This window comes from Channa argus, chromosome 19 (assembly GCF_033026475.1).
Source record: "Channa argus isolate prfri chromosome 19, Channa argus male v1.0, whole genome shotgun sequence".
NCBI lineage: Eukaryota > Metazoa > Chordata > Actinopteri > Anabantiformes > Channidae > Channa > Channa argus.
In genome coordinates, this window is record NC_090215.1 from 15,613,093 (window position 1) to 15,685,181 (window position 72,089).

Genomic DNA, 72,089 nt, shown 5'->3' on the forward strand with positions numbered 1-72,089 from the left:
AAGGGTCACTTAGTTTCCCTGCACCACAGGATCACCTTGGGAATCAGTTAGTGGATCATGTGGTTGTTAAGGGCCCCTCATGATTCTTAGGGTGCATGTCAGAGTACCTCAGTGAACCTTAGTGTGCACTATTGATATGTTCAACATAAATGTCAGCGAGTGTTTGATTTAAGTTATGTCTCCTCCTGTGTGGCATTGTAACACAAGAGCAGCAGCTAGTTTAAGGAGACATATCCTGCAAGGAAGAATGTGCGCTATCAAAGGAGACGATGGTACTTAAGTTTATAAAAACATTTTTTTGCACAGAACAGTGGCTTTTACTATTATTATTTATTTATTAATGATTTAAATAGGTAATGACTGTGCTGAAAATAGATTGTACAATTGTGTAAAATACAATGAGCATTTCTAATTTTTTTTTTTTGCATAGACGTGTTATATTTTTCAGGGTCTTTAGTGATGGTAATTTTCAGGGGGGAAACCTCAACATGTGATCATAAGATGTGTTAACCGAAGAGGATAAAAATACCATCAAACCTGGTTGTAGAGTGTTGCATCATTTAAAATTTTAAACAAATCTAAGAACTAAATGTCTGGCCAAATGTTTGAAAGTGTAAGGAGTAAGCACCAGCTTCAAACGCACTGAAATCACTTGACATTCGAGGGGGCAAAAGCATTTAAGCGGTGCTATTATCCACGTTTGACAGTTTTATGCGAAGCAGTAAATCTCGTTATTGTGAGACACCTGTGCTTGCTTATTCACGGTGGTGCGAAAGCAATGGAGGCGTGCAGATATAACAGCATTATTGTTGACATCCTGGCAGATGGGACAAGTGCTTCTGGCAGGTGTTTCCACCATCATCGTGTGTTTTGTTGACATCTTGCTTGGTGCAGTCTAGATTAAAAAAAAAAAATTATTTGCATCAATTGGTTGTTTCTTACAGAGCGGTTTATTAAAAAAAATAATCAAAACATTTAATGGTACTTTTTCTGGAGTCTCTCTGATATAAATACATTTGCATACACAGATGTTCTAGAGCTGTTACTCACTATCTGAGCCTTCTGCTGCACTGTGGATATTACATTTATGCAGTAACGCTGTCATGGAGAAATAAGAGTTTCCCAGCGTGCCCAGTAAATCACGGAGCTATCCACAGTGAATACTGTAGGCTGTTCGCAGTCCAGAGAAGAGGTAGAGGTAGATTTATAATGTGCGATCTGTTTTGTACAGATAAAACTTGGGTTTCAGTGCTTGTGCAATACACTGTATAAGCTTTGCTTTGTTTACTGTGTTGCTTAATGATTTTATTGTATTAACTTATTAAATTCCTGCAATATTTTAAATACACAAGTTAGATCACAGCAATTCAAATTAGTTCACTCCGCAGGTTGTAAACCTCAGATGGCTAGTTTCACATTTTAGGAAACACTTTATCACTTTATCTTGCTGCGCGCTACACAAGGAAACCAGAACAGTATGCAGTGTGCATAGGTTGAACACAAAACATCTAATATCGAAATTCATTTTTAATCCCATGTATTGAATAGTAGCCTGAGACGCTTTTGTGCAAATCTACTCGATAAGATTAGATGCAACAGGTTTGCAAATGTAATTTAATGCCAACAGTATCATAACCAAAGGAAGAAACTACAAACAAACACATACACACACTCAGGTTAAATTAGTGTGGTGACAGTTTGTCACAGTTTGCTACACTAGCAGCCAACACAGCTATGTGTCACAAAACTTACCGGTGTGTGTTTAAAATCCGTGAGGACATTACTCATGGAACAACATGCACAGAGCCAGCTGCATAGATTTCTGGATTCTCCATCTTTACAGATGTGATTTATGACTTTTATAGCTAAAACGTAGATTTGGAGAGATCCATGGAGAGGAAATAAAGCAAACAGGCGTTAAGTCTGCCTTGACTTTTAAAGCTTCCACTCTCCGAACTTCACTGGAGACACAATAAGGATGAGGCCATGAAACATTAAGTCCAACAGATGCTAAGTGAAGACAACCAGTCCATTATAGGGCCTGTTAAAAACACACAGGCAGTTTGCTAACCCACCGTCACCTCAGCCCCTGCACTCTTCAATGGGATTTGTCTTCTGGTGTGGACAGGAACAGAGTTATACTTCTGAATGACTTTGTTCTCTTGCACGACTCACAATGCTTCTCGATGAAAAGGGAACGCCTGTCCCCATCAACGCAGATGATCTCTGTTTCCTGACAGATGTGTCCATCTCTATGCTTTTCTTCCTTTTGTCTTCCTTTCTGAACAGTGTGGTTTTACGAGGGTCTGGTGCTTGGTTTTCTGAGAGAATGGGCTGACACAGGGCTGAGGAAGACTTAAACATACGGCCTGTTGGAGTTTTCAATTTAGGTTTACTTCAAGGGAAGAGATGAGGAAGCACTTTTACATTGCTGTGGCTAATGAGCAACTGGAGCAGAGTGACTTTAGAGTGACAAATCGTGGTAGTTAGGAGTTGGCTGTGAGGGAGAGACAGGCTTCAGGTGTCTTCTCTCGATTTCTTAGGGGATAATCAAGACTCCAAATGTTTTCAATCATTAAAGCTGTGCTCTAGCTGCAAAATTATAAGCTACAACTTTAACTATAACTCAAATCATTGTATATTATGGTTATTATTATTATTATTATAAGATATGAGTATGGTGATGTTTGCGCTCTGGCGTGTACCGTCACTAAACCTGGAGTTTTGTTAGTCATGTGAATGGGTTTCGGTGGAAACGTGATCCGAATATATTAGAAAAGATGGCAACATGTTTCGAAGTACTTTAATTGATCAACATACGTTCAAGGAATAATTCCACACTTTAGCACCTGCAAATTTGCTGAGAGATGAGAATATTAGTAGCATTAAATGACTATTTGGCTCCAGTTTCACATCCAACAACAGGGTGGTTTTGATCTTCCCTCTTAACCTTCAGAAGAAAAGTACATTTCCGACATCGTCCCCAAAACCTTATTACATGTTGGTCATGGATATACTAAAAGCCTTGTCCAATTCCTAATCCTGATCTAATCCTGATCTAATCTTTATACTGATCTTAATTTTTGTTTTAAACCTGAAATCAGTTGCTAGTCTTGAATCAGTCCTTTAGAGGAGAAAAGTGGCAGAATATGACCTCAATGTATTTATTTATTTATAGTTTTTTGCATCCTTCCCTCCTGTGGGAAGCACAAAGTGTCTTTCATCTAAAGAACCAACTCCTAACAATCTCCCTTGCTCTCATGTGTTTCAGCCTTGGGTTTTGGCTTGATCTTTGTTATAACGACGGCCACATGTGTTTAGAATTCTGCATGAGAAGGGTTTTTAAGGATGAGTGGACAAATGTCTAGTTTTCCATTAGAAGTTGACTCTTTCAGACGAGTTACACTGGAATGAGGTATTGAAGCCGAATGTGCTGACTGTGTAAATGTGGCCTAACCACAGATTGAAGCTCTGCTCAAAAGAGACATATCCTATTATTACACAAAGGGGGTGAAGGGGTTTTCTGATAATACTAAGGCGGTTTCTCTATGTAATGCAATCATTCTCTAATGATTCATGCTTACAATGAAATGTGCAGCGTAGAGCATTTCCACACTTGAAAAAAATGTATAACAGTGTAAGAAACTAATGGCAAAAACAAGTTATTTCACAGTTTTTCAACGATAAAATTTTGGATGGGATCTCTGCTGGTTATGTGGTCAACAACTCGCATGTAAACTGAAATATCTCTATTTATATATCTCTATCTAAACAAATAGGCCTCAAGAGAATTCAGTTACTGTAGGTGAGGTAACTTTTATTGTGTAACCAGGATGTTGACATTTTTAACTTTTGGTGAAATATCTCAACAACAACTTTTGTAGTCCAACCAACATATGAACTGCCATGAGATTTAGTTCTGACATTCATGGTTCACACATGGTAAATGTGTTATTCCTCTGAATTTCCATCTTGCAAGTGCAGAGATCTCAATATCCGACCAATGTATTATTAGAGAAAACATTCATGGTATTCACAGGATGTAACTTTGGTGGTCCTCTCACTTTTCATCTAGTACATCAGAATCCAGTAGTTTATGACCAAAGAAATTATCAGTCTCACTTTTACTTTGTATTTTTTGCTAATTAACAAACGTAATTAGGCATTTTTCTCAAAACCGTGCCACACAGACTTGGGCTAGACTCACAGTCTTGTATTCCCTTATGTTGTTTTACATAATCGTGACTCTGAGATGGTAACAGAGTCACAATTCTATGTGTCTTAACTCGCAACCATTTGTGTTTATTGTATTATGATATAATATCATATCTGTGGGCAGCATGAATGTGGAGGGTTTAAGTGCTGCAGCCTCACAGCTAGAAGGCCTGCTGGTCCAATCCCATGAAGTTCTCCTTGTGCCTGGGTGGGTTTTTATTCCGGGTGCTTCAGTTTTCTCTTGCAGTGTAAAGATATGCTTGCTAGTTGATCGGTGACTCTAATTTGTCCGTAGGTGTGAGTGTGAATGTCTGTGTATGTCACTCTTTGTTGGCCCTGAGGTAGACTGAAGACCTGTCCCCGGTGTACCCTGCCTCTCGCCCATTGACAGCTGACTAATGACTAACTGAGCTTACATACTAAGCTACTCTGAAAGCAGAAATAATCTAATAATTCAATTGAACCACAATAGGTGGAACCAGTGTTTCTTTGTATGTTGAGAGTAATTTTTGTTTATTTGAAGCTGTAGCAATTATGTTCGGATTTTTTCTCTTTAGTTTTTTTTTCTCTTTAACTTAGTCATTAAACATAACTTAGAACACCAAGCATGTACAGTACCAAACTCTGTATCTACTATTAACTGTGTTTTGGTGACAGCAAAGACCCACTAAAAGTGGATGGACAGTAAAATGAGGGGTTTATATATTTCTGGATGATTCAGCTCTACAAAAGGTTTCCGTAGTGCAGCATTTCACACCTCAACCACAGCATGACAGTTCAGCATTCAGTGCTGCTCCGAGTAACGTTATTATTACAGTGCATCACAGTCATTTGCTTCCCCACTGTATAATTTGTGCTATTGTACAGGTTAATGGAAGGTACTGCATGGACAGTGATACTATCTGAGGGGGTTCCAATATAATTCAGGTCTTGTAAACAACCACTAAGATGAGTCATCCTATAATTTTGCATTTACTCAATCGCCCATCACATTTGTTATATTTGCTTCGAGCAGGACATTTTCCATAGTTAGCTCCCTAAACTGCTCATAATGTGTGAGTAGCAGTCAGTACTATAGGAATATGACTAGTCACACATACTATTCATTTTCAAGATACTGTAGTAGGAGGTTATTATAATGACTGATTTTCACAGAGTTTTCCCAAGAGGCATTTCCACTGCACTGTATCTAAAACTACAGTCACTAAGTTGTTTAGATTACCTAATAACAGAAATAGGAAATTAGTACAACTGAAACTTGCTGGGAAAAAATGTGATACACAAAGGTCACAGTGAAACGTTGAGCGTGGTTGATTATGTGAAACTTCCAGAGAAGCGGTGCAGTTCCCCTTTCTGCAGCTCCAACTTAAATACAGCTGTTGGCTACAGCTAAATATAAAATTGCCAAATTTGAAGGGGGAGCTCTTTGGGTATAGTTTGAACAATGTAATTGAAATTTGACATTTTTCTTATGGGATCCATTTCTGAGCTCCGTGTGCACTTAGAAGCTTTGCGCACGAGTGTCTGACTTTTGCAGCAACCATCTGCTCTATCACATAAAATGTAATGTGCACATTAGGAAAGAACAGCTTTCTCTGATCTCAGCTGTGCCATTTTCTGCACAGATCCTCTGCATTCATAGCACCACCGTTACTTACAGTACAGTCAAGATGCTGTGGCCTATACGCTCCACATTATTATTTTAAATTGCGTTTACCAGAACTCTTAGCAGACAGTCCTTTTTCCACTTTGCCGTAGTTTATTAGAGCTGAATCACCGCTGCTTGACTTGGCCATGGCTTCCAGTAAAGCTCTTTTACTGGCCTCTGATGCCTTTCCACTCAGTCAAACATTAGCATGCTTTCGATGGAGCAATGCAGAGAAAATCTGCTCCTTTTTTGGTTTCCCTGGACTGGAGACAAATAATAGGCTACAGCACATCTTTTTCGCTGTGGCTGAACATTGGCTGAAATACTAGTATTTTGTGAAGACAGGAGTTATGTGAGGTCAGAAACTACAATTCGTGCATAGGAAAATTCTAATGAATCTTAACTGGCAAATAATGGGTGATTTTGAAATTGCTGGATACATTTCAGCAGCCTCAGAATTTTCTCTTGCGGTTATTTCCAAATATCTTATTTCAAAATTTCAAAGTTGTTTTTTTTTTTATTTGAGGAAAGATGTGGCATTGGTAACAAATAAAACTTGTCAAGCTGAAAGGAGACAGTAAAATGACTTTTCCCCTCCTGATTATAAAGAGGTGGGCAGTGTTGTTTTTGTGGCCCTTTGCATTCTTTGCATAATAATACCCTGTAGTCAAGAGGGGAGGAAGGAAGCAAGGAGGGAGAGGAGCGAGGAGGAAACTGTGCTGACAGAAAAGCAACTGCACATCCAGACAGTGTTAAGTGATAGGTTCAGGGTTTGGGACACAGAAGAGTGAGGCTCGTTTTACTTTGAGAGATGCAGCGCTAAACAACTAGAAATAAATACTCTGGACGATGAGGACGGAAAATTAAAGAGCCAGTGGATCGATATCGCCAATTTGGCTACAAGTTGCAGGGGCGTTATCTTTCGATCCAAAGTCTATTTTTTTTTCTCAAACCATGCCACGTTTCTGATCACGCCCGCGATGGGCTGAGCGAACGCAGTGATCATCCTCCGCCTGCGCGCACACAGCGGACTGAGCGAAAAGTTGCCCAAGTTGTCAAATCCAGTCCGCCAGGGTTTGTGTTTTCCACTTTCTGTGGCCTTGAATTCTCCAGTGTCCCGACTGCTGGCCCCACGGCCCGCCCAAGCATGCTGGATTGACGTCCGAGGAATGGCATCGGCTGTTTTTGAAGGGACGTCGCTGGTCAACATGTTTGTCCGGGACTGCTGGGTCAACGGGATCCGGAGACTCATCATCAGCCAGCGGGGAGAGGAAGAGGAGTTTTTCGAGATCAGGACTGAGTGGTCCGATAGGAACATTTTATACTTGCATCGGAGTTATTCCGATCTGGGGCGGCTGTTCAAAAGACTGGTAGAGTCCTTTCCAGAAGACAGAAGGGACCTTTCCAAGTCTCCACTGATAGAAGGTTGGTATGAAGAGAAATGACAGGATGTGCAGCTTAATGAAGAAGTAGTGATGGGCCATTTATTACTATTATTATAAAATGTTAGACCAGGGGTGTAGCAACAATCAAGCAACAATTAAGGGGGCAGGGGGTGGCTCATGGCCCCCCTTCACCTTTCTCTTCATCTGCATCAGTTAGTTATTCATTTGTGCCTGTTGTTTAATTAAAAAGTGTTAGAAATTGTATAATTGTGTAACTTAAAAATACAAAATTATACTAAAAGTCCCGGCTGATCACTGAACTTATTTTCAACCTTCCTGCATCATAGATTATAAATGCAACCTTATATATTCACCATTTCACTACTGAGCGCAATTATTGGAAAATGAGCTTCTTTCCATTCACATTCTGCCTCTAATAGCACATCAGCTACTTTTTTGTGCTTTTAAGAAAAGGTTTTCTTCACATTCTTTATATTAAAGGAGCAAAACATTACAAAAAACAATAAATTTAGTTTTAGGCTAATCTGGACTAATCAGAGCCAGGGCCATCTTCTTGTTTGAGCAGCTTAATAATTAACAAAGCCCCCTTTAGGATGTCACATTAGCAGACCTATCACATAACCTGTAGACCAGCATGCTGACAGCACGTTTCTAATCCGTGTTTGTATTATGAGCTTTGTAACCTAAAAGTTAGTCAATCGTTGCTTTCTACAGCTACAACTCTTTAGGCCGACTGGGTTTAGCTGGGCTGCTTAAGAACCAGCACCAGTTCTGAGTAGTAAAAACATGTACTCGTGACTAACTTAGGTGGATGTTAATGGTCATATTAGGTGCTGCATATCACATGTCGGTCCAAATATAGAGTTTTAAGAATCCAATACGGTAATCACACATCATTCTGCATTACTCAGACACTTTAACACGTACATGTCCAGATGTGGTGATTTTGAAGAGTCACATTTCATTTTATGTGCTGTAGGTCACATGTTAAACCCCAGGAGGGACACAAAAACATATATGCTATTTAGATTACACAACACACTTTTGTTGCACAAAATACAAATGAGTATCCATAAGAAATAACTTCACTGACAGGCGTCCACTCTTAGCATTAATAGGAAGGTTTTAGGGGGGCAGTATTTTGTCGTACGGATGAACCTCTGGTCCTCAGCATTTGGGTCTGACACTGTGGTACCCTGGCACCAATGGTTTTGGCAGATGTCCCAGCTTGTTCTGTGTGTCTGATTTCCCCACACAGTCTCCTTGGCACTTCCCTTTTGTCTCTACCCACTGAGGCTATACAAATGTTTTGGAAACATCCCTTTAGTGGCGACTGGAAAGCTTTGCTTCCTGCCCAGGCACAGAAATAGTTGACAGAGTTGTTGACAGCTTGGTGCTTAGCCCCTGTCAGGGCAGAGTGAAAAGCATTTTGGGAAGAGACATTTCAGATCTCACGACTCACCTTTCAATTCTTTATTACTCTCTGTCACCCTTCATATGCCGATTACAGCTTCAAAATAAATGGGTTTGTGTTGAAGCAGATGTTCGCTGGCTTGAAAATGTTAACGATGAACATCAAGACACCGGTTTAATGAAATTGCCCTAATGGCCTTTGCATTTGAATACTGGAACTCAGATTTAAAGTCCCAAGAAAAAAACTGAGCTCTGTCCCTTCTGCTCATATTTTCCTGTGTGTCTGCTGTGCCTAGGCAACAAGGAACGCATGCAGAGCTCTACTGACTTACAGTATGTCATGATGAGTGGGGCTGGAGGAGGAGTGGACTTCCTATATTTAGTTCCCCTGGTCTGCAATGGCCCCATAAAGTTTACTTTACATGTGACCCTCAGACAGGAAGTAATTGCTCACATTCCATGTGAGGCAGATATCATCAAGGAACATAGACACAGACTGTCCAGACTGCGGCTTAGAACCACTCTCTGTTCACAACAAATAATAATTTACTCTTGAATGGTTATAACCCATCACGTTGGTCGATAGAAAAACACTGAATTGTGTGATTGTTTTCTAAAGTGGACATAATACAATAGATTATTATCATTATTTCATTCCATTTTAGGAATATTGGAAAGACATTGTGGTTTGTGGTTTGTCAAAGTAATAAATCCCTTAGTGATGCGACACGTCCATGTAAAAAAGTGTATAGCTGTAGACCTCAAGGACGAATGTGTGAGTCGTATTATTCTTATTGGATTCTCAGCAGGACAAAACAACTAGGGCCCATGAAAGAGCTTTGAATTTTTGTTGTGTGTCTCTGCTTGTTGACTAAGGCATCCAGGAATAGCGTGTTGCTGAAACTGCAAAGAGTTAGCGGTTAGTTGTTAAAGTGTTCTGCTGCTGACATGTCCTTATCAGACCCAAGCAGAAGATAGCTATGAAACTGCTTGCAGTTACGACATCTGATTGTTTAGATAGCCAGTTTGAGGATAACTCGGACACAGTGTTGTTCCTGTTGTACGCCTAATTAACACTGTGTTATTTCAGGGAATGCAGTTCACGGAGTTGCTTGTCAGCATGAACTAACAGATTGGTAAATTTAGGGCGTAATAAGAAAGGCTGTCTACGTGCAATTGCAAGAAAAACACTTAAAGACTTTTAAACTGAAATGTATTTTTACAGAGAGCCACACTGTACTTATAACACACATAATACCATATAAGAGATTAAGAGAACATTTTATTGTTTTTAAAATTAAAACTGTGGCACGCAGTTCCTCGTGACTTGTTTCCTGTGGCTCATACCTGTTTGGTATTTTGTTGAATCACTATGTGCCACAGTGGGAGGAATGTCGCTTCCACTCCAGTGGACCACTGGAACTTTGCTGTCAGGATTGACTGTGTTTTGACCTGCATGTCTGCTCAACCAAGTCAACAGTGCATCTTCCTGCTCTGTGCTATTTCCAAAACTAATTAGTGGAAGTCACTCATGCACACTCACATCTTCTGTTTCACTTTCATGGGGCATCTATTCTGGTGCATTAGACTGTTTTCGTTGAGCAGTATTTAATACCATCTTATTCAGATTATTCAGAAAACGGTGAATGTTATTTCAACCATCATCTGTCATCAGTAGCACCTGCCTTATATGAAAACATTCCACGGCAGCTGATTAACACCCTTTAACGTCCTCTCAGGGTCGCCGGCATGTGTTGAATCTGCATGCTTTAGCTGGAGTAATATGTTGTGCAGCATGATCACACACCCTGTATCTACTGCGGTTAAATATTGCACAACCCCCACCAAGCCACACACACTTCTCCTCAGAATATTAACAGTCAAGTTACAATGTAGTATCTTGATATTCTTTGCAGCCTGCTAGTTTGTAAAGTGTAAATGATCAAAGTGCCGATAAACTGTATTTGCACTTGCAACTCTACATGTCCTAAACACATTCTGCTACTAAACTGTCAACTGTCAACAAGCATTGATGCTGTACATATCAGGACATAAACTCAACTAATTGTTTTACAGATGACTTGTTTTTTTGGGATGGTTTGACAATGAAGAAGAAGACAGGAAACGTATAATAAATATGTCCAGATGAACTATATCAGGGACGTTATGTAAAATGCTACCAAGACACTGCAACATGGACGGTTGAAAGTTTCTGTGCTGTAGCTTCGTAAGGCTCAGTCACTAGCATTCAACTGTGAAAATCATCATAAACTCATGTACAGTAATAGTATACCTCAAAAATGATATCAAGCTGTCTTGTTAAACGTCGAAGGAATTGAACTGGTTTGGGTTACTGTGGGGAGTGTCAGCATCTCTCTATGATTAAAGTGCTTTTGAAGGTACTTTCCAACTATCTGCACATCAGGTCTACTGATTTAACAACACAATGTTCAAGCCTTAAACTTACAGGACCTATGATTTCTTATATCTACAGAGAAAAGAGTCCAACAAGTCTCAGAGAGACTTATTGTTAAACGAAAGCAGAGACACAGTATGAGTGTCAGACTGGGTGGGAGTTTAATGATGGGAGTGTTGGTCATGATTTAAGTGCCCAGTCGCACTTCATCACCGTGGGTCATAGAACACGGATGAGACTGTGACTATCCACAGTGTTGCTTCCTCAGTGCTTCCATGTAACAGTCACCGCAGTGTGACTGCATTTAGTCTGTACCGCAGCCTCATCGGTGTGGCTGCAGTCCTCATCATCATTCTCCTCACCGCATCCCTTTGTCAGCAAGCGTGGCAGTTAATGAATCTTTGCTGACTGCCAGCTCATATGGGCGACAGACTTTTTCTAAAAGTGCTGAACTTATACTCCCACTCCCTCGTCAGCTACGTTCCTATTTTCTGCAGGATTGACACATGCATTGTTCCGCAGCCTCTGTTTGCACTGTTATTAATTTGCTCTGTCATTATTGCTGTTCAGACTTCCTTCACTTACACTGGCAATTTAACAGTGTCCCTGTGCACTGTGCTCTTTTTCTAAAAACAACAATAAGTTGTTTTTCCTCCTCCTACCTGGGGTAATTTTTTAAAGGCCATCGTTAATAAACACTCATTGTATTGAATAGCCTACCACATTTTAAGAGATTGAATAGTGATACTATTACATGCTAACAAATGCTAACATTTTAGCATGCCTAATATTAGCTAAGTAGGTTTGCTATTATTTAGTTAACTAAAGTAATCAAAATAAAAATAGTTTAGAAACAAATGAATAATCAGGGGAACAAAATGTCTGCATCAAATCTCATAGTCTCATTATCTAAGCGTGTAGAGTTTCTCCCTTGGGGACGATGAATGTCTTATTGTTTTACTCTTTCTACCATTTCCAAAAGCAGGGGATGCATCCAACTTTTTCACCCAACTGTATATAAACTGCTAAACTTTGTATTTGAATAATCGACATTGACAAAAATTTTATTTTATTTTTTATTTAGTTATTTTCCATGTATTTGTTTCAGGGCTTGTGAAAATCAAAGAGGCAAATGACATTGAGGAGAAGTTGAATGAGGTGGAGCGACTACTGAAGAATGCTATCAACATGCCATGTAAAGTAGGTCTTACCAAAGGATTTCATTACCATTCCACATTTCATGAAACCTATCGCCTGTGGCTTTTATTGAGCTGATGTGGGGAAACTTGTAGACTAAATTATACAAAACCTCCCGCTGCAGTACTCCAGGTCAGAGGTGATGTTGACATTCTTCGAGCGGTCACCACTGGACCAGGTGCTGAGGAATGACAAAGTCCACAGAATCCAGCCATGCTTCCAGAGCCCAATCAAGATATCAGGTACATGTCAAATCTCGTGCAACACAAAGATGGATTCACAGTTAGTCATTGTTGATGTCATGATGACTGAAAGTGATGTAATGTTGGACTCTGTACCTTTTAGAAATCATGCGGTCGAATGGGTTCTGTCTGGCCAATACAGAAACCATCGTATTTGATCACAGTATCCCAGAGGAAAAAGAGAGACCCTCATCCACTGATTCTGTGGAACATACGTAAGTGTTAAGACCACTCCTTTGCTTTCCTGTTCATACATTACTCCCAAATCATGCCAAGAATATTGTTAGAACACAGACTGAGTCTGTGCCAACAAGCAACAAGCTTATTTTCTACATATGTGAGAATATTCCTGTTTGCTCTTGAGTGAACATGAAATGCTTCGGCAGAAGTCGTTGAACCGACCAACCCCATTGAACCGACCCTCCACTCTCCTTTTTCTACAGCACAGGAAGCCTGTCTGTGCATGTCTTCCTTCCATGGGTGTGTGTAGGAAGAGGAACACATTCCTCTTGGCATTTCCCACAGAGCAAGACTTTACATCACTGTGAAATAGCTGATATTTTTTACTTCTACAAAGCTCTGACCTTGTACTGGTGAATTAAGTCTCTGTGGGCCCGAAGTCGACAGTTAACACAGGTCCTAAAATCCTGGCTCTTGAGTAATGTGCCCTTTGTTTTATTGCCAGGTACGAGGATGGAACAGACTTTTTGCCAATGGAAGCAGATGTGTGCGATGAAGAAACAGAAGCGTATGTCACCAACCTTTCCTACTACCATCTGGTCCCATTTGAAACTGACATCCTGGAATGAAAACTTTACACAACGAAGGGTCATCGATGGAGTTTTGAAGCTGTCACTGAGGAATAGTTACTTTTAAAAGAACCCAAGCAACGCAACACTACATTACAGTACACTTGCCCAAAGTAAATGCTGCTACTTGCTGTAGCACCACCATGTTGGAGCCAGGCAGGTGTACAGTATGCACCAAAATATTGAAAGAATGCAACAACAGCACCACTTTGTTTTTGCCACTTTATGTGATGTCACCAGTGTGCCTCATTCCGAGCCTTCCATGACTGTATCAAAACATATACAATAAGACAGATACATATTCAGACTGGCTGCAGAGGCCTTCAGGAGGATAGAACCCAACCTGTGACAGCCTCGACAGAGAGTTGGAGTCCTCAGCTTCTTTAAATCAACTCAAATGTAAAGAATTTGTTTGGAATGATTTACGGTTTACTTCATTTACTGTTACTTTGAGCTCAGTGCTATTTGCCAGCACTCATTCTTTTTGACTGATGTTTTATTGTAACGTTTAAATGCATGCAGACAATTCTACGGTGAACCCCCTTGATGACAATGCCCATAGACGCTAGGAGAAATGTGAGGCATCAGCAAAGCCTGTTAACCTCTTTGAAACTGATCTGTAAAGTGTTCCACAGTTTTACTGCTCTGGTGTTTTACTCCTGTGGAATACAGGAAGCTGTCCTGATGCTTTGTGTCTGATCTTTGTTTATGGTGCAGTTTTCACCAGCATTTAGAACTTCTTTGTTTTGCAGTTTGTATATCTATGATCCCAGTTCTTCTTCCATTCATGCAGCACAGTGTTAAGTGCTTGTTGGCTCTCATCTCTGTGGTGTGTCCCAGTGCCACTTTTTGGGCCAACATCCAGGTAAAAGTAGACTAGGTTGTGTCTTTGAAACATTGAAAGGCTAATATACATAAAGTTTTCACAAATAAAAGTCATGCACAATTCACTTAGTTCTTCGATTAGTAAAAAACAACATATATACAATAAAATAAAAGTCCTGATTTTGCTACAACACACTGTTTTCAAAGTGAGAACTGAAGGCTGCCTTTTTGAATTTTGTTTTATGAATAATACATAATTACATTAAAACTACAAAGTAATATGAGTCGTAGCTTTTAGACTCGTAGCGTGGAATGTGGCTTATTAATTTGAAATATTTGAGAGGCGACTGTGTGTTGCTATTATACAGATGACGGAATCTTGTTGCTGTCTAATGAGTCATAAAACAGGGCAAAGAAAGCTTTGTTTTATGGGTCACTTGAGGTCATTTCTGGTCCGTTTTGTACGATGACGTGAGTGGGCTCAGTCAGACAGCTGACTGTAAGTGTCTCAGTAAGTGGGAGTCTGGCGCTCAATTTGTGTAAAGGGAACAAAATCCTCTCTTATTCTGAAGAAGACAAACAACCTTGCTGTGGTGGAAAGTTGTATCAAATAGGCAAACACTTGTTTAAAATCCATTTCTTTTGCATGTTTTATGGGCCCTCCCACTATAAGTGTGCCTTTACGTCTGAAACTGAAACCACAAATGCAAGTGGGCAAAAAGTTACATTTGTGGAAAGTCAACAGCAAGGAAGTCTATCTAGTGTTTTGACAGTTTCGTCAGTGCAGATGTCATTGTGGCAATGCAATGTAGGCTCGCAGCATGTGTCCTGTTTTCTGTCCTTTGAAATACAAAGGCATTCAACCCTCAAAGACTTGGCACCCATCACTACAAGCGGACGGTCCTCCACATGAGTCTATTTAGTAACACAGTCATGATCACAACTTACACCGTGAGAAAGTAAGGCTCTTTCTTAGGATGTAGAACTACGTCACGCTCTTTCTTTTCTCTAAGAATGGTGTCTTTAATTGATCAATGTTCTTTGGACACAAAGGATTCTGCGGGCATACATAAAGGCATTTATTAATTTGATCCAATAAGAATAAATGGAATTTGTGACTAAAACTTGTCAAACCAAAGTGAAAAATTCTCCGCCAAGAACTGATTGATGTTTCATATGCAGTATAAAGTTATAATTAAGGGGCAAAGAATATTAATACTCTAACATTTAATTTAAAAGACTTTGCAAGCTCTTAAGTGTTTTATAAATATTTTCCTGCAGTTTCTATTAAGAGACTAAAACGGTACTCTGCTCATTTACTGCACTGACAATGCTGGGCAAGATTGCAAGGATTTAGACACCACAAAATAATTTTTTTTAAATTTTTTAGCAAACTCTGGCCACGCTGTATAAAGCTAACCGGTCAATGCCTTGCAATGCTTACTACGTTTATGTTCTCGTGTATAGTGAGATGTTATGGGGTGTAAATGTGTCATGGATTGAATGAAGTCTTAACCTTTAAAACTCCAAATCAAATGTCTGTGGTGAATTATTTTATACTTTTAATGTTACTCAGACAATATTAGATACAAATTATTATTCTCAAAGCCTCTCAAAACAAATAAATATGTTTTCAATAAAATAAATGCTTTTGGTGTTTCTTTGTTTGGAAAGGAAAATCACTGGTCAGATAGATATTAATAGTGTAAAGTTTTTAGTTGTTCGAAGTCTATGTAGTAAGGAAAGTGTATAAAGCCCCTGTTTCACTAAAGAAAATGAGAAAGAATTAAGTTCAGTTTCTAACTATAATCTCTTACTGGGTCAATTAAAGAAAACAAAGTCATCATTAATGTTAATAATAACACCTGTTACTGCAATGATAACTCAACATGTTTGCGGTGAAAAGGGCCTTAAGTTTAAAGTTTAATCAGGCAATTTAGTTCCAGAGGGAGGGGTAAGGACAGAAGAAGAACAAGGTCAACTTATAAAGCAAGACTCAGCTGAAAGCCTGCATGTCAGTAGTGATGCTTTACAAAAGGTTATCACCGCATTCTCAAACATATATATCACCAAAGTACCATACAAATGGTTGAATCAAGCTGGGGGCTTTCAGGTGGCTCTGGGTTAGAATGGCCTGAGGTCCTTTGCATGTTATGGTGTTTTTTTTTTTTTTTTATTGTTCTATGGCTTCTTTTTCTAATTATCTAAATACATATTCCACCATTGGCCAGCAACCAGTCAATGGTTATGCCTGGTCCTCATCTTAATGTTAGATGGCCACCTTGTGGTGAGTATCAGTGCCAGTCCCCAGATCCCAGTATCCTGGTTCAATAGTGAAATACAGTTTGTTGTTTGATAGTAAAGCATTATGAAAAATGCACATGAAGACAGATTAAGGTTTGAAACTTTATCACATTATTTCTAATGGCTGTCTAAGTTGAGTGTAATTCAGGCAAAATCATATCATTGAAAAATGTATTACGTGTATGTGTTTATGTTTTTAAATGATTGGCTTAACAATGATCTTATGCAAGTGTTTTTTAACCTTCACTTTCAAATTGGAACTTACAACGTGATTTATTATTCCAACCAATGTGTTCAGTGTTCATGGTAGTTGACAAATAATAACACAAAATAAAAATAATAGATAAAAAGCAGGGAAAAAAACTAAATTAGAGATGAAATTCTTTACACAGAACCCAGAGCTTTATAGCTTGTGCTGTAAAGTCAAAGAAAGATTTTGAGACAATGAAGACAGTAAATCAATATTATACACTTTCTCAAGATACATTTAATCAGTAAACATATCAAATTCAATAAAACATCACATTTCGTCTTAAGGCCAAAGGGTTTGACCAAACCTAAAATCACAAAAAGATTAGTGCTAGCTTCATTCATAGTGTGACAGAAGGACAACACTTATTTTGCAATAAACCAATCAAGAAAAGCACTGTGTGGAATGAATACCATCACACTGAAACATAATCCTCCTCTTAAATAAAGTTTAAGTAAGCTCACAGCTTAGGTTATCAACCATATAATTTATTACTAAATTACTACTGAAATAAAATTTACCACAAATCTACCTTTTATTGCATTTATAGAAGCATAGAATATAATAAAGTAAAGAAGAACACACGGGGAAACAAGCTCTAGAGCTTTCAGGCAATCTAAAAAATATATAATAAACAACAACAACTACAAAATGTACCTTGATAATTAATCACATCTCTTATCTGGGTAATGTTAAACAATTAAATAAAAAGAATCCCACCTCTCTACCACATAATCCCTTTTGTTCTGTTCTGTAGGCTGGAATTTAAGTGACATATTTTATCAATCGGGGAAGGAATTATACAAAAGAGTTGCTAAAACATAACATGTTTTTATTTATTTTAAAGGTTGATTATATTAGTATCTTTGTTAATATATGGCATAGCCATAAATTCTTTGTAACTGTTAAAATCTGATGAAAACATGATTATTACATAATAATAATGCTTATAGAAGGAAACGGACAGAAAGCCATTTTAAAATGTAGCCACAGTGCATTATAAGACACATAGAAACATTTTTTATTGTTATAAAAACATTCTAGTTTAGCCAAAGTTCATTTAAGTTCGTACGGTTATTTTTTTCAAACTAAAATAATACAATTTTAAACAATGACAGGTCTTGCCGCCTTCGACAAAACCATCAGGCGGCTGCGTAACCCCGCGCATGCGCAGAACCTTGATTTAGTCCCTGTATTTCCTGCTTGCTGTTTCCACTCGAAGCGATGGCCGAAGTGAAAGGTTCCCTGGTTTGTGGAGGTACGTCCGCTTTTATTTTTATGTAGAATTAACTGTAGGCCACGCATGTTATCGCAGCATCCGTTTAAATGGCCCTTCGAGCTGCTGCTGTTGAAATTGTGGAGCAGAGACTCGCTCAGTTAGCCGGGGACGACAGCTTTAGCTGGTGATGCTTCAGTCATGAGGTTTTCAGGTTGGAGGGCTGCAGAAAGTAGACCGGGAAGCGCTTGTTCACAATAATGGAAACGCGTACGCTTGTATGATTTTGTGTCTCTTTTTGTTTTCACAGTTGTAGCGGCTTTCCTGAGTTCCGCGGTGCTCGCATTAGTGGAGGATCTAGATGACACGTAAGTGATGGACTTCTGAATGATCTGCTTCCTGCCACTCGCACATTATACCAAGGTCAGGTAATGTAACATGCGAGTGTCCAAACGCACTAATGTGGATGCTAAGCAGAGTTTGGCTCAGTCGCTACTTCGTCTCTGTTAAATTGGACAACATCATCCTGCTAGTTTGGCTTTTTTTTTTTTTTAACTAACTTATGCACATAGTGTGTGATGTGGTGTTACCAGATTTTAAAGGCACTGCACAATTTTACAGGCCACACAGGCAAAAAGAAAAGCACACAATTATGTACTACAGGTACTTGCACCTTTTACTTATTCTCAAACTACATCATTATGTGGAAAATAGCAAAGTATTGAAAATCAGGCAATCGTGTGTTCGCCATAAGTATTTTCCACAACGTGCACTTAAATTGTTAAAAGCCAATTTCAGGGTATTTTATTGTTCATTTTAATTTATTCAGCTGGCTGTTTATTAGGTAAGCATTGGCTGGTGTTGTTCAATTGTACTGCAATGTATAGAGAGGTAACTCATTTATATACAGTAAATGGGGTGGGCAAAATAACAGAAACACACACCACATGATGCACAATGCAGTTTAAGAGAATAATAGCTTCAAAATGATCCCAGCGCTGAATTTACTGTTTCAGCAAAAACTGAACATTATCATCTTTACAAAGGGAGGATACGTTGCGTGACTGTTGTATTAGATAAACTGCCAAATGAACAGATTATTATAATTTTGAAATATTATTACTGGTGCTTTAACAAGTAAGCAGTATTTTAGCACACATTTTAATTTCTATTAATAATCCTATGACCTGCAGAAACAGAAACATCAGAAGCGCTGTATAATTTGACAGGGGTGATGAGAAATATATTGGCCCCTATTATAATCTACATCAGTTAGCATGCAGTAATTACAGTCTCATATGATGAACATTTTCTAATATCCACTGAATTATTATAACATTTGTAATTTTTATTATTGCTGTTTTTATTTCTGATAGATTTAAAGACACCAGAGTGAATGACATCTGGCTGGTGGATGTAAGTTGGTACTCTCCCACACACCCACACAAATGGACACACACACACAAAAACCAGTCTAGGGCCATTCAGCTATGCTTTATTTCCAGCCCACCACTGTCTCGATCATCCCTTGCGGAAGTATCAGCAATAGCAGAATGGGATGTCAGACAGTGGGGGGTGGAAGGGGTGTTTAGCCTGTCCCTGATTGTGATTAGTTAATGAGAAGTCATGCGTGCCAGGCAAAGCTGGGGGGCTTGGAGGGGTTTATATCAGAGTTTGTGTCTGTGTCTATATAGCTCAAGCAGTCAAAGCCACTTTCACTGCTACTTTGGCCTCGCAGAACACAGTGCTTCTGTTGCCAGCAGCACAAACATCCCTTAACACCAAAATGCACAAAATGGACACAAAGCTAAAAAGAGTGTAAATGTTTGTATGATGCTCATTAGGTGATTCGAAACACAAATGCAGATGAAGCTTGTGAGGCTTCTTTTTCTGTTAGATTTTTGTGGACTAACAATGCCCCAGGTGGCATAAAACAAAAAATAATTATTCAGATTTAAGTCACCACAAAAGTTTGTGCATAGTAAACCTCATAACTAGCAAGCAAGACCGTAAAGTACAAACTACAGCTATAAACGTAATTCACGTGTTGTCAATACACTGTTGTCATTTTGAAAAAAAAATAGTACACACATTGGTAATAACCATTCAAAGAAAGCTCCTGGGGAAGAAAACAATAGAATTTTATTCAGTATAACCTAATTTAGAAACAAGACAGTAATTTAAATCCATTTAATTCCAAACAATAAAGAGCAACTTATAATGTTACATTTTGTTTGCTTTTTTCATACTTTGTAGCTTCTTCTCTTTGCCTTTTCAGTTCTATGCTCCATGGTGCGGTTACTGTAAAAAACTAGAGCCAATATGGCAGGAGGTGGGAGCTGAGCTGAAGACCTCTGGGTCGCCAGTCCGTGTGGGAAAGATGGATGCCACTGCTTACTCTGGTGAGCAAAGGTTGAAGCATTTAAATGTTTTCCCTGGCTGCTTATGTGTGTCCCCGGGTGACAATTAAACCTAACTGACTGTTGTCAGATACTGTAACATAGGGATGTTCTGTATGTAAAAGACTCTCTTCTTCTTTTTATTCGTTTTTGTTTGTATTTGTTGTGTAAATTTAAAGTATTTTCTAGTCTTTTTAAAGCACTTGTTAAGCGGAAAAACAACAATTTGAATGCACTAACCAAAATACCATGATCTTCTGTAAAATAAATAGACTGACTTTTGCCATGTCTCTACACAAACAGTGTGCAGGTACATTGTAAAGTGTAGGTCATCTTGGTTTTGAAAGCGCTCAGAGGCTAATACACAGTCAATTTTCTTACACGCAAACATAGGAAAATAGATTAAAAAGTTAATATATGCATAAATAGGAAAACTGACTGAACCTGGAAGGCTTTCTTTGTAGACGTGGTTTGAAACTAATCCATTCAGCAAAAAGTACAGTGTAGAATTTTTCTTTTGTCCTTTTGACTTATCCAGTGAGTTCAGGGTCGCCGCAGGGGATCATCATCCGCATGTTGATGTTGGCACAGTTTTAATGCCGGATGCCCTTCCTGAAGCAACCCCCCCCAATTTCCGCCGGGTTTGAACCAACACTGCCTAGCTGGGGATGGGAATGGGCTGTAAGGGGTTCAGTGTCTTGCCCAGACACACTTCGACATGTAGCCGGGACCGAGGGATTGAACCACTGACCCTGTGGTCCGTGGACGACTCTCTTACCAACTGAACCACAGAGAGAGTAAATTAACATTTTCAAAAGAGTTCAACCGTAGTACCTGTATAACTCCCAAAATTGTGGGAAAGTCACTGAAAGGGATTTCGTATTTTTACTGTTATGGGTAGTGTTACTTTATATGTTTTCCTGGAAAAAGTCAAACTCAGAAAAGCCACAGACCTTCAAGTTGTGAGGCAAAAGCACATCGTGAAGTTTTGTATCACTTCACGAAACGTTCAAATTGCAGGAGAGAAGATTAATGGCACCGACATGTCCAATTCAAGCAGTGGGTTCATTTTAATTACATCTCTAAGAAGTTTTTAATTAAGAGGAATTAACTGATGGGATTACCTGTATTAAATCACTCCAACACTGAAAAACATTACTCTTTGGGATGTGACATCAACTCTTAAGATGTGAATTCAGCACTCCAATTATTGCTGTGCATGTAAGATGCCTTCAGAAAATTATCATTTTATTTGACTCAGTTTTTGAAGTTGGATTCAGTCTACACTCAAAAACTCATAATGACAAAGTAAACCCATGGGTTTTAGTAGTACCATCATTATGGCATGCGTAAACATTTGGGCACCCTAACAGATGTGAAAGCTCTCCGACCTTAATTAGCTCGTTAGTCCTGAGGCAGGTCAACATGAAGTCGTGGTAGTGGTTAGATTGGTTAGATAAAAGCTGCAGTCTACGATGAGTCTGCCAAATACATGTAAAGGACTCTTGACAGCATGAGGAAAAAGGAATTGTCTGCTCTTATAAGTGGAAAAAAATGAGCCTGAGTCCGGTGTAAACTAGGCATTGCTCCTATTCTGGCTAGTAGACTCAATAGAGATGTTGGGTTGGATTTGTAATATATTCTTAATGTGTTGTCTCTGTAAGTGACTGTACCTTAAATGAAATTGTATTGCTGTTCCACTGGGTTTTTAAAATAGGACTAGCTTAACATCCTGATGCCTAATTGATTCATGTTGAAACTTAAATGAACATTAGACTTTTATCACAGTGATTATCTCTTTGTTAAATATACAAGGCTTCTACTAAAACCATTTAGTTTAGTTTCGTCTACCTCTGTATGAAAGTAACAAGCCCGGCTGGCTATATCCCCTGAATATGACAGCAGGATATTTAAAGCTCTAAGAAAAAGATATTCCTCTGCATTTATCTTATTTGTGAGACCTTAGGATTGTTTTCTGAATTGCAGGAATGGCATCAGAGTTTGGCGTACGAGGTTACCCCACAATTAAACTGTAAGTATTACTCTTATGATTTGTACTAAAGGTCTCTTTCAACCCAGCATGGCTTAAATTGAACATTTTCAAAATTAGACGCCACTTATTTTGACTGTTGTCTTGCTAACACACACATCAATAGAAGGGAAATCATAGGCTTATTTAAATTTATGTGGACCTAAAGAGAAAGGTAATTTAATGACAGTTAGTCCAATACACTTTTAAAGTTTCTTAATTTAAGGTATGTTGCCTTTTTTTTTTTAAAGCTGTAAGTGGTGTCATTAAATGTAGGTGTTATACTGTTACCACTTTCCCCCCTTGTGTCTTTTTCCTAAGTTAACATTGTGTTATTATCAGGATTCTTTTTTGTGCTGTTGATTTTTCCCTTGAGGTTTGGCCTGCTGAGCTTCGCTTAGATGGCTTTCTCAGGAGAGAACGAGGTGTTGTTGCTGCTTCCTTAATGCACAACTAAGTGACAAACTCTGTTCACACCTTTTTAGCTTAAATGTTATTACTGTAGATTCATTTCTCTTGGGTGCTGTGATTTATACATTTCTTTTAGCAATTTAAAGTTGCCTCTTGGTTATGTTTTACTTTTCTCATGTATGCCTCCAAAATCACTTCAATTTCCCGTGTGATCTGTAGATCAACAAATGTTTTCTGTGCGATTTGTTTTTCCAGCCGTGAATGATTTCATCCAATACTCTTCAAGTAACTTATTACTTTTTATTTCTCAAAATGCAGATGAAATTACTGATTTTAGGTAGCCGCCAGCTGCTCAAAAGCAGAGCTCATGTTGACTTGAGAGAAATGATCATCCTACACATGCGGCGTTTCCTCCATATATTTGAAGCAGAATCATTTATCTTCACACTGCCATAATGGGTTCCCCATTTAGTTTCATCAAGCTCATTTGGGAAACTGCCACAGGATCACGGCAGGGTTCATAACATTAAACCAAGCAAGTGATGAAATATCCGTCGAAGAACACAAGATACCTCCCCCGGAGACAGAAGGAGACTTGATTTAGAGTACTGTTTCCCCCTGAGTTCATTAAGCCCCGTGGGCTGACGCAACCTTAGCAATCCTTAATGCATTCTGCTTGTTGTAGGAGCTTCAGTCGAGCAGTTTCCTTGGCTGAAACTCAATTAGGAAAAGTTTATTTTTTTGTTTTTTAAAAACACTGGTGCGTTGGTTCAGATTAAGTTGACCTCTAGGGCAAAGGATTTTTTTTTTTTTTTTGATAGATTTGTTGTTTCAGAGTAAGCACTGTCAGAGACAGGTTGTTGTTACCACGCTCAGCTGTTAGACATAGACTCGAGATTTGTGAATTTGCCATGGAAATGCTGTCTTTAATGGGTGAAAGTAAGGCTGCCTCTATTGATTATTTTCATTATTAATGTTTTGTTTAAATAATTATCTACAAGTGTAAGAATTACCTAGAACTGGTTTTGAGAGCCCCGTAGACTTCCATGAATACCTTATTTTGTTGACTAACAATACAAAATCCAAAGCTTTAAAGTTTGCAGTGATCCATTTGCTTAATAAAAATAGGTTCAGCCAAACATTTAGCATTAATGCCCACAGGCTCGATCAAGAGTAGTTGTTCAGACCAAGAATCATAATGGGGAAGAAAAGTTAGTAACTTTGGTTCAATGATTGTTGGTGCCAAACATGCACAAGGCTAATTTCTTAACTGCCATGTAAGCTGTGTGTCTCTTTTCCTGTCTCTCCCCTTGCGTTGTCACTCAATTTCTATCAGTGCACAGTTAAAATCTGGGAAAATTTGTTTCCCTGAATAACGTGGTTACTTGAGAGCGTGTGAACGCAGTCATTGTGGTTCTGCTTATCTACTGGGATTTTCACCAAAAAGTCTCCTCAGGAAAAACCAGGAGCACTTTGACCATATATGTCTATTTAATTGAAGAGGCCAGAGGAGAATGGATAGACTGGTTCAAGATGACAGTACAGATTGTAAAAAAAAAAAAAAAAAAAAGAAAAAGCGTTACTACTTTGGTATCCAGTTGAGCCTCTCTGAAGGTGCATGTTGAACCTTTGAACGGATGGAGTACAACAGCAGGCTGCAGTGGGTTCCAGTTCTGTCTGCTAATAACGGGACACTGAAGCCCCAATTAAAAAAAAGTTGGTATGATGTGTAAAACTTAAATAAAAACAGAATTGCAAATCTCATCAACCCATATTTTATTCACATTAGAACTTAAACAACATATCGGGTGTTGAAACTGAGACATTTTACCATTTCATGGAAAATATGACCTCACTTTGAATTTGATGGCAGCAATATCATGCACATTTTGTCACAAGCTTTTTTGCTTTATAGCCTACTCCAATGGTGAGTGATGGACTTTTGGAAAATGGGAAGGATTGTGTTGGTTGTGTTGGCTTTTCGTTACTTTTTGGGGTTTATGGTCTGTGTTTTGCATATTTGGGATTTTTTTTGGTCATTTGTGTTGGAATTCACAAATGGTTATGTGTCTATACGTATTACATGTCGGTTTTTGGTAGTTTTCTGTCTGATTAATCATTTTGTTTATAATTCTGGGCATTTTGTTTATCTGTTTTGTTGTTGTTGTTAGCTTTGTCTCTTTGTGGTCATATTATATTTTTAACTGAGCCCTGTGAGCCCCCTTGGGCCCACTGATCTCTTGGGTTCACTAATCCATCCATTGCACTGGCATTTGAACATTTGTGCAGCTCATAATAAAACATTCTGTGACCCGACATTGGGAAACCATTGTGTAATCTTGAGTCAATGCATGACAATGCAGTTCGTTTCTATAAAATTATGAGCCTTTCACTTTTGTTCCCATTTCTCCTCAGGTTAAAGGGGGACCTTGCCTATAACTACAAAGGACCAAGAACTAAGGACGATATTGTAGAGTTTGCAAACAGGGTGGCCGGGTAAGTCACAACCTCCAATCACCACTTGGTAAAGAAATAAAACTGATAAAAGAGAGGCACTTTCATCATTTCACTGGAACACACGCTAAAAGAAACATCCAAGCAGGCTTACCAGTGCAGGCCATCTTTGGTTCGTAGCTCGGTGGATTTCTGCCTGTGTTACTCCAGTTTAAACCACTGTATCAACTGAGCTTGACAGATTTTCTCCTCCTTGGGGGAAATCAAGCTAGATCCTTGACAGAGGGCTTTATCAAAAGCTTGGCTCTGATTTGTCTTCAGTGTTGCAAATTGTTGAATCGCCACTGGGTGGTGCCAATAGCACACAAATCAAGAAGAGAATTGTTGGATTTTTTTTTTTTTTTTAATTATTATATCAGTGTGTAAATTTAGTGCTGTTTTAGTTTACATTTAAATTCTCATTGAAATAGCCTAATGTCTGTGGATGTTATTTCTCCAGACCGGCTGTCCGGGCACTTCCCAGCAAGCAGATGTTTGAGCACATGATGAATCGACATGATGTGCTTTTTGTGTATGTCGGCGGGGTGTCTCCCCTCAAAGTAAGCACCATTTATGCCACACAGACATGAATCATAACTGCTCTTTTATTCTAAGTACCCAGCTTCCTCGGAGCTGTCACAATGCTGAAACTCCTATTGATTGAATGATAGAAACGCCACTCAGCTGATGCCGTAATATATTTTAACAAACACTGAATGTGTGTAAAAGCTTGTAGTTACTCATCCTTTATAGCTGTTGAGCACTATTTACTGAAAGGCTGTGTAAATACTCAAAGACCGATTTGCCATTGCAGGAGAAGTACAACGACGTAGCCTCTGAGCTCATTGTCTATACCTATTTCTTCTCGGCTTCAGAGGAAGCCTTGCCAGAGGTAAGTCTTTAAATATGCATCTTTATTTTATCTTTTGAAGAAAAAAAAGTAATGCATTTCAGAAACATAACAAAATGAGACTTTTATTTTTTTGTGTTGTCAGTATTTTGCATACATTTTCTGTACTTGCTAATTTTGTATATTGAAGTAAATCAGTTCACGTGTTTAGCATAGTTATTGTCCTAAAAACTGCATTTACTGATACCAGGCTTTTAATGCTATTTCTTGGCTTATGCAAAGAGGGATCTAAGATTCACAATTTCCTGCAGTTCCCCACTGCTAACAGTCTTGTCCTATATTTTGCAGGTGCACAAACAATCAGACATTAAAGATGATTAATGGAAGCTGGTTTGAAATTGAATTTTTTTTTGTGTGTGTGTTTTCACCAGTCAGTAACTTTGCCAGAACTTCCTGCAGTTGTAGTCTTTAAGGATGGAACCTACTTTACCTATGATGGTGAGTACTCTATTTGCTCGTCTGCATGTGCTCTTGTCTCGGGTAAGTTTTCATCTCTTAGTCTAGCATATACCGGGCCAGTAGGCTGCCATGCTGTCCACTGTCTGTTTCTTCCTCTTGTATGATCCCGATAACTGGAGCCAATACTCCTTACGTTTTCCTGTCCTTGCTGCTGTTCTTTCTTCTTCCTCACCACACCGAGGTTTGGTGTTCCTGACCCATCACAAAGCACGCAGGGATCCGCGCACCATTGTGTGTGTGGTGAGGCCAGGGATGTTGTGTTGGTTTGTCTGTGGGCGGACACACATAGCAGTCCAGGGTGGATGAAAATGCCTGCATGGGTGTGAGAGACCACAGTTTAGGCCAAGGAAACTGGTGCAGAGCTGGTCCTGTATATACAGTTGAACAAAGCCACGAATTGAAACCCTTAAGCGAATGTCAAGTCTCAGCCAAAAAAAAAAATCACATTGGACACAAAGTTTTGAGGAGGTCCTCTTCTCCGCAGCTGAATTTTTCATCGCAACAATGTCAGTTCACCGCATTCCTCTATGATTTCTTGTATTATGCTGCCTCTATGGGCTTTGGCTGGGAGCCGAAAGCGGAAGCGAACAGCATCGAGACACAATGCCAATACAAACGGGCCCCAGTAGTGGCTGTTGGGCACCTTTGGGGCACGGTGAAGTGCCCGTAGAACAAAATACATCTCTGCCGCCTTCTGAAAGTTGACATCCGTCTGCTCCACCTGACTGTTCCGAAAGGCAGGCTTCCCCCGCCAGTACTGCAGCAAAAGAGGTTCGCCACAGTAGATGTTGATGACAAAAACTCCACACTCTGCAGAGTCCTCCAGGACCCTGATACGGAGGATGTGGTGAATGTGTAGCATTGCCATGGTGACGCCGTATTAAGCCTGTCAAGGACTGAGAAGGAGAGCTGCACAGCAAAATGACCGCGTGTACGTGTTCTTCCCAAGATGTTGTATTTCTCCTTTCAAGCCTTTTGTGATTTTGGAAGAATTATGGGCTATTGTAAGACTGTAGCTCATTAAGCACTTACAATAAGAAACGTCTCCACTCTGCATCAGAGAAAAAAAATTGCCTGGTTTTTCTTTTTTACCACCTGTGGTTCTCCGGCATCTGGTTACTGTCCAGCTGTGCTGTGGCGTGTTTCTCAGTTTGTGCTGGAAAAACCACTGACTGGATGTTGGATTAGGGAAGAGGCACCTTTTCTATTACATTTATTTTGCATGCTGTTCTCTCAAATGTTTTATCAAATGTTATTTGGCTAAACTTCTGAAACACATTTGCGTAGGCACAGAGTGACACTGTTTTATGACTGACTATGACTTAGATTCTAGACAGTGGATATATAACAAGCATATATTTATATGAGCTGTGTTTTTTATCGTTCAGCTACACAGGCTGGTGTTTCTAAGTGTGAGTGTATATAAGCAACTTTATCATCCCTCCGTCTGGCATTTGTTTTTTTGTTTGCATTTTGTGAAGATACTGAGTCAAAATGCAAATAATTTACAGCACATTCGCATGTACCAGTCTCAGGTCTGTCTGGTAATTTTCCTTAAAAAATGGGTGTTACTGAGCAATGCTGTGCTGTCCAAATGCAGCCTCCCCGTCTGTGTAAAATGATATTTGACACACTGTTGGTGAGCTTTAGTACACATCACAAACAGTGGCATCTCTTTTGAAAAGTGCTGTTAAAATATAGTACAGCATGTCGAGCTCATACATATTTAATTACTCACTGCTGTACAGGTCTGGAATGTTACTTCGCTTAAAGTATTAAGTTGTTTTGATCATGAAAATTATACGCCTCCATGTTGGTGCTGTACGAAAACAGATATAATTAGAATGTATGTTAATGCACAAAGGATGGTATTTATAAATGTTTCAAGCATGTTATTGAGTGTTGATGCGCACTAATTTAATAGTCAGACACTTCACTTAAGGCTTTGTGTGGTTTCAGTGTTTAATGACTTTGACCTCTTCATAACGCTCCCACTTGTGAGTCAGAGCTACTTTGCATGTGTGCATTGGAAGCACCTAAGTGGCAGTCCACAAATGTGTTGACAAGATGAGGGGGCACTTGTGAAGGGGATAACACACCGAGGACATTTGGTGATGGCACACGTGGACAGTATTCATTTGTTCGGTTATTTGAATCGGCAAAGACGACAAGGTCAGCGTGGATGTGGTGCTTATGAAAAATGCAATAACTTAACTATATTCTCTGTTGGTTAGTTGTCAGTGTTAATATGCTATCAGTCTTTCAACAACTTTAAGGTAACTTTAACAATATAACATATTTTCTCTACCTATCTTCTATGTTGGTCCCTCAGGTTTTGTTTCAGTGCTATTTGCATTGTCTTGGAGGTCTTTTAGGCCATTAACCTTCATCCTTGAAATGTGTCAAAGCTGCCTCGTCTGTCTGCTCAACACTCTGACACTAGATCATCCTCACTCTACCCGCTGTCTGTTGTTATTCCCCCTCCTGCCCCTCATCTTTCTTTCTTGTCTCCCGCTGTGTGAACTGTGGGCTGACAGGCTCCTGTAGGGCAGTATGGAGATTGCGAGGCTGGCGCCCAGGAAGAGAGCAGCTCTAATTTGTTTCAAGGTGAAGCAGGTTCGGTCGGTGCAGAGGTTCATCAGGCTGTGTGATCCCAGTACAGGGCCTTCAGCGATCTTTCTCTCTCTCTCTCCAGTTTCTGGAAGAGGCGAGCTCGGCAGCTGCATGCTGCTTATAAAGCAAGGAACATCTGTGGAAAGAACTCAGTGGAATGTCTACCAGACTAACTGAGTCAGCAGCCTTAACAACGACACTGCTCTGCGGCACTGAGAAATAAGCTGCATTGCATTGAGGACATTTTGATTTACTATAAGCTATGACCTTGGGGTTTTAAAAGCCTGTTCCAAGTTTTAGGTTGTCATGTTCTGTATTGTGCTCCCGGCTCCTCTGGGGCGCTGCAGCTTAAGAACCATGTAAAACTCATCAGTGTTCTTGTAATTACTGTAATGGTAGCAGAAAGGTCACGATAACTTATTAACATGTCATAATGAGGTCCTTGTTAAATTTGACATCAATTAAGAGCATCCTGTAACCTCTCAGCTGGAGAAAACAGTGTTGTTTAAGCAGCTGAGTTATACCCTATTTATACCCCCGAGGGACAGACTCTGGGTCCCGTTTTCATGTTGCCTCCAGATGTTAGGGTAGCAACAACATGTGGTTCTCAATCAGCAAGCAATCCTTTATTTTGCTTCTTTTATTTTTTCATTTGTTTGTTGCACTTTTTGTGTTTTTGTGTTGTTGTTTTTTTTTTTCTTTCTTCCCGATGCATCTGTTGAATTATGCATTCATTCCAAATGTGTAAAAATCTGCCAAAGCTGTGTCTTGAAAATGAATGTACCTAAGTGTGGAGATTCATTTACAAACCAAATGTGTTTCTTTTTCTTTTTTCTTTCCTAAGACAGAGAAGCATAATGGCTGTGAAAATGAGGTCGGATGAGCCAGAATCCCATTAAAAAAAGTGTCTATTGTGAAAGAAATTAACCGTTTTTTTTTTTTTTTTTTTTTAAAGACTCTTGACAACCAGATCTTTGATAAATGGCATATTAACCATTTGCAACGCGATTATTGTGGACAAGTCTGCCTGAGTAGAATACTATTTAATTTATGCCTTGACAATTAAACAGATTCTGTTGATTGTTTTTGTCTGGATTGATTTTCAGTCAGCTCACTCTGTGTCACGGCCCATTGTGCCATTTCAGACCCAAAATGGCCGGCTCTGACTACTTAACCCCGAGACAGCCCCCTGTCAGAACAGTTTCTGTTCAGTCTTTAGCTGACCTCCGTCTATGCATTCTCAGCTTGTGCCCGGCTCTTTATTCCCCAGAGAGAGTACAGGTGGTAAACACTGTGATCTTCTTACAATCCTGCTATCAAAAAACTGTTGTGCTATGCTTTTAATATAGACAGCTTGTGTGCTGAATGTCGATAGGCTTTTTTTGTGCTTCTCCTCCTAAAAGATTTTTCCTTTCTGTGTTGCAGAGTATGAAGAGGGTAGTTTGTCATCGTGGGTAAACAAGGAGCGCTTCCAAGGATACCTGCAGATCGATGGCTTTACGCTGTATGAGCTAGGAGAAACAGGTGGCGTATGCATAGGATTTTTCATGAAAAATATTTCCCGAGTAGCATTTTTGAATGTTTTTTTTTTTTCCCATGTTTTTATGGGTATTACTTCTCAAAATGTACCCAATCATGACATGTTCCAAGTAAGCAACTTATGTAGTGGTCACATTACATAGCTGTAGTCTGACTTTAAGGCTAAACTATAATTTTCATTATCAGTCAGCTAAATATTTTTAAAGACCGGTTTAGCATTGAAAAACGTCTACCTCTGGTTTCTATGTCCAAGGTGATATCTAAAAAGCATATGTTTTGTCCATACACACCACCCCCATTCATTGTGAGCAAGAGTTGTGTAACTTCCAGAGCTGATTTGAAATTTCTGACCTTTTGAATATTAAAGACTATCACATCAAAATCAATAGAAGTTTTTAAATTAAAGACTTTAGCGTGATATACTATTTAAATTGCATCAGCATAATAGTGTAAATTACCCTGTTTACTTCATTCTACTTTGCACTACAAGGCCTCATGTTTAGTGTCCCACCCCTCGATATCCAATCTACCACATGGTGACTTTCTAATTAAAAACCCAACTTTTTAGGGGTGATCTTGTCAAGGGTCACTTTTAAAAAATTCAGCTTTAATTGCGTATTGGGGCTATTATAGAAAAGAGCATCTCTTCCTACTAGATAGACCGTGGTGCTGTAATCTTCTCAGATGTACATTTTCTTTCTCTCCCAAGGGAAATTTAAGCTCGAGACTGAAATACATACTGTCTGTTAAACAGCAGCAAATTGATGTTCTTTGCAGGGAAGGCTGTGCTTTCTAATATTAGATACAGTACTTTACCTCTTCATGTGGAGTTTACTGAGATCAGTGACGCTCAGCGGTTGGATGTTACTTACATTTGTCCCTGCTTACATTCAGTTTTCAGCCCATTTATGCCAAATTTGCTGCTTTGCATTTGTAATTTTGCAGACAAAATAGTTGCTAAAGCATCTTAATTGTGTGTGACTGATTAAAGACGACATCGTCTGTGGCTTCAGTCTGTAAAAATAACCTATTGGAGTTTCTGTTGAAATGGATTTATGAAAACGGTGTAAGATGCTTGTTGTGGAAAGTGGCATAAACCCCTGCACACGCCTGCAATCCTCCACAATTAAGCCTAGTCTCTAAAGGCATTTCAGTCATTTCAAGTATAATTTATAATAATTTATATTAGTATTTCATATACTTCAAGCCCCATCCCACATATTGTAAGTTCTACGGACACAAAACGTGAGACCCATGTTTAAATCCCTCTGTAACCAAAATCAATGAATTGCATGAAGTGGTTCTTTCAATCCTTTTATGGGTCAACTCGAGGGACAGCATCAATGAAGCGACCAGGGTTGTTAAGCAATTGAAAATCAATTTCACAGATTCACAGCATAATAATTTTGTTTTCTTTATGATGTCCAGAAATATTGGAAGGCTGTAAAATGAATAGTATGTCTGATACCTGCAATACAAACAACCCAATTTTAAGCAGTAAGTGCCCTGCATCCTGTTAGCAACAACTGAGCCAAACAAATGAAACTTTTCTGAATTTGACCCATAAACATCAGACGTGCTGCTTAACATTACTGGATTGAGACTCTCAGATAGTCAGTAAACAACGTCAGCTGGATAAACAACGCAGTTGCCAAAACAGTGATTTAGAAAATGGGCTCTTTCAGCCTGAGTGTGATTGAGCAGTTTTCGGGAAATCTGGTTGCTGGGTGGATGTCTTACAAATTTGATTACGTCACTTCACTTGAACTAATAGCTTTTTCTTTAAGCTTTTACAAGCTGATCCTGAACTTGAAGGCCTTCAGCCTTACGGGTATAAAGTGTATGAGCAATCCAGGCTTCAGAATAACATCTTCATTCTGGTCCTAAACTGTGACACGCTGGGTGGATCTTTACCTGCATTTGTTAAATGATATATATTTATTGAAATCGTAACCTCGACGTCACTGTAATCAACTCACAATGAGCGAAGAGCTTGAATTATCCTCTCAGTTTGGAGGGTGAAGCTGGAAAAAGCAACATCAGTTAATTCTGCATTCCAGTTTCAACACCTGAATCCACAAGGGGGAGATTTGATGCCAGAGAGTAGCAGGCTGAGAAACCGGTAAAGATGTCTTAATGAGTTTTCAGTGAGCTATGCCTGAGGAAGTCTGTGCTGTCCTTAGTAATAAAGAGACTCTCCGAAGGAAGTGTTGAATTAATAACTGAACTGCAACAATGGTAGAAAATAATGTACAAATGAACGACATTCAGTCTGAATGGTGATGCAGGAAAAATGTATATATTTTTGCAGTATTATCATAGGTTACTACAGCTAAATCAGTCATAAATCCTAATACAACCACTAGGTTGCCAGATTTAAAAACAATCTTATTTTACAGGTTTTAATTTTCCTCCAGCATGACACCTGAACTATTTTTAAGCTCTTTAGCTTATTATTTAAAAAAAAATAATTTACCTTTAATTTTCTAAATAAAGAGAATCTGGACAACTGCAGATGTTATGTTCATGTTTAAAACTCTTTGTTGATGCGGTTTGTTACATTACTGGTTTTGTTGTCAGTGTAATAGAATGTGAAAAGATTGCAACATTTCTTTTTAAGATTATAAAACGATTTTCCTGATACCTAGGAATTCCATGTGTTCACTGACCAATAAATTATTTATAACTTGAAGGAATACAAAGGACCCTCACACATTTCTGCAGGGAACATTTGAGTACTTAGCCAATACTCTTAGTATTGCAAACTTGATAGTCTGATTGTTGATCTGGTCTTGATGGTTAAGAGGAAAAATGTTTGCACCGCCACCACATCTCAATCATCCTTTGAGCCTGTGCTCTGGACATACTTGGCAAAGGGATTTTAAATCATTTTTGGTAATAGTTATAACTAATAAAGCCTTTAGAAAGGGTGACTGATGGTACTCATTTAAAAAAGAATGTTAATATCCAGGACTGTGATTATTTCACTTGCATCAATGATCTGTGCTAATAATAGTGACCTAATTACACACTACACCCAGACTGTATTCTAGACTTTATAGAGTTAATTATGCACCTTTCTACAGGTTGTGGTTAAAAATAGACTGGAAACAACACGAAGTAAACCATAAAATAAACTTGTGCCCGATGTACTACCAGCGGCCACATGTCCACACCAAATTATTTTGGCAATGATATGTTAAAATGAACATTGTAGTGTCTACAAATATTCCCACGCGCTTTAGCCAAGTCAAGTCATGCACACATTTTAAAATGCTTTCATGATCTAAATGCCTCTTGTTTTATTTGACTTGCCACTTCAGTGACCAGCAGGGGGCAGGCTGGCACTCCCCACCAAACAGCAGGGGGGTTTCTAGCTCAAACCATACAAGTCTGAATAGCAGACCTTTTAAGTTGTATAACAGTTTCTTTTTTTTTTTTTGTAGTCCTATTTGTCATGTCGTGGGTTTGGGTTGTGAATGGCACTGAAATAGCTCTTCTACCAGAAAGTGACCACTTGTTCAACCAAGTAGAAAGCCTAAGCTATCTTAATGTTGGAGTGATGAATGAATAAAACGATCTTGGTGCCTCTTCCTTTTCTTTTCCCCTGCTGAGAGGTGACACGTCTCCTCCAGAGCCTCTTATCTGCCTGCCATTGTCTTCTTACCCTCTTTTTTTTCTTTTTTTGTGTGTGTGTGTGATTGTGATTTGTAATCCCCGTCTGCCACCTCAGGCAAATTGGTGGCAATTGCAGTCATCGACGAGAAGGACCCCACAGAGGAGAGTGGCAGGTACAAAGAACAATGAAATTAAAAAAAGCTTAGCTTTATATGAATTATTCCTGTACACTCCTACACTTACCACAATGCTTGTACTTAAGTGCAAAACTTTCAAATCAAGATAAGACTTGCTGTTGTTTTCTGGATCTTCCCACAAATTGCAAGCCTTGGCTAAAAAAAGGTTAGTCTGCCGCTCATGTGGTATTTTACTCTCTTCTCATTTGCTTTTAGATTAAAGACCTTGATTCAGAGGGTGGCGAAGGAATACAGAGAACATTTTAACAGGTAAGGCACGGATATGTGATGAGGTCAAAGATGAATATCCAATTTATACATTTATTCTAGGATTGTGCACTCACTGGGGAACGCTGTCTGTTCACAAGCAGGTTTATGTTTTTGTCAGGGCATGTCTATTTTTGTTGCCGTTCAGTAGAAAGGTAATTATGCAATATGTCAGTTTCCAAATATAGGTGTTCGTTTCAGCTGTCAGTCAAAAACTCAGCTTGTATTAATATGTAATTTTCAGTTTTCTCCAGCTTCAATTGTGCAATAACAACTGGAGATGGGATGTTTATTTTGTGTGCTGCCTTGTTCGACCTGCTCTTGTACTGGAGAGGAACCAATTTAACAAGGCACTGAATACAAAATGAAATGCACTTAAAATGTAGAATTTCTCCACAGTTTTTTGTGGTTGTTTTTGCTTCCAGGAGACAGTTAAGGTTGTAAGGAAAGATTGAAAACAGCTATGATGCAAGTGTGCAGACACCCAGATGTTTAACATGGGGCTCCTGAATGAAGTGCTGTGTTTGTGCAGCAGGTTAAAGCAAATATGTGCTCTGCTCAAGCTTGACTTTAAAATCAGCACTAAGGTCACCCTTCAGCAGCTGACCCTTATCTCTGTTCGTGCAGCAGGATGCAGGCTGCATGGGGATTTTCTCACAAGGATTAATACAGGAAAAAAAAAAAAAAAAAGAAGAAGTCACATTTGGATCATGATGCTGTGCTTAAGTTCCATACTCATCCCCATCAGTGACCGTGTTGCTTTATTGGTTCGATTTCTGCTTTTGAATTAAGTGGTGCATCTCAAAACGCCATGATTAAACAGTTTCTACCTCTCCAGATCCCTGTCTTCATGTCGCCACACCACCCAGTGCTGTTATATTGAAAACTTTTGAGACCCCCCACTGAAATCAGAGCCGCCTGCATTGTTCTGGTACACCTTAATGGTGCTTGTAATTGGAAGTCGGGGGCTTGAGTGTCGCCCCCGGTGGCGTGTGGAGGCAGTGTGTGTGTGGAGGCAACGGATCACATGTGATGACTGACATTTGAATGAGCTGACACTGTTTGATGCAGTAATAAATGTCGTGGTATTCAGCTGTAGGGCTTTGACAGAACAATGAATGCAAATCTTTGATCTGAGAGGGAGCTAGTCTTTGTGTGGGTGGAAATGAGGAACATGCCTACAGTACATGTGCGGGAATTTTACTTGTGGTAAAGTCAGGCTTGTCAGTTGGTGGGCGTGCGTAGGGTAGAAACTCTGCACTAGTCATTATTGTCTTAGTTTATGCAGCAGTTGATGCACAAAAGGTTGGTGCAACAAAGAGAAGAAGTTAGTTCCAGTGATCTATGAATGGAGCCTGTTGGGAGCTTTGACAATCATTGACCCCCAGAAAGCCGTTAAAATGATTTTTGGACTCAAAAGAAATAGATTAATTGTTGATTATGTCATGTTAAAATCATCACTTGTGGTGTCCAAGCCTTAAGGAATTCTCACCCAACCCTATGTCCGCTTAGCATTACGAAGTCTTCGGCTTGTTGTTTTGGTTTTACAGCTGCAGATTTATGATTTTGGTTGACTCCGCTCACTTTCTCACATATTCTATTGTTCCATTGCTTGCTCCGTATGGTAGAATGAAAAAAGGCTGTGCCGGGCAGCAGTGCACGCCTTTATCCTCCACCCTTTGCACTTATCTGACCTAAAGACACGGAGATAAAATGGCTCACAACAATTTCTATGCTATATATCATTGGGGTGCTCATTTTTCCATATATACAAAAACAAATGTTTTTAATTTTTGTGCTGATAACTTTTTTTTCCACACAGCTTTCATAAGTGATTTTTCTTCTAGCCTCTATAGCCTAGTATTACTTGTAGTTCCTGAAAGGGTTTGTCATGCCCATCTGTTTTCCATTATTCAATTCCTGCCCACAAAAACACTTGGTGTTTTTCAGTGTGTCCAGGAACAGAAAACCTACTGTTGCATAAGGTTATCATGGAGAAAACAGAATAAATAATCTAGGGGAACATGGGTGTTAAAATGTTATTCTCTACAGTAACACAATGAAATCGTAATTCGGAACAACATTGCGATAAATTACAGAAAGTGCTTTATATTTGATGAGACCATATCACCTAATCCTTGTCGCCAGCAGGCTTTGAATTCTCAGACGTACTTTAAATAAAATACAAGGCATTTTTTGTGGGCAGGAATTAAATAATGGACAACCAATGGACTTGACAAAACCTTGCTGGAAGTCGAAGTAATACAGGGCTAAGAGTTGAAAAATCCCCCACATAAGCCCACTGGAAGGGTCTATATGACTGATCAGGATATGGAATATTAAAAATCCCCAAACTTATAGTCGCAGTGTGTTTTTTATACATTTTTTATTTGATTATAGTCTGAAATTCATTTTTGTTGGGGGAAAAATGAGCTCACTTATCTGTGAGTACTGGCTCGCAATGCTGTCAGCCAGGGTCCTTCCCATCCCACTACTAGGGTGACAGAGACATCAGCCATTTTCTAATTGATAATCCCTTTTTCAAATGTTCTTAGACCAGCATTAGTTTATTAATTTTGGCCACTTGGGGGAAGAATATAGTGCATCATTGACACACTGTACACATTACATAGTTGATATGTTAATAGCAGATAATTGCCTTACTTCACATCCAGAATAAAAGCATTAATGTGGAGTTGTTTGTACAGTAGTAACTGCACTGTTCACTTACTCACTTCCAGTGGGAACATTTGAGAAAATAGCCAACATCCACAATTGCTCCACAGCTTTTTTTTTTTTAAATATTTTTTTTATTTATTTGTTTCCCCCCCAGAACAGGCATGTTTCTCAGTAAATTACTCATCCTCTTGGCCTGTGGTCTGGCCAAGAAGTGTCACTAGTAGTTAAGACCTGAACACAGTTGGGAAACGGGCAAGTAAATATTTAGGTTCTAAGCAGTGAGCAACATATTATTAAAACATTTTAAAACAGCAAAAGGAATTTGATTTCCACATCCTGTGTACTGTAAAATTCCCATGGACCTCCGACCCCCCCCCCCCCATATCCGAGTCAGTGCTTGACATGTGGATCCATAACTCGAAGTGCTGCAGCTTTCAGAGCAAAAGTTACGGGCTGTTTTTCTGATGAGCATGATTCCCAGTCTGGCCCCCTATTGTCAGCAAGATCAACAACACAGGCTGACTAAATATTGTATCCACTAAATTTATTATATAGTTCTAGTTTGGTCTCTACATAAGCATGTCATTGATATAAGTGCAGACAGTATTGTTTTGCACTCAGGGGAAAAATGTGCTGTGCTGTATCTATATCTATCTATATATCTGTATCTATCTGTCTCTGTCTCTAGCTTGCCTGGACTTGTGCAACCCCCTCCTTTAGTCTAACCCACAGTAATATACTGTGCTCAGACATAGTGAAGTACAATAGGTTACAAATTGAATTTCTCATCCAGCCTCGTTGTTTAGCTACATCACCTGAGTTTCTTTATTTTTTATTTTTCTGTGGTGAAAAAAAAAAACGAGGACAAACAGGAGGCAGCAAAGGAGCTCTGGGCATATTTTTTCCCCCTGCATGTCACAAAAATGATCCCTGGCTTCAAAGCAAGAACTTGTGATTCCATTCAACTTGGGTTTTGTATTTGTGTGTTAATGTGCAAGAATGTTTCTGTTCCAGCTTGTTGTAATGTTGTGCTGTCCATTGAGACAGGAAAAGGAGCTTTTTTTAATCTATTGTGTGTTGTTTGTGATACTGTTTCACATTCTCATGCCAGTGATTTGTTTTGCATCTCCAGAGACTTCCATTTTGGCCACATGGATGGGAATGACTACATTAACAGCCTCATAATGGGGTGAGTGTCTCCAATCCAGCCTCTCTGTCTTCTCGTGTCATCCTCCTCTTACTCTGTCTCATGTTACCTTCTGTCAGCTACTTATCTAGGTCTGGGTTGACTTGTAATGCCAGTCCTCTGCCATTAGATATTCTCTCGTGGAGAAGTCAATTACACCGATGGACTGTCATTTCGACAATTTTAACCCCTTGCGATTACACACATGCATATAAAAAGGCACACAAAGACACCCACACTCTCGCAAATCTTTTATCTTCTTATTTAAGAAGTTCATGGCTAAGGCTGTGCGTACATTAAACCTATAGCACTTGTGTGTTAATAAGATCTTGTCAAAGAGCGGTGAGGATCATGCAGAAAGCCCTGTTGCAATATCTTTGTGCCCAGGCTGAGGCCGACTGTTGGGGTGTAATGCTCAGAGAGGCCCTCCAACTGACATCCCACACTTTTAATTAGAACTCCACTAGTGTTTCAGGCCAGAAGGGTTTTAGTAGTTGGCGTGCCTGCTTTGTGTCTACCATTGTACAGTAGCTAATTATATCTTTTGTATATTGTTGCCTGTATGTTCGTGTGAGAATCTGGGAGCGTAATGGATGGCAGTACTTTTATTGTTTCAATGAGGGAGTTTAGCGCAGACATGGTCTCCTAAGTCCTGTGCAATTAAAAGTGTGTCACTGACTAGGGTAGGAGTTGTACTGACAGTACGGCCCTATTCAACAGGCAAACCACTGTGCACGGCCGAGAGTAGATTGGCGGTGTTTATATTTAAGGATAAAAGAGGTGATTAGCCTTCCTAATTTTCTGTGAGTACACACAATATGTATTTTGCCGGATTTTGCGGAACTGAATTTGGCTGCTGTAGCACAGGATTAATTGCCCTCCTTTGAGGAATCAAATGCTGGCCTGTCAATGTCCACTAATCCTCTCCCTTAGGAGGGACATGGAAATAAATCTGATGGCTTTTTATCCCTCTTTCTGTCATCACAGTGATTATAGTGTTCTGGCAGTGTCCGTCTGGCGTAAGACTGCCCCTGCTTTCACAAGAGGCACATATACTCATTCATGAATACACACACACACACACACACACACCGACAAACATTAAAACCAGCAGGTCATTTTGATGTTGTGGCTGAGTGGTGTACATAACATGAGCACCAAGTCTGAGGCTGCGTCTGCTTCCTCTTTAAATGCAGGATTATTGGTAACCATTTAAATGCAATGCATTGTGGGCTGCGAAAAAAAGGTCTAAAAAGCCTTTGTGTAATGGGAAGACTTGTAATCACAGACGGCTAATGACCAGAAAGAGCATTACAACCTAAAGCAGAGGCCATTTGATTTGTATACATAACATAGCTGACATGTAAAAATGCCATGTCTCAGCTTATACACAAAGTGGATTTCCATTTGTTTTCTTTCTCTTTTTTTTTTATCGAAAAATACCAGGGTTGTTGAAAATGGACAGATCCATTTCAGCTGATAATCATCCAGGTTTTATGTGCTTTATGCATTAAAAATGTACGTTTCCGAGGCAGACTGTGATAATCATTATCACAGTTTACAGTTAGCTTTTAATTAAGTCCGCTTGCAATAATTAAAGCTGAGAAAGGGCTTCTGGTATTAAAAAGTGAAAAGAAAACTTGGGGGGGAAAAGAACTAATAACCTGCTGATAATGATCCAGTCCCTACTAAGGCCTTTAGTAGAAACAGCAACAACATGAAAAACCCAGAATGGGTAATTGTTTTCAATCTAAATGTCATTTTTAGAATCCTGTTGTGTTTTTTTTTTTTTTTTTTCTCTTTGGCAATTAATTGCTTGTTCCCAAAAGTGTCCCCTAAATACAAGTTGTTTATTTTTCAAAATATTTTAATTTTTTTTTTCTAATCAGTGTGAAAATAAAATTGTATGCTAATGCTAACCCATACCTAACAGCCACTGGTAAAGAAAAATTAAATGTCGCTTTTTTCCCTGTTGTAATTCTATACAGTACACTATATGACCCTTTCCCTATGGGTGGCAAACCCCCAGTAGACGCCACTCAGAGAGGTGAATAGGCTAATCCATATTTATTTTAAGTGGGTGCCATCTGTTGGAGTGGGCTGAATGTCAGATGGAAATACGCATTCATAATGTGTCTTTCCGTGGTGCACATTATACAGTATGTGCTTGCAGTTCTCAGCTGGACAGAGTAGTGAGGCGTTGAGGACTACCGCATGGGCGTGTGTGTTTGCACTCCTAATCTCAGCTGGGTTGTGGATTGGGACAGTGATGGATACGTGTGCGTGTGTGAGCAATTTGTTGCTGGGTTGAGTAACACCGCAGGGATGCGAGAAGGCAGTGCAGTACGGTGATGGACTGTGTGTGTGTGTGTGTGTGTGTGTGTGTGTATCTAAGCACTACAGTACCTTATCTAAGCCAGGCTTTGGTGTTGTGCAAGATGTGTAAAAGAAGGATTGGCTGTTTATACGACCCTATTTGTTATCTCACTGAGTTTTGAAATTCCTCAGCTAATCTGTTGAAATAAGTGGGTATGAGTGTATTCAGCATGTTCCTCTTGTTTGTAATGGGTTTTGTATGTGTCCTCCTGGATGCAGAGTTGATTTCCTCTGAATTCCCTGCAATTCACTTGTCAGCAGTAATTAGTAAAAGGTCTCCTTAACTGTGACCGGCACAGACCCATAAAGCCCCAGAGTTGCACAGTGTTTGCATAAAAGAAACAGGCCAGGCTGCATCATCATCTTCTGTGGGAAAAAAACATCCCCTCTTTGAAAGAATGCCCATGGGAGAAGTTGGTTTCCTCTGAGTACAAAGAGTTTGTTTATCTCACTATTGTATTTTCTGTGTTACAATTTGTTCTTCAAGAAACCATAATTTGTTCCTCACTAGCGATACACTTTGATAATGGCAGCCCAAGGTGCTGAGGTTAAGAAGATTAAAAGCTGTTTCCTTTTTTTCCGTCAGGGAGGTGACTGTGCCCTCCGTGATCATTCTCAACACATCCAACGAGCAGTACTTTCTGCCCAGTGAGTCGATCGAGACCATGGAGCAGCTGGTCCAATTCATCAACAGCATTTTGAATGGTTCTGCACAGGTCCAAATCTTCTCCTTTTTCCTCCTGTTTCCCGCTTTCCTGCTTTCTGTTTATGCATTCAGCACAGTGAAGCCCCCCCATCCCCTTGTGTTGTACCATTGTAATCACACCAGTACTCCTCATTAATCAAGCACATTGCCTTGCATTTTAAGTCCTCTGTGGAAAATATTTCCCGCAGATGAGGTTTTTCTTCAATCTTTCTGCATGTTTAGATTTCATAATGCTGTCCCTTCTAAACAGATTATCTCCTGTAATTCGGTCGTCGAAATAAAACACTGAGATTTCCACATGATTCGGTATCGTAGTGTGTACACTAAGCTGGGAAAGAAATGTCATTGCCTTCCCTGCACTACACTAAAATCAACAGATGTATGAAACCATAAGCCAAACAGCCAGAGGTCCTGTCCTTTTTTCCAAGAAAGGTCTGGGCTATTTTTTGCTTGGCAAAACAAACCAACTTACATCAAATAAACAGCAAGAGAAACCACTATGATTCTGCAGTTTGTCCGGTTAAAGCCTGGATAGTTTTTGCCTCTTCATGTTACACTGTCAAAGTCTATCATTAGGGATCTTATGCCTGCTTTGTGCTAAAATCATATGTTACAGCCCATAAATTCCATGCAAAAATCCAAGGGGATTTCATATTTTTTATATATTTTCAGGGCTTGTGGAGAGCTGAATTGTTATCCCATGCATGACTAAAATTGTTGAATTTTTGAGTGTTTTTTTTTTTTATAAGAATCACGAGAAGGTAGATAGACGGCGTGTTCAGCCAGGCATGAAGCATGAACCAGAAAAAGGAGGCCAGTCGGCAGGCTGTAGCATCTCTCTCACAGATATTCATGGATTTCTTTCTTCTTTTTTTTTTTTATTCTAACTCTCTGCTTATGGCTTGAGGTTTTAAGTCTCCCATCTTCCGTTTCTTTGCAATTAGGAAAAAAAAACTCCCAACAAGATTTGTAAAAAAAAAAAAAAAAAAAACATCTCAAACTGCTTGTGCAGTCTTTGCACAGTATAAGCTAAGTCTGTTCAACAGCTGCTTACAAAGAATCGTCTTATGACTAGGTTTGTTCGCAGAAGTCCTGCTTAGTCAGAGCTCACTAATTGCCCATCCTGATGAATGAGCATCACGACAGATCACTCATTGGTTGTGCAGGTGCTTTTGCCAGTATATTTGCTCAGACACAGTAGGGCAACCTAGAGTTGGGCAGATCAGATCATTTTGTGCAGGGAAGCGGTTAATTGAACTTTTATTTTGAAAGTCTGGGCAGGTCTGATCATATCAGCAAACTTTCCTTATGCTGCTTGTGTAATGTGAGAGTATTTGAAGTTTTTTATTGATTGTGTTGACCATTGTGTATGGTACACAACAAGCATTGCTGTCTACCGTACATTCCACCCTTTTCTACTGCATTTTCTGCTGAGTTAAAGTAACGAGTAAGTGAAATGGGAAAAGGGTCAGAAAACTGGAAACTGTTTCCTCTGTCGTCATTAAATCTCTTTTCCTGCAGGCATATGGAGGTGACGGCATCATTCAGAGGCTCAAACGCATAGCCTTCGACGCTAAATCCACAATAATGGTAAGTTGTGTTTGTGCATTCTAGGCCATTCTGTACACACCTTTTTTTTTTGAGTTAAGTTTATTTTACACAGTGAGAGAAAAGACTCCATGTCCCAGATGCAAGATGTCAAGGATAACACAGGCCCAAGACATATTTCCACTGTGGTATCTGATGCTAGAATGAGATTCCAGAGTATATTTCTCAAGAAGCACTATATTGTACTGCACCGATTGTAGGATGATGGAGGGTTTTTTTTTTCCAAAAGTATTCAAAAATTATGGCCTTGACCCTCCAGTTAAACCCTATATACGTTTAATAATACTCAAACTTCTGGCCACTCTTATGGAACAATGCTCCTGTTGATTTCTTCACACCATGCCTCACCTTGATTGTGTTTGCTAGTTTAGGCTAAATACTGTATATATTCACCCTGCTCCAAGTTCTGTAACAGTGTAGAACAAATGCCTGAGTGCCCTGCACTTTCCCCCTGGGAGAAAAACAACATTCAAAGGAAAAGACTGGGTGTAGAGCTGAGAATATGCAATGCAGACAGTAAACACTGTATGGGGAAAGAGAAACTGGCAACCGAGCAGGAGGAGGCACAGTGATGAGGGAGGGGAGAGGGTAAGGAGGCCTGAACTTGCCTCTTCCCCAACCTCTACTCAAAAGCATTGTGTTCTTTCGACAGAATGTGTGTTTATTTTAAAAAGGGTGTGATGAGAGCTGTGCTATACCATGCTCCTCTACTGCCATAGTTATAGTTTAACTGCATGGATAGTGGATAAATCATAACTGTGATCTTAATAGTGACAATTATTCATTTTATTTAGGGACATCTGAAAGAGAAGGTATATACCTAACAATCAGAGAGAAGCTTTTATACATATTTTTTTTTATTAAGGGTTTAAAGACTCGGTAGAAGTAAGAATAACTTACTTAATAACAGTAAGTAATTTCCCTGACTAAATAAAGGCTTTTAATATAAGTTCACTTCTCGTGAAAAGTGCCTCCAAACCGTTTAATGTGATAAAAAAAATTTTTTTTTTCCCTAATCTTCAAGAGCACCCTTGAGACTGTGAGCATGATGCCTCTGCTTTTAACAAGAATAACACCTGTCAGAAATAGGTAAAGGTTTTAATGCAAAAAGTAATAAATGGCGCAAAGATTAGTGACACTTCTTTGGGTTGCGTAAGAACATGCTGTGCATGATTTTTAGCCTCTAATTAGCAACTTGCACAAAAGTAAGAAGCCATGTATGACAGGCTTGTCTTACACCTGTAAGAGAAATGTAATGCAACCCTCTCCTGTGCTCGTCTAAATTTAGTTGGCTGCAAGCATCACAATGGTGAGTCTTGCTCACTGTGACATGATACAAGGCAGACAGGTTGCAGCCATCACCTTGCCCCTGGAGAGCCTATCTAAATGCATGTCTGACAGGAGCATGAGGAAGGAGACACATTAAGCCCAATGACTCATAACCAGCTGTGTTAGCATAGTATATGCATCTCTAGCTCATCTACTATTGCAGAACACCGACAATTACCATCGCTCATTCAGTGGCAGGAAATTTCTCTTCTTCTCAGCTCAGCGGCTGACAGAAGTTGTGTCCAATACTTCCTTCTAGGTACATTGTCTCTGATGTATCCTGCTATATTAAGACCAAATGACTCATTTGTCACAGAGCTCAATTAAAGAAGAACTTTTAAAGTTGTCCTTCAGTGGCGTGGACATTGTTTTGCCTGCAGGAGATGCGTGTGTGAGTGTTTTGCAGTAGTGGCATGGCACATGTCACAAAATTGCTGAATTGTAAATGCAGATTCAGGACATGGAAGGGAATGAGAGTGGCTTTAATTGTAGCCAGGTCAGCTGCGAAGCAACGTGTTGGCGGTGTGCATGCTCTCTTTTCACCTAACTGAAGGATTAATGCAGATCCAGACGAACGTGTAGGGGTTGAATTTACCAAGAGGAAACCAGCAAAAAATGTGGATTTAACTGAAGAAACATTACAGTATAGGAAAATTAACATGGCAACACTTGCACAGCTGTAGGTACAGTGTGTGGTTGAGTTCCTCGTGAGGATCTAGTCATGGGAGGTGAGCCTGTAATAGACGAAGAAGATAAAAAAAAAAAAAAAAGGTGTCTGTTTAGAAAATATCTTCAGACAGACCAGTGTTTAAAAGTGGACCTTTGCTTGTGTTTGAAGTTTGAGATTTCTCTATTTTTCAGTTCAAACTGTACAATGGAAAAAGTACAAGAAGCCCAAAGGAGCACAGATAAAAGGCTAAAACTCATTGGTGTAGCACAAATCAACAACAAACAAAACAGCATAGTAGAAGATGGACCAAATGCTGTATAACAGAACACCCAGAACATCCTGAAAATACATGACACAAATGTAATTATTACTAAAATATTAAAGGCTCCCCAAGTTTCTGCAAATGATTTGTGACCTGCCTGCTAAACGCACTCGCTAGGCTTAATGGTGTAATGCAAATGAATGAATAAATATGCAATATCTCCGCTAAAAACAGAAAAGCCTGTGTGCGATTTTCCCACAAATACTGTTTGATCTGCCCTCTAAACACAATTGTGAATTCACTCTACCTAATAGCTAAAGGGGGAAGGGGGGTGTAAAGAGAGATGTAACACTTGTATTAAATCGTTAGCTACTCACTTTACAATTGTTCCATTATATTGAAAAGACTATGACAGGAGTGAAAGCAATTGAGATGTATTGTTAGTGTATTTGGAGATGTGTTAGTTCGTGTGTGTGTTTGTGGGGTTAAACTTGGGAAATAAGGTCGGGCTGGACTGACCTGTTATTGACCCCTCATTTCCTTCCCATCTTAGTGAATTTTTTTCATCCATCCTGTTTCCTGAAAGTACTCACTAAGCAGTGATTGTTTGTGGTAGGCAGATGATCACACTGAATCACATTTTGCATTGATCCGGCTTGTTTTCAGTGCAGGCTGATGTAATGGAGGCTGCAGTAAATGTCCAGATGATATTTTACAGTGGGATAAATCTCATCTACAGAACTTATTTGTTGCTCATTTTTATTAATTAATTGTGTAGGAAAATGAGATTCCTATGTTTAAGGAGCAATCACAAACATGGGGACAATGAAACGGGTGGGACTGGCTGCTAGGTGACGTAAGACCTCGTTCACATTTGAGCTCCGGACATTACTCCGGAGTTGTGTTTCGAACGTGTAACATACAGAGGGAGATTGTCTGAGTCAGAAGGATTCTAAGAGAAAAAGAACTACGCCTTATTCATTCCAATAGAGGAGATTAAGTTACAATGGTCTTCTCTATTTTGTCGTCTTTGGCTCTCCACTCCACCTAGAATATCATTGACAACCTGTGGATGGATTTAAACAAGGCTATGCATGGCAGAAAACCAAGCAATCTGGTAGAATTTGAAGAATTATGTTATGAGGAATGGGCTAAAATTACACATGAGAGGATGAAACGCTGCTCATTGAGTAACAAAAGGTGTTGGAGCAAGGTACAAAGGCAACGTGCGTACGTGCGAAGTATTGGAAAAACTTTTTATAGGGCAGGATGCAGTGCTTTTGCAATGATATAATTTTAGTTGTTGGCACAATGGAACACACGAACACGATTGCAGTGTATGTGTCATAATCCTCCAAGGGTTTGAGGGGACCCTCCGGTTGCTGCAATACCTGAGGAATTCATTTATGTTCTAGTGTGTCCCAATTCTGGTAACTCATAACCACGACATCAGCCATTTTTTGTTTTTATATTTTGTAATTTTTTAAAATAATTGTACATTAATTGTTAAAACGGCTGTTGCAACGAGATTTTAACAAAAGCAGACTCCTCCTGTTTTTCATCTCCGCAGCGACACAGACATGTACACAAGGACGTCTCGCTCACTGTCGTTCCACTGTAAATGCTGGAACTGAGTTCTTGTCCTTATCACGTTAGTAATACAAAAGAAATTAGCAAATAATCAAGTGACCACATACTAATTAGTGAAACAGAGGTCTGGGAAGATATTGAATTACTTTTATGTTATGTATATTAAAATTCTTATTAATTTTATGTTAAAAACCCTAGTGACTACTCCATATTCTTCCTCTGCCACACAACCCCTGTATTCTCATCCTCCTCTTTTTTTTTTTTTGTGTCTCCTTTCACACACCAGTCAGTGTTTCGCAGCTCTCCACTTCTGGGCTGCTTCCTGTTCGGCCTACCGCTGGGTGTAATTAGCCTGATGTGCTACGGCATCTGCACAGCTGAGTCGGATGACGGTTCGGATGACATCGATGCGCTCAAGAGGGAGGGCATGACTGACGAGGAGGAGGAGGAGGAGGAGGAGGAGGAGAGGCAAGGTGCCGCTGAGCTGGAGGGTCCTGAGGAAGGAGAGAACGAAGAAGACGATGTCAGGGAGAAGGATCCTGAGGAAAAGAAAATTGATTAACACAGGGGCTCCTGCAGCATAGAGGTTGTTGGGCCTGGTCAAAGGCGGTGACATGAAACTCAAAGACATATCAATGTATTACTGTTCTGCTTCTTTGTTTTTCATCTCACTTCTTCTCCCGGCCCCGCGTAGCACAGACTGAACTCTGTGTGTCAGCGCGTCAGGTCAGCTGCTCAGTGAAGCCATCGAATCATGTTTTTAGAATTAACAGCCTCTTTAATAATGGAGTGTAATCACATACCTTTAGTTTCCAAACAACTGTTACAAAGTGCTTCACGGAGCAATGGGCTACAGAAAGGCAAAATCCACAACAGCACCGACAGACGCTAAAGACGCACTGTTTCTCTAAAATGCCTGTTTGTATAAAACCCCACATATTAAATGGGAAGGGACATTCAAATTTGCTAGTCCTGAACAGTGAAGACTCGCCTCCTGTTACTAACTTTGCTAATGAAAGGATGGCTACGAACCAAACATGAACCCCCCCTTATTTATTATGGTTCGACAAACCAGCGGGTTGTTCCACATTGTGACTTCTTTTACTTTAACACCCTTATCGTATCCTTTTTATTAGTTTTTAGTTGTTATTTTTATCCCAGTACATTAACTACTTTCCGATTTAAAAATTACACTATTATCCTTAGTACAATAATACAGAAACCTGTAGAATTTAAATACACCATAAATACACTTAAACTTCTTGTAACCTCTGCCCACTCAACCCAAAGTGTAGGTGTATCCTGTATTATCGAGCAGGGTGTGTAGAAAGTGCCCAAGGTGGAAACTCTGCCATAAATGAATTATTATTACCATACATGTTTTTCTACTGTATGAGATTATGAGAAATATTTCTATTTCTTTTTCTAGGGATGTAAATTGCTGTGACAGACATGCACAGCAGCTTATGTATCTGACAGCCACCTATTAGTGTGCATTTGTGGAGACAGTTGATGGAGGGAAGCTAAAATCGTAATTGATATGAGTGTGTTGGAAAATGGCAAACGCACATTTTCAGCCCATTCCAACATGACCAACCTGCAAAAAAGGTCCAAATATTGATGGGTTCTACCTGTATAGCAAACTCCCATAACATGCATCAGTAGTTCTCCAGCTCTTAACAACTCATATTCCTCCGATAGACTGGCTCTGTCTGTTTTCATATTTCAGTATGTCCCCCATCACTGGTTTCTATATTGAATTCAGTGGGCAGGTTGAACTTTACATCCAAATGCACTGAGACATATACTTGAGCGTACAAAATATTAGAACCGTCTACCAGCTACTGAGTTTTGGCCCTTTCTTTGTTACAATCCGCTACCGTCAGTTGTCTCGAGGCTCAGAAATCTTTCTCGCTCCTATTTTCATACCCTTGTGACTGAAGTGTATGTAATAGCTGAAATAAAGTAGGGGTTATTGCTTCCTCCTCAATTCACCTGGCTGCCTATTTCATGAAAAAAAAGCAAGTGTTCCTAATATCTGCTACACCCAGTGTGACACTGTTGTTATGAAAAATGTTCAGTACAATGCACCTTCTTGGATCTAAAGCCCAGTGGCGCCTCTGCCAGCACTGACACGTTACAGCACCTGAATTTGTTTCCTTCTCTTTAGTGTCTACAGTAGAAACTAAAATATTGTGAGTAGAAAAGGGAGAGAAAAAAAATCAAGGGAACGCAACATAAACAGGGTGTGATTAGAGATTATATTTACGGAGGTTGTTTCTGTGGCAACCACCAAAGTATATGGCATAACTTTTGGCATTGCAACCCTGTCCACATCATACCAGTGAGAAGAGCACATTTAAAACACAAGTACTACATAAAAATCTGTTGTATTAAAGTGGTTTGCTTTCATGTTTCCCAGGATTTATTAAGCACCCCGTCACATAAATTTAAGAAAGAGATTTTATTAATCACGTTCTCACCAAGCTTTAGGGGAGAAAATTACACAACTCTCTGTTTAGAAAATTAGAAGCTTTAAATGGTGGCTGCTCAGTTTAGCCTTGGTGTTTGCTGTTTGCATGGAAACACTGCAACAGCAAATCTCCAGTCATTGTGCCCGGCAAAAAAATAATCCTACGCAAAACCCCTGTAAAACCTAAACGGCCAACTTGTATAGAGATATAAAATGTCCATTAGTGAGTGTTGAAGCGACGCCATTAAATGGCTGTTATCAGTGTCTTATTGTAATCGTCAATGGGGCCCATTGGTACAGTTTGGCCCTTCTAAAGCAAGATTGTGGTCACAAGGACAAGTGATAACAGCCCTTTAATAGGATGGAAAAACATTCGAAAGGTCTAGTTAGAGATGTCCCAGTGTTTATCCTAAATTAATCTAACTACTGAAATGAGTTTCATATTTACTATAAACGATGACTTTTAACTCTCATCAGGAAAACAAACAGATCCCAACCTGTTCAACTATTCCTCTACACTGGTTCACTAGATTATTTACTCGTCACATTTATCTACAGTGTATGCATTTAAAAACCGTCATCCATCATATTTAAAGAGCTGCAAAAGAATTTAAAATGAGCAGTGACAGCGTCTATTAGCGATTTACACTCAAGGGAACTATACATGGTAATGAGTGTGAAGGTTTGTTCATAACCCTGAGAACAGTAGCTTAACAGAGTCCTTTTGATTGAAGGTCAGATCTTAGTTTTTTATTTCCCTCTCTAGCTTTTTGTATCTCACACAGTGACAACACCACCAACTCCATGACAACTGAGCAAACTGCTAAGAGGTGTTTGAAGACAGATGAGTCCCATCAGGATTTAGCAGGTGTTTTGTTGGCTCCTAAAATGTCTGATTTCATGACCACTTTTCTAAAAACAAAAACAAAACACATGTTATGCATGTTGCAGTGATGTTTTAAGACTGCAAGGTGATGCGGAATTCACCGGGGATTGGTTGAAATAATTCGATTTCGAGGTTCAGTCAATACGATCGCAATGTCACAAATTCCTGAAGGGACCGAGAGACGTTTTCGAGTGGTAATGAATATTTGGAGCTGTAATTGTGTACAGGTCGCCCTGTTTCGTTATACATAGTCTGTAACTGTTTTAAAGGTGTAGCTGAGTAACGAGATGGCTTCAGGTTTTGTTCTTCATTGTTGCTCATTTCGTTGTGCTTTTGTAGTCCAGTATACGTTGTGACTTTATCAACTTAGGCAACTCAACCTCATTACTCCCTTTGTCTTTAATATACGGAGTGGATCTGTACTATTACTGTGAAACTGCACTAAAGGAAACCATGCCCTCGCCTTGCCTTCTGGTCTTTGTAGTTGCCTACTATTCTCTGCCAAACTTTCTCTTTGGGCTGAAGTGAGATTGTCACACTTTATTACAGGTTTTAAAAAAACTGAAATAAAGATTGTCCTCTTTTCTTTGTTGACTAGTATCTTTTGTCATCTCTGATATAGACATGTTTCTGTTGTTTAAATTATCTGCCTGTCTTCTATCTTTTTCTTCATCTATCTTCAATTATCACAGGTCTAATTGTGTTTTTTTTTTTTCACCAGTGTAATCCAAGGTAGAGGTGTCTACTCAATTATGTCAGATATAATCAAATTTTTGGAGATCTGGGTTTAACCATGGCTGATTGCTTTACTTGATATGAAACTCATTTATTTCTTCTCCTCAGGGAATGACAGCAGTCACAAGTCAAACTCGGGAACATGGCTTTTCATAATGGAAAAAGCCCGATATCACAGCCCAACTTTCTGACCCTCACACAGTGGGAGGGGGGAGGGGGGATAAGAAGCTGTTGGGAAGATGTTGTGGTTGTTTTCAGATCTGATAAAGGAAAATGCTCATTTTCAACTGGATGTCATTTTAGGGATAAATTACCACAAACGGGGAGATAATGTATTACTACATCAGAATCAGTGTCACTGAGTGGTGCTGAGGCAAAAAGTAATTCATCGCTCAATTACCTCGCTATATATTCTGAGAATGAGTTTCATTGTGTGGCAAATGAAGGAGGCCTGCTGTCTCTTTTCTTTCCAAGAACCAACAATCTTGCGCGTGAGGCAAGGGCAATTAAACTGCGCTGCTCGATGTGATGTCTGTCTTGTTTTAAAATAGCAAATTAAGGCGAGGTCGAAATCCTCTCGTGTGTCGTGTCCGACTCACATGGTCGACGCGCGGCGTTTTGGGGTCGCGTGTAGGGTCGAGGTAAAGAGAGAGTTGGTTATTTGGGTTAATGCTTGAGCCTGTATTTCGAGGGTGTTCTTAGCTCAGTTTGTGTCACTCAACAAGACGAGAAATGGCTGATTGGCTTTGCTCACCATGGAAACCAACCCACACGTGTTCTCTGTGGGGCTTTGCGGAGCCTGATAGCAATGCTTAGCAATTTTTTTGCATCCTTGCTGATGGATGGCTGCAGCTGCTAAAGTCCACCTGTTTGATGCTGCTGCTGCTGCTGGAGGGGAAAAAAAACTCAATGCCTAATTGCACTAACTATGTTGGAAATTTTGCCCTTTTCAGATATCACCACCTCTCCGTGGACAGCTTCTTTGTGTGTGTGTGTTCATCAGGCGTTAGATCATTTCTTGTTGCCGTCAGACTATTTTCGGTGCCGCAACTTCACGTCAACAGTTCAACTGGGTTTAATAGCCGCTTGTCAGCTTGTCAGTCGATAGATGGTGCTTGTTGCTGTTGTTTTTCTCTGAACGGCCTGACATTTTAGAAAACCTTTCTTCAGGGCCGTGTGAAAATGACTTTGTGAGAAGATGTTTGCTGCCCATCAAAGCTGTTACAATGTCTCCGGCATCAAAAAAAAAAACCCCTAAAAAACACACACATATAAAACGCTCTCACACTCCTGCAGAGAATAGTAACTGGCAGTGGAAAATAAGATAAAAAAAAAAACATGTTACGGTCCAAAATACACAATGTTTCGAAAAGACAGATACTTTAGTACATGGAAGGAAAAAAAACAAAACAATGTGAAGTCCGTATAAAACTCTAATTTCAAAAAGCAAAACAGAATATCATGAAGTTATATTTTAATGCATCTTGATGTTATTGTAATTATTATTATTATTATGACTTCCGTCTTCTGTACGTTATTTAGCATTTAGCTACTTCAGCCCACTTTCAGCCAGATACACCGTTCAAACTTTAAAATGTTCAGCTTATTAGGAACGTGTGCTTCCACATCTTTTATGCTTTTTAAAATATTACGCTTTTTTTCAGCAGCTTTTTCTCATACAAATGTGTGGAGAGACTCTTCAGCTCCGTCCTCTTTCAGGTTTAGCTATTCGGACATACTTCAGCCTAGAAAACCCATTCAAACTTTTAGCAAATGACAAGACTTTCAGCTATCAGCCTTCCATTCCACTTTTTAAAATATCTTTTACAGTTTTTGAATAATTGCAGTTTTAGTTTAATGCAGTATTTGGAAATTTCTGCTCTTCTCCAGCAGAGTGCTGATGACATCACGCACTCCAACTTCCGCTCTTCTGCTCTTCAATTTTTTATTTTTATTTTTTCTCTTCTCATCTCTGAGTTTTCATTTTACACAGACAAATGAAGACAGACCCAGATGAAGGCTGTTTGTGACCCGCGACCGTGAATTTATTTTTTGGGAATTTCTTCACATAAAGTATATCCCTGTGTTAGTTGAAGCCTTCTGCCACCAAGGTGAAAAAACATTTCAGATACGACTTGTAGTTTTTTATTTATTTCACTGTTTGTGAGGCAAGGTTTTGAGTCTTTTCTGACAGGTGCCTTGTTCTATTCCTTTCACCCTCTTCGGCATTTGTTTGCTTTTTTTGATAAGCAAAAATTAAGTTTGTTCTTCTTTTAGTGATTGAGAGTAATAAACAGATGCTGATTAGTGACTAGATGAGTCTCCGTGGTCAACGTGATGACATTTATTGTCCCTGGCAACCTCAGCAGTCTGTAGCCACTTGTTAGCAACACCCTTGTTAAGACACTTGAAAGCACAAAAATAGCACAAATGGTGCATTTACTTTATGCCTTTTACATCACGTTGGAGAATTAAAACTATGAAAATCTCTCGACTTTGTTCCAGGCATTTAACCAAAAACCCAAAGACTTTGGGAGGTGGAAACTGATTTCCAGGTTTCAGGACTCATTCCAGCAATAATATAATAAAACTCTGGACATTTGTTCATCCACTGTCCACATTTTCGTTTGTGAGAAATCTTTATTTATAGCTGAAGCTTACAAATGATGTGCAGCTCAGCTGAGAATAACAACCCGTCGCCCGTATTATTGCTGTCACCTGTGAATGCACTGTAAGCACTTCCCAGCATTTCTGCTTATCACCCTGCCAAGCAGCCGCTGCCACACAGCAATGATGGCGTAATGATGTTGCCTGGGTCGTGATCATTTACTGAAGGGACCTGTCCCCTCAGGGTGGCCATGCGGACTTACAGTACCTGAGATGTAAATGTTTCTAGAGGATGTGACATGTGCCCACGAAGCACAGCTGCTCATGCCATCACTCCCATCACTGCCACAGGCTATTTCCATTCTCCAGTCAGATTATCCTAAGAGCTTAAAAATCAGCTTTCACATTCATGGAAAACAACAGGTTCATCAACACATGGATGAGTGTTTGCAGTGTATGTGTGTGTAACATTCATAGCTTGTGTTTAATCTGATCCTTAGCCCCTTCACACAGATGTTCAGGGATGTTACGTGACTCGCCTGCTGGATCCAGAGCTTACTTCCAAGCCCCCTCGTTCTGACTGTAGCCAGCTGGGTTTTAATATTGGCACGGTCACAAAACTTACAGTATGTACACCCATGCACACTTACACACACACACACACACACACACACACACACACACACTCACACACACCTTTTGCAGCTGAGGCAACCAACTGCAGAAACAATAGAGCTTGTGGGAACCGCCTCTGAATCCCTTTAACCCCCAAAACCGGACAATTCAGGAAGTGCTACTGGGGCACAAGGAGCTAAGTGCTACATTCTGTGAAGAAAGTGGGTTTTATTCAAGTTCCGAGCTTTTGCACAATAATCCTTTCTGGGGCTTGTCTAGAACAGTTGGTGTGGAGGGGTTATGAGCTCAGAGGTACCATATACTACACTGTAAATGACATATACTTACCTGTAGTCATAAATCCTTCATCCCTTATACACTACAGGAGGATATAAAATTGAATGAACGTATTATCTCACAGTAACAAATGATCTGATTAATATTGCAGTAGATGATTTGATTCTGTCATTAACCAAATATCAAGGAAACAAGAAACCAGAAAAGAAATGAAAACTACAAGGCTCTGTGGGTTTGTGGGTATACTTTACATTTTATTCACATCTCAGAAGAAATGGCTATAATCCAGGGGAATTGTAATGTATTTGTTGCTTCGCATGGGTTAGGTGCCTTATAGTTTAGAACACCTCCCTGCAAGACACTGTTAGAATCCTGCCACATGGTTATCTGAGGGCTGCCAGGATGTTGTCTGTGCTGCTGCTCCGATAAGAAGGATTGCTGATGTTCACAGGACCTACTGCATGTAGGCTGTGGGCTTGTTGCATACACGAAACCAGGTGGCTCCCATTTCTATGTGCTAATACTACCGCTAATACAGGGTTTAGCTCTCTCGGGAGAATCTACATTGCTGCCTGGATTCACCGAGAACCCCTTCAAATAGCAGAGCCCGTTTTACCAAATGTCACCATTTACAGTGATCACTTCCTTTAAGTGTATCCGAATGAAAGCTGCAACTATGTAATATGCATGATTTACTCTATTCTCAGATACTTAAAACACTTGCTTGTTCATTCAAGCCCCATTTGAAGAAATTGAGCACCATCCAAAAAAAAAACCCAAACATAATAAACATTAATGAATGTACCAATTACTTTATTTCAATTATTCAATTAGGAGTTCAGATGATGTCATCTGTAGCCATTTTTCAGCTAGAAGTAGATAAATATTGTGAAATAGGGAATTCAAAGGGAACTTTAATGGTATTTAAAACTAGAACCAAAAGAAGCAAGTTCCAAGTCAGTGAAGGCGTCCTTTAATAGCAAAGTGAACACAAACATTTGTGTGGAAGACCATGCCCCCCCCCACCCCCCACCCCAGTGCACACGCCCAGTGCATCCCTACAACACTGGAGGACAAAAAAAAAAAAGCACTCTAACAAATGCGTTTGTGTGAGGTCGAGCAGAGGCGATCGCTTCCGATGTGTTATTCTTTGGAGAAGCAGCGCTGTAAAAGGCGAGTGCTGTTAGTGGTCATTACTGAGCTCACTTTAGCATCCAGCACCACAGAGGAGAAACAACAAAGCGCCTGCAGAGAGTAATAACATCTTAGTGCTCCTGTGGCCACGTGTGGCTCAGGCCAGTGGTTAACTTTGCAATCTAATAGGCAATGTTTTCTTTTTAGCTCCTCTCTGATAGCTTTTTAATTGCTTTCGGTGACACTGTCACCTCTCTCCTTCAGTAGCCTGGAGACCTTGTTGTGTTTGCTACGGCACGGGAGCTCTGTAATGTAATCATAAAATAATCATAATTAGGAAAACATAATTGTGAGCAGTTATTTGGTTTAACATGACCCAGAGGTGCAACCTAATCTCTTAAAATACATTCTTGTTGATAGTAGATGGCCTAGAAACATGCTTAAAAAAAAAAAAGCAATAATGAGGCTCGAGGACTATGACTGTTTGTAAGTACGACAACAAGTCTAACAGACTCCTCTGGCTTTTCTGTTAATACTGCTGATACAAACCTTCTGGGCTGCAATAATCCAGTTCTTCTCTGGTTGCTACACTAAATTGGTGTTATTAGATTAAGATGAAAAGTCTCTTTAATATTGGTCCATATTTGTGGACAAGAGAAAAAAGTAGTTTATAATGATCAAATGAAAGCTCTACACATACGCAGTGTATACACACATTTAACACACATCAGACACAGCATGTGCTGATTCAAGCCGGGATTAGATACCATGCTATGAAAGTATGAAGACACTCTCTATTGCCTGGCCCATGTATTGTCCATCGTGCATTGTATAAACTACATGTTATCACAGAGCATCGCTTCGAGTTCGTGTGAACTGATTTCTTTCAGATGCAAAATGCAACTAAATGTTTTATTTTAGTGTTGGTGACATGGCTTCACTCACAGTCTAAAAAAAGAATTGGGTCATTTTTTTTTCAAACTTTAATGAAAACAGACAACAGCACGACGTTCACAGAGGCAGCTAAATGTCATTTTCTTGTTTCCAACATCTGCCGCTGCTTAGAGAAGTTTACCGGTCAACAGACGCTGTGTCTGTAATGCGTCTCAACTACAGCGGCTTTTCGTTTTTAACTTTTAGCATCAGACTTGGTATGAATTATGCAGTCTTAGTCTTTATAAGTTGTTCTTTTCATATATTATGCAAATTAACTCGTAATAGTGATTCACTGGTTACATGCAGTAGAAAAGGCCACTCTACTCAAATAGATCAGGATGATTTACATTTCCAAACACTGCTTCTTTTCATTACCATGGGTCCATATAATTACAGCTGTCGTGTTCATATATGGTACAGCAGCTAACGAGGCTCAATAAAGCAGTAGACTACTAAGTTTCAATGTAAAAAGTCAAACTATGCTCCGTCAAAACTACTCTAAAATCGACAGAATACCAGATAAAAACAACCCCACAATGTCATTGTCAACTGGCACTGCTTTTAAGGCAGTGACATATGCTCTCTATGGAGACACGAGCAGCTTGGATGAGTGGTCCAGACGTTGTCCATCATCCAGCTAAATCTTCTCAGAGCTCCACGCTGCTTAGACCACCCAGGAGGATGTAGCCCGGGGGGTTCGTCAAGGACAGCCACAGGCAGATTCAGAGCTGGCCCTCAGCCCTGTTTTTTACATTTTCCCAAAAATGGGGTCTCTGTGGCTCCAGTTCTATGTGCCTCTCTCTGTATGATCTGCATGGCCCTGTGGTGTAGGTACAGTATAGGGCAGTGATTATCTGTCATGCATTTCCACCTATCTGGACTTGGTTTAAACAGAGCGGAAAGTGAAAGTGCTGCTCCGTGTGGGCTGTGCAGCTCAGCTCTTCCAATGATGACAGAGCGGAGAAAGATGGGGACGGTGCACCTGGACTTAATGAAAAAATGTAATGCCCATATGCAACATGAAGGGTCCTGCAGGATCACAGCCTGCCAAAGCCACGTAGAGGCTACATTTGTCACGAGCAAAGAACAGGGAGCAGGCAGGCAGCATGGGCTCAGTCCTCTGCTGCACCAGTTTGTATCAGTCGGCTTGTCCTGATACTGTAGCAACAGGAGACAGACAGACAAACGGATGCCATCTGTCCTTACCATAAAAAAGTGTACATGTAAAAACAGACCTCGAAGGGGCAGTTTCCTCGTTTCTTACTAAAATCTGTCTTGGGAGTTATTGTCACTTATTACCTTCTTCTTTTGTGATTTTTACATGTGGACTTTTTGCTTTTTTTAATTTGTCTCCCTCTGAAAAAGAGCTAAACCAAAATGCAAAGCCTTGCACTGCCAAGTTGCACATCTCTGTGTTATGCGGGGAAAAAAGGACAATTTAATTAAGAGAGCAATCTCGCAAAATGATTAATGCTCCGTTTTGTTATCCATTTATCTTCCTTTGCAAATTCCATATTTTTTTGTACTGATATCCGTTCCCCTCTCCATCATGTGGAGCTAGAGGACATAGGGCTATTTGTTCAATATTTTTATTTATTTATTACATTTGTAGTTTTGCATTGTATTTGGGTTGAGCTTTAAACCCCTATGGCTACTGCTGATGAAAGAGGTGAGATTCAGTGCAATGCATCACATAATAGGATGACAGCATTCTGATTAATGTTATTTGGAAAAAACTAAAAACTTCATAAACAAGACCAGCGAGCTGTTCTGTAAGCAACGACTTAATTTCCAATGCTCTCTGTAATGTGAGGAAAACGAAAAATTTACAGTTTCGGCTCAAAACTTGATTATTAGTTATTCTATAAAACGACACCACTTTACAAACAACTACAGCCTGTGTACACGTCTTTAATGTGCACTAATCCAAAGCTGACATGCCTGGTATGTCACTGTATTAGAGTGGGGTTCAGCGAAGGGTCATTTTCGAGCTGCTCCCCCTTAAATATTCTCTTTAAATCTCTTTTGTATTTTAATATTCTTATACTTATACTTTGCAGCATGTCCACACTTTTACGAAAACCGTAACCAACACTTCTGATGTGTGACTTATTCCTAAAATAAATATAGCGCAATCAAGTGTGTCCACTAAAAGCACATTAACTTTCCCTCAGCAGATGTTTGTGGTACATGACCAATTCACTTTACACTGACCTCCTGATTTCTAATACTTAACATTCCCCGTGACTTCTACGCACATACACACACACACACAGACACACACACCCAACTTCTGGGAACATTACATTGACTTACGTTTATTTCCTGTAGACCCTAACCTTAATCTGACCCCAAAGTCACAGGCAGCTGTGTAGAATTAAGTCCACATAATGTAATACTTTACACACAAATCTGCAGAAACAATGTTGCCATTAACTTCAAAAATCCTTATCAAAACTTGTAGTCAAATTGGCCCAAACTCATTCTTGATGCCGGTGAAGATAGGTTTCACACACAAACCTGTCGACCAGCTCTTTGTCCTTATAATTTATTGCCTGTCCTCACTTCTGCTTCCGTCAACAGCGCACGATAACGGAATGAATTTGGAAAGTTATTATTCCCCACTGATTATTATGCAGGAGAGACACCATCGTTTTGCATGTGAATAAACTGTTATTAAAATTATAGTCTGAATCTCAGGAGGATCAAAGATTAAACTGACTGGCACTTTCTGATCCCATTTTAGCTGAGGAACACATATTTGCATAACCGAGCGTATATTTTAATTTTATGACAGTAGGCATTTCAGGCAGCAGGGTGACTTAGTGTATAGCTGTAACTTTCAACAGGGCGGCTCAGGTTCAACTACTCTTATAAAACACCAGCTTTAGCATCGTACACAGCCTCTCTCTTCATCCTTTATTTATCCTGCTCTCACAATGACAGTGATATCACTCAGTGGAACTTTACAACGGGCCATCAAGCTAGCAGCTGTAAATGTTTGTGAGGAGAGTCTTTCAATAAATATTGGCTGGTTCGGAAGCTGTGCAGTCTTCATCGGAAGGTCGAATTCACATGGATTCATTCTCACAGGGAACCAAAAAAGACAAACCGCGTTAAACCGACGTGACGTGGTTTATAAATGCATTTGCTGAGTTGTCTTTATAAATCATTAACCAAGATTAATGAAAACATTAATGCAAACGCGGCTATGCAGTGTGGTTGCGGCAAATGAGTGAGCAACTGAAGCAGAATACAATGTGGGAACGGGGTTAATGCAGGTGAACGAAGTCAGGGATACACAAACATTAGTTCTTTTTTAAGTAGTGAAAGGCATTTTGGACAGCAGAACAAGCTCAGATCACACCTGTGACATATCAGCAGTCGTTTAAGTCACAAAGGCAAATTATTTGCAAACTTCCTTATTTACACATCTAGCCAATGCAGAGCAGCATTGGCATTCATTCACATCTGGGTTTCCAGCCACCCGATAAATGTAAGTCCAATATTCACTCTCTTTATAGCTCTGCTTTGGCGAGGGGCCCAGTGGCTCAGTGGTAGAGCATTGGGTTGGGATGCAAAAGGAAGCGGGTTTGAAATATCTGGCTCTTTTGCTTCGAAATGACCCAATGTGTTTGCCACCTCGTCCGTCTGCTGTTTGTGCTAAGAAGGTAGTGTACACAGGGTCTTTAGAGGTCACACAGCTGCTCTGAACAGGAGAATGAGAGCGGAGAGAGTGAACCAAAGACCCAAGGCTTTTCGCTGAATGATGCTTAAATGTGTTATATGACGATCCTCCGAGGGCTCGTCACAATGAGTCACCCCTTTCTTATAAGCGTAATAGTCATGTGATTATATTAAGTGCATAACTTAAATTGGCGTAAAATGAGAACTTTTTACATGTTCTAAATAATTGTATTGTCCACAGTCACCATGTAAAAAACACGAAATCATGCTCATGTGTGGTTGCTCGTCAGTCTGCAGCCTGGATTAGCTTGTTTGTCTGCACCATAGACCTCAGCCGGACGCATCGCTCCACTGGATGGCGTATTTTATCATTTCATACACGAACATCGTTATATTAATATTCGAGCAATGTTTATTAAAATTATCTCAACCGCTCGTTTTGAAACTAAGAAACACGTCCCCCCAAACCCAGTGGAGCCGTATATCTGGCTGATGTGTTTCTAATAGTGTGTGATGAATGTGAGCATGTGGTTCATTTAGAAAATGACCCAACTTCATTCTTTAACATTTAGCTTTTATGATTATTATTACTGTTACTTGTAGACATTATGAACTCCAGCCACATCTGTTCTGTTGATACAATACAGTGATGTAGAGTTTTGAAACTGTGTTTGTCTATGAAACTGCAGCTCATAACTCAGCTGTCAGAGATGAACTGCTGGGGAAGCTTTTATCTGGTTTTAGACGGCGCCTTGTCAAAAACTGAGGAAATGTTGTTGATGGAAAGACTTGAAGCAGCAGTTCTGGTAAACTGCCCAGCTTCTAGTCCAACACAAAGTGGAGAGCGCTGCCTCTCAATATGTTTGCTGCTCTGAATTCAGAAATTCAGACATCAGTATGCCTGTGGGAGATAAACACAACGATGACGGCTTCCCTAGTGTCAAATACAGGGGTGTCTGGGCTGTGGTCTCCGCCAGTGATAATGAAGTGTTGTTGACTTGGCTAACAAGCGCTCTCTAACCGCCACCGCTGCCGGCGTACACCCTGCTCTCTTACTGCAATCCTTAACAGCGCATGATGAGAAGGCCTCCGTGTTAGGCTGTTATGTGAATAATGAGTCATTGGCAACAGTCGTGCCATGACACTTCTGTGATCATAACAGGATACTACACTCTCCCTGCCTCTCAGTTTTTCTTTAACACACACACACACACACACTATTGCTACAGTCTGACTCTGTATCCACTCTGTCTGTCTCACTAATGCCGGATTGTGTGTCTCAGCAGGACTTTTATTGGCACTACTGCACATACCGTGGCATTGTTCAGTGGACCAAATGAATCTATGAGCTGTGAAATCATTCAAGGCGTGTAATGATGAGCTATCACAGATCTGTTCGAGCTTTTGTAGCAATAAAACACACTGATAGAGCCAGAGCGAATACGCTGACACTGGATGAATGAGAAGAGCTGCATGGGAGAGTTAGGATGCACTGCACTTCCCCTTTTTCATCTCATTCATCTTGAAGTATATTTCTTCATAGCCAGCGGGCACCGTTATTAAGGAGTTTGAGTCACATCGTGACAGTTGCACCTCTGTGGTGGGTTGTGCGGCGCCACGGCTGTTTGTCCCGGCACCAAGCGAACCGCATGCGCACTGCGGCGCTGAGGTCACGCTTTAATTTAGTTAGACTCTGACCCCTGCGTGCTGTGATGAGTAGCCACAGGGCTAGCAGGGATAGGAAACTCCAAGCCAGGCGCGGAAAGCAAAACTGAGAAACAGATATGTCTGAATTTCCAGATGTGACACAACTTACGAGACCTCGGCAGGAATGACGGATCGTAGAAACTGATTTCCGTTCAAATAGGCATGTGAGGTGTCAGAGGAAGATGCATTGACAGAGCTATAGTGCTATTCCCATATATTCTCATGTAACTGCATGATTTCACTGTTGGTGCTCAGGAGTTCAAGCATCTATAGCGTTGTAAAGCATTTGAAGACCTTCCCCTCACTGGCTTTTGAGCAGCCGATGGAAGCAGCTTTACAGTGAAACAGTTGGGTCAGACGTAATTAGCATCAAATGATGGTTAAATGGGGTCAAAATGCACAAGTGGCACCGGCTTGATACGCCTCTCCTCTGGCTCCAGTCCACAAAGTCTGTCTGTGACTTATGTGACTGATGCCCCTGGCTGCATAATAAGCCTGTTGCCAAGCAGTGAATCTCTGACCCATCATTCTTTTCACATGTCCCTCCTTCTTCTCCTCCCCTCTGCTCTCCAGGTGGCTCATAGCTGTCACCACACACTGTCTGTGGGGGGAGAGTGACTGCCACGCAGGTCTCCGGTATCTCAGCTCCCATCTGTCATGGCCGATCAGAACAGTTCCTCCCTGTCCAGGGAACATCAGGCGTGGGCTGGCCGCCCCAGCGCGCAGGGCTTGATGACTTCAGTGTATGCTCACAGTTACAGAACTGCCCAGAGATTGGATTTGTGTCAAGTTGAGCAGCAGGTTTTAGCACGTATCAGCTGTAATCTTTCTGTGTCCATGTGGAGCCAGTGCTGATGGTTTTCACAGCCCGAGCAGTTATCACGTACTGCATGACAGGATGTGACTGAAGACTTCAATTCATAGCACATAAGTGAATATGATGGCTGCGTGACAGAATAAGTGCTGTACAGGATATGGACAGTTAATTTAGAAATGACGAGGGAGCTTGTTTCATGCAGTGCACTAACAAAGTGAATCCTAGAAACAGCCTTGCTTATCGTTGTGCTTTATTACTGGAAACGAATCAAGCACATAAATTACAATTTATTAATTTAATAAAGTCAGTCGTCGAATATCAGAACACAGATTTTCCAGTGTTCTGTTCTCCTTGTTAGGTAGAAGTGGAAAGTAAATTACATACTGTATTGAAACCACTCTGAGGTATTTGTACTTTTTAAGCCACTGCTAACTCACTAGAGATCAGAGGTGAATCTTATACTTTGGATTCCACTTGACAGCTGTAGTAGCCTGCAAAAAATCTGATCAGTTTATAAAATATGATGCACTCTAATAGAATAAATTACCCAACACTACACAATGAGCATCAAATTTGCTCTGTTCTATCAGTTGTTACACTAAAAGGCTGCGTGCATGTGAACACATCAGTCCTTACAATAATCTAACAACCTGTCATATATAATAACACTCAAATGGGTCATTCTGCAAAAGAGATACTTTAATGTATCTGTGAGTGCGTGTGAATTGCTGCCTGTCTCTATGCGTCCTTACACCCTGTGACATCTGGGAGCAGCTCCAGCTCCATTTTAATTTAGGAAAATAAGGATGCCAATGACTCCATAGACCTGACAAGGACTATGTTTTATTAGACTTAGTTATATAAACACAGTGTATTAAATATTTATTGTGGCCATTAAAATGAAAAATCCGTTTTGTGTTGCTTTAAACTTAATGTTATGTTTGAGGTCATAGGGAACTGGGTTGACAAAAAAACAGATCCATAGGAAATGATACCTCTCTGGGGTCGAAATGACCCGAAATAAATATTACATTACTATTTAAAATATGATAGTGAGTATTTCCTAATCTGCTACCCACTTTTTGGAAAACTCTATGCATGTAAGTGTGAATTCTGTATTCACCGTTTTGCCTTTGTACCATTTTGTAGCACAGAGAAATGGATCTGTGCGTTTAAATTAGGCCAAAGACACCAAATCACATATTTAAGGACACATTTGAGTAAGAATACTCGGTTTATGGCAAGACAGTGTTTGCATCCCAGTTTCCAACACTAAGTGCTGAACATGTGATTCTATCAAAGGCCCATTTCCAGTGGCTTCAGCATTTTTAAATCACTTGCTAACCCAGATTCGGTCTCTGCTGAATCCCAACCTAGATCTGGTGTCTTGGCTAGCCACTCCACAGAACACTGAATGGGTGATTTAGCAGTTCTTGGAGTGGTGGAAAATAAATGATTTATGGCTGGGCTCTTTTTTTGTTGTTTGTTTGTTTCTTACCCAGATTGTATAGTCCAACACCACTGCTGCAGTCTCCATTTTGACTTTCTGTCTTCTTGTCTCTTTTGCTTACTATCTGTTCTCCTTGTAGAGGTCGTGCAAATGAGGTCTAACCCAAAGCTTGATGGGAAATCTGTATATATGCCGATAGTTATGAGCAGCTCTACAGGATCCCAGCAATCTCATATACGGAATCATGTGACGTTTGCTCCCGCTCAGTACTGACAGCCATCAATCCCAGCATGTATTCATGCTGGGTTGAATGTGAACATGCACTCAGGTGCACATACACATGCACAGAGTCGTGTCAAACTGAATCAATGCACGGGCCATTGCACTGCAAATTCAAGTTAGTGCTTATTCTCTCCTCCATAAAGAATGTGCCCGATGAATAAAACATTTGTGAATAAACACACATATTGATTTAAATAGAACACTGTGAATACACTATAGATTGCTCTTGAGATTTTGTCCCCTTCCGTTCCCTTTACCTATTATTCCATAATCACTGGCGTTTGCATATTTCTTCATCTCTCTATTTTCCCATTTCACCTCTTTGCTATTTGAGAACAATGAATTAGAATCCTCCCATCATGCATTCAGGGAACACAGCCCAAGGATATAAATTGGCCAAATGCAAACAAGTGAGAACCGCTGATCCTAAATGTGAGTCACTAAGTTGAGAATTTGGGGCCTTGAAATGTCTGACAGCTTAAATCACTGTTATGCTGGGCAGTGGCGCAGAGAGAAACTGGGAGAGCGGGAGGTAGAAACAAAAAAGACGGACAGAGTTCTACTATATTAGTCCATTTGTAGGGCGACAAAGACCCCCATGCACCTGATCAAAATTCAGATTTCAGCTTGTCTGCTCTATGACCAGAGTTTGACTTTATGCCTTTTTGATGAGCACTTGTTGATAAAAAAAAAAATCATAATCCTGATCTACATTCCCTGATCAAAAGCTTCTCAGAAATGTGCACACGGATTGTCACCTCGTCTCAAACGGATGTTTCACAATGAACGGTGCTGGTAATAAGACTGCGGGATACAGGCACACTTTCCGTATGAAAATAATACTTGAAAGGCGAGATAAAATATTCGCCAGAGGAAAATATAGGGAGATAGCGCGTAGCCCTGAGCGAGCAGGGCTCTCGCTGTGAGACGCTGGAAGAAAGAAAGAGATAGAAGAGGAGAATGAGGCAGAGCAAGCTGGGGAGAAATTGGGAAAAATGTAGGTGAAAGAGGGTGTAAAAGAAGATTTACTTGGAGAGAGAATGGGCGAAAGAATGGCCAGTGTGCAATTAACACATCCAAACCCTAAATCTGATTCATGGCCCATTAAACCTTACTTTGTCTGGAAAGGTCACGTCCATCTGCAAATTTGTGACAAAGCTCTTCCTAAAGCGCTTACATGACACATAATGAGAATATTCTTCATCCGTTATTATTTGGGTTGAGTTGAGAAAAATGCAATTTACCTCCAAACACACAAAGCTACAAGCAAAGCTGACACTAAATTTTCCACCTGACATTTGTGTCTGCGGTGCTAAACTGTGGCAGAGACTGGCACATCCAAGACCCCATTGGATCATGGGCGAAAAGCATGATGTATTGATCCAAGACATAAAATTCTAGGTCAACATCGATTAGCAGACACAGGCTTTTTGCTTGGCTCTCTGTCATTGCCGGGCCCGACTTTATTTTTAGGCGCACGCTGATCGATAGAATGCCGCTTTGTGTGCGTCTCAGTGGCATTGTGCCTCCCTGTGGAGCCTCTGTAGGTCAGGCCGAAGCGCTCGCAAAGGTTGAACCAATGATGGGAATCAATGGATGGGAAATGTCAACTAACATGGCTGTTTACAACACTGAAGGACACTTTCTAGATACATATTGTTTCATGTGAACTGATGTCTGAGCCGCATTCATAGCTTTCGTCCCTTTAAACTTCTGTCAGATAAAAATCCAGGACGGCTGACTACAGAAAAACAATGGCAGTGACATTTTCAGGCTATGTAGATAAAAGTGTCTTGTTGATGTGTTTATGTAGTCGGCTGACCAGGTTTTACTTCAGTTTCTTATTGCTCTGCTTTTAACAGTTACAGTAACGGCTAATTCAATTTCAAGCTTAATTACCCTGAACTGACATCATAATTATTTAGCAAATTCATGGGAAAAAAAAAAAAAAAAAGCTCTGGGGCTCAATAATGAGTATTAGCCACATCCATAGTGCAATTATTTTAAAATTATACCATCATTTCCACACAGTTTGCAGCACACCTACTGTGGAACTTACGTACATAAGCAGATTTTCTGACTCATATCCATGGCAAAATTCAGTGTAATGCAAATGTAATCTTAATGGAATTATAAAATTTAGAAATTAAAACAACATTAAGCAGCTCTATGAATGGGTTATTTGGTTTCATACATAAATTGTCTTGTGTATCAACTTGGGGAAGCAAACAGCAAAGCACTCGCATTCCTTTGGAGTCACGCTTGTGGCCACATAAGTCCAATATTTAACTTTGATTTCGCCTACTCCTGAGGGAAATATCTGGCCGTTCAGTCGCTACAGTAGCTGCTAACTTTGTAGATGTTTTGCTGCTGGGCAGGCAGCATACAATAAGTTATCAGAGCTTTTTTCTTGCTAAAGACAGCTGCCTGCTGTGACGGAGAATATATGAGTGTGGTGAGAGTGGACCAGAACATTAAAGCTGCAGCCTGAGAAAGAGAGAAAAAAAAAAAAAGACAACAGAAACCACTGTAGAGCTCAGGGGAGGTTCAGAGTGAGGTGATAATTTCCTGTGGATTTGTCACTATCATTGAGGTATAGTCACACTACAAATACTCACAACTATTGTTAATATCAAAATATGAATTAGTGCAGCTTTAATGTCGACAACATTACACATAGAGCATATGTAACTGTAACCAACAAATGTAAGAAGAAAAGGCATTTCCAAAGAGAACATGCACTGGGAATGTGCTGAGCTAAAAACTGTTTTTGCTGAAATAGCGGAAACGTATTATAAAAATGTAAAAAAAGCCACAAAGATGTCCAGAGGGTGCAAAGTGCATAAATACAGTATAAATTAAATGTAAGAGGAGAAAAGTAAGCTGTAACACAGCCAAAATGATCACCAAATCAAAAAAAATATATATACACAAGGGCACAAGGGTTGAAATAAGGCATGAATTACTTGTCATCATTCAGATCAGTCTGGTATTCTTCTGTCTTTTTGTGCTTGTGCTTGTTTGATTCTGTTTCCAAAGAGTTTAAAGAGAGAGAGAGAGAGAGAGAGAGAGAGAGAGAGAGAGAGAGAGAGACACAGGGGAGATGGCTGAGAGACACCGGCTTACATACAGACACATGTCAGAGAAGACTCCAAACGTTGCCTCCGAAACAGTGCAATAAATACAAAAGTACAAGTCATATCTGACAAATGTCTTGCCTGGCTATTTTCCTACGGCTCTCTTCCCTGTGAGAAGTAGTGATGAAATCTTAAAGCGCCACATATTACACGATTAAACAAATGTTTTCGACAAAGGTGACCTGACAGCCCAATTATCACTCCACAGTGTTACAGGCTTCAGTTTCTCGTTCTCTCTCTCTCTGTCACGAGTCCCCTCGTGAAGCGCACATCCACCCACTTGTGTGAGCCGCTTGAACTTGCTCGATGACTCAGCAGCATTACAGTGAAATCACAATCTGTTTTTGAGAGGCACTTAAATATTCTTAATCCGCTCTGAAATTGGCTCTGATGCAAGAGACTGTTTTTACATTGTGCTGTGACAAATGTTTTTTTTTTTTTTTTTTTTTAGGTTTGTGCTCAGTGTCATTTTGTTGTTGTTGTTGCTCAAAATATTCTGGACCGGAAGTGATGCAACTCTGAGGAAACCCGGCATCAGCTGCGTTTATTTTGAAGCTATTGATTTCACATTGTTTCCCTTCATGTGAACGCTTCAAGTCAAAAATGTCAGTGGAACTGAACTGATGAGGTTTTCATTTTTTTTATGCATTATGGATTTTCTGAAGACATTATTTGCAGACAGGCGTGAGCAGAATACTCAGACCACAGAATGCTGAGGATGTTTTTGTTGTGGTTTTAAAATGTGTTATACAATAACACAATCTTAGGACAATGATAAAAAAATAAAAATCTTACTCCTGCCATTGTTCACTTTTAAGACTTTCCATCTTAAGAAAAAAATAATTTGGAAGCTGATAAAGACATTTAGTTTCATTTTAAAGGTTACAAACTAAAAAGGTTTCAGTCTCACAAGTCGCACGGTACAGATTATTTTATGAATATAAAAGTATGCTAAGAACTGCTGGAACTTTTGTTTTTATGTATATGGAAATTGTAGGATAGCTGATAATAAACGCACTTAGTAGGTCTGTTGGATACTAAACTCCCTCCCGTCCTTCTATCATTTCTTGTCTCTGTTGTCGCTATTATAAAGCAGATTCTTAGTTCTGCAACATGCCCTAATTGTTTTCACTTTCCTTGTAACATTCTCAACTTTTCAGGTGCATCCACCTGCCAAATCGCACTGACCCAAGCGAGATTCCGTTCTACGGTATTTTGTCGGCTTAAGTTCACTACTAAAAATGTTTTGTATTCCAGGGAGAAGTGTGTGCCGGAACAGTTTACCCATTTAATCTGTCACAGGTAATCTCATATTCAGAAGTATGAGTGCAGCGCCGTCCTTTGTAAGCTTTGCCTGGTAAATCAAGGGTAATTTGAGGATTAATCTCTGTCTGAACTGCTTGTTGGATGGTTGAACAGCTTTAGAAAAAAAAAGGGGGGGGTAATTTTTCTCTTTTGTTCTACAACATTTTGTGACACTTTTCACAGAGTCCTCAGTGCAATACTATGACTGTTTTCTGTCCGACAATGTGCGTCTTCTAAATAACAGCTGATATTTCCTCCCACTTGTGAATGTAGTTGTTTAGATCACTTTGGATGTCAGATGTGCCTGAACTCCCTCTGACAGACCTTAAACTGGCCCCCACCTTGTACTAATGACAACTGAAGGAAGAGAAGGGATTCTTCCACTTACACTTGATCCGACTTCAATCACTGCCCTATGTGCTCACATTGCAAAGTATCACCCACGATTTATTTGTGTTTACTCTTGACTAATTGTATAAGAACAACCGAAACCCTGCGGCGGTACAGTAGCTTTGCCCGGTGTCACCCGCAAAGCCTAAGTGTCAGCAGGGGCTGTGGTGCATGCAGGACAGCTGGTCAGGCTGGATCAGCTGCTTCTTTACTACTCAGCTCAGAACGTTGCTCTCTGCCACCAAGCCTCCTCACGCTCATTAGCAGTATTACTTGGAGCACTGTGGAGCCCAGGGATCCTGCTCCAATTGGATGGCAGAGCGAGTCAGCGGTCTGAAGAGGAATGATAACATATCCAGTTTTCAGGCTAAGGAGCACACACTAGGGCCAGACGGATTAGAGTGAAGCACAGTCTTGTTTGGCTAGAAAAAAAAAGCGAGTTTAACAATCGTGTGGCCAGCCGGTCAACTGTAGTGTATATTAGAGGCTGAATTGTGGACCCAGTGCCTGAACACATGATGACAACAGCATGCAGACAGACATGAAGATAATAACAAGCAAGTTTACTGCAAAGTGGGTTGGAAGACGGCGGCTTTTCCCACTTTTTTCTGTGACTAGGAAGTAGCCATCAGCTTCCCATGCTTACTGCAGCGTGTCACAGTCACACCAAACTCAGCACTTGAAATGTCAGCAATTGCTTGCATACACTGCAAGGGAAGTATTTAGTTTTTTTCCAATGTGTTCATCTACTGATAGACCTACAGTGCACAGACAGAATTTCATACATACACAAGCAAGATGTCTGGTTGTGTTTTTTTGGGGGGGATGTAAATGTTACCTCCAGAAAGTAAATTTGGTGACGTGCTGGTGCGTGACTTTCTCTCCTTTCTGAACACGCCTACATCTCACTGTCCCTGTGCTGGAGATTTAGCAGTTATTTGAACAAATGTCTGTCTCATCCTTTGATCAGGGATGATCAGGGATTACGGAGGAGAATTCACGCATTCTCAGCCTCTAATCGATGATATGTAAACAAGCTTGTCGGTGTTAAGCCTTACAACATGTTACAAAGTTTACAGCGGACGCGATCACTAATTACCTTCCAAGCCTACTGCACACAGCCTACTGCATCTTAAAATCTGACACCTGTGAAAGTAGTTTCACACCGGCAAATATTATTAAGTACAAGTTTGAGCACTGTTGTGGTCGACTTTTAAACGCATTTATTCAAGGCAACCAACACAATTCAAACTTTGTGTTTTTGAAAGGACTCCTCATGTAGAAAATACACTTGAGATAAAAAGAGGTTGGCAAGAATCTCAGCGTCTCTTATGTCTTTTGCATCTTAGGCGCGTGTGCGCGTTTGTGTGTGTGTGTGTGTGTGTGTGTGTGTGTGTGTCTGAGATCACACAGTGTCACTACTGTGTCATTCACTGTGCGTGTTAAAAAAGGGTTTCGTTTGTTTCCACCAGCACCACAGTGCTCCCTCAGTACCAGAACAAAAATACTGCAGTAAAAGAGCCCTGATGTTCCTCTACTTTTCTCATAAACAAACGTCTGACATTTGCCATCATGCACATTGAACATTGCACCTTGTACGTCTGTCAAAGCGTAACTTTGACTTTCATAAGTAGTTCTTGTTTGAGGGCACCTGAAAGAATGAGGAAGGAGGCCTCCAAAAATAGTCTGCTTATTTATATCATACCTTCAAAGATTCAGATATTTCTCACTTTCTATATATATATATATATATATATATATATATATATATATATATATATATATATATATATATATATATATATATATATATATATATATATATTTTTTTTTTTTTTTTTCTGCTCAGTGGTTCACTTGAAACAAGATGTGGCATTGTCTTGAATGATAACAGGAAATTGCAAGAATATCTGACTGTCAATCTGACACACGGAGCACCATAACATCAGTGAGGATAAACATCCTGGTGGGTAAAGCTGTCGTCTACTTAGCCTTTAAAAACAGCAGCTGAGTCAGCTGAGCAAAATATGCCGTCCTTGTTTCAAAGGAGAAAGGTGGAGCTAAGGCTCAGCCACACAACAGAAAACGCTAAATCTGGTAAAAAGGAGTCGCCTGTTGTAAAACCTTATTGTGTAACACACAAAGGCTGTTTTTTGCTACAGACACACTGACAGCAGGATAAAGACGTACTGTGACGTCACACATGTCACTACGTTTAAACATCATTACTGTAAAAACATTTTGCATTCAATAAAATCTTCTATAACCGAGAGAAAGAAACGACCTCTTTTTTTTTTGCCATCAGTTTTATCTCAGCATGTACTGGACACGTCCTAACAGAAAGCCTGCTCTAGAAACTGAATGTGTGGC

The 72,089-nt window shown here is 39.9% G+C and overlaps 2 protein-coding genes across 2 annotated transcripts; both read left to right on the forward strand.

Moving 5' to 3' along the window:
• Positions 1–6,561: 6,561 nt before the first annotated feature.
• pxdc1b (PX domain containing 1b) lies at positions 6,562–15,817 on the forward strand. Its single transcript, XM_067486532.1, has 5 exons — positions 6,562–7,288; positions 12,207–12,298; positions 12,420–12,537; positions 12,641–12,752; positions 13,223–15,817. The coding sequence occupies exons 1-5, from the start codon at positions 7,033–7,035 to the stop codon at positions 13,344–13,346; spliced, it is 702 nt and encodes a 233-aa protein (XP_067342633.1). The 5' UTR covers positions 6,562–7,032; the 3' UTR covers positions 13,347–15,817.
• Positions 15,818–17,891: 2,074 nt separating this feature from the next.
• Positions 17,892–51,206, forward strand: LOC137104686 (protein disulfide-isomerase TMX3-like). The gene is made up of 16 exons (XM_067486267.1): positions 17,892–17,983; positions 18,252–18,309; positions 19,318–19,357; positions 20,220–20,343; positions 22,327–22,372; positions 25,196–25,276; positions 25,734–25,833; positions 26,088–26,165; positions 26,555–26,621; positions 30,681–30,779; positions 34,528–34,585; positions 34,805–34,858; positions 38,667–38,723; positions 41,683–41,812; positions 43,324–43,392; positions 47,548–51,206. The coding sequence occupies exons 1-16, from the start codon at positions 17,950–17,952 to the stop codon at positions 47,821–47,823; spliced, it is 1,371 nt and encodes a 456-aa protein (XP_067342368.1). The 5' UTR covers positions 17,892–17,949; the 3' UTR covers positions 47,824–51,206.
• The last annotated feature ends 20,883 nt before the right edge of the window (positions 51,207–72,089 follow it).

Excerpts from the sequence above, each read along its gene's own strand:
- pxdc1b (XM_067486532.1), top strand. The coding sequence starts at position 7,033 with ATGGCATCGGCTGTTTTTGAAGGGACGTCGCTGGTCAACATGTTTGTC. Across the intron at positions 12,299-12,419 it reads CTATCAACATGCCATGTAAA|TACTCCAGGTCAGAGGTGAT; the intron begins GTAGGTCTTACC and ends CTCCCGCTGCAG. Across the intron at positions 12,753-13,222 it reads ACTGATTCTGTGGAACATAC|GTACGAGGATGGAACAGACT; the intron begins GTAAGTGTTAAG and ends TTTTATTGCCAG.
- LOC137104686 (XM_067486267.1), top strand. The coding sequence starts at position 17,950 with ATGGCCGAAGTGAAAGGTTCCCTGGTTTGTGGAG. Across the intron at positions 34,586-34,804 it reads CCCACAGAGGAGAGTGGCAG|ATTAAAGACCTTGATTCAGA; the intron begins GTACAAAGAACA and ends ATTTGCTTTTAG. Across the intron at positions 38,724-41,682 it reads ATTAACAGCCTCATAATGGG|GGAGGTGACTGTGCCCTCCG; the intron begins GTGAGTGTCTCC and ends TTTTTCCGTCAG.